We start from the raw sequence: 72,089 nt of genomic DNA, 5'->3' as shown, positions 1-72,089 counted from the left end.
ATGTTAGGGTAATACCTTAGGTACATATACGGTGTGTTAACATGTGTTAGGAAAGAACTATATTTTAGTGATTACAACTCTTCTCTAATTCGAGGATCTGATTCTTAGTTTGAATATGTTGGTCTGGTTATTCGTAAGATAGTTGCTAAATAATTTTTCTCACAGTCCTTAAAAGGTTTAGAGTGTTTCAAGGGTGTTCTGAACTACATAATAAATCATTTGGTAGCAAAATATTCACTAGTACCATTCATCGTCAATCTTCACAACCCATTTATGTATGAGAAAGGAACATAGTTTGAAACACCTGCAATAAACTTATTTTTATATCTATAATGTGGAAGCTATGAGCGATTAGATTTGTGGCTACCGTTTCTATTGTTAATGTTCTATAATTTTGACTAATGATTTCTAACTTACATCATTATTTATGTTAATTAGGATACACTTCTACTATTAGAGTCTCCCATCCCATGTCGCCTAAGCAGCCACCCCCGAAGAAATATGCATTGGATGCAAATTTAACACAACGTTATTCTGTATTTTTGCTTTTGTTTCGCGCCTTCTTACAAATGTAGCATGCAACGTGTCTGCCCGTTAGAATGGCTGAAACACGCATGTAGGTCTTGGCGTCATATCTTAGTAATGACTCACTGATACCACCACCTGAGTACAATGAGTGCGGAAATTGCGAGCTTGTGTGCTGAGTATTATGGTGTGCTATTTTGGTTCGCTGAAAGAAGAACGTCTTCTCGATATTGAAGACCAAAATACATTATTTGTTGCAGGTGTGGCGTAGGCTGATACGTTTTCCATTTGACTTGCATGCGGCTATAAAGGACAGGTTCATGACTGCTCAGTTCTTGGAGAATGTATGCGCTTATAATAGCATGTTCTCTATGACTTCTTTTGGTGCATAAATTGACGACCCTATTAATTATAGTTGTGGGTCGCATGTTTTCAAAATTTCTGGCCTGGTTCACATTGACTGGGATCTTTATGTCCGCCATCTAATGAGAAGTTGCGATTTTTTCATATGTATAGATATGACACAAACAATGAAATCACAAAAAAGTTGTGTTTCTACTTATAAATAATGAATCGCAACACGTTGTTATAGACTTGATGGTGCCAATATTTTACGCATTGTATCACGTTGCAACACGAACGGACATTTTACTAGGTGATTTAAAATTGCATTAGGCGTTACAAAAGTGTTCACTGCAACAAATTAAAACAAGTTGATTATTAGTTTTGTGACATTCGTCAAATTCGGGTCTCGTTTGTATTCGCTTTGAATTCGTTTATTATGTAAACCGACCCGTTTTGTAAACCGAAGCTTATGATATAATCAAAATGGTTTTTATGTTACAATATTGTTTTACACTTGTTGGGTCTTGAAAACATCCATTCCGGTCCTTAAAACGCGTTAAAAACACTTAAAACGAACTTCGGGGGGCCAAAAATGTCATTTTTTTTAATTTTGTAAAATTCCAACCACCCACCCTGCCGCGCTACGCGACGGGGGAGCTTCTTTTGGTCGCGTGGCGCGACCGCCTTCAGACCAGATCTGCATTTTTGGTTCACTTGCTTGTTTTATTGTCCAACGAATCCGAGTTTTGACCAATAAATCACTTGTTTAACCCCTTTAAGCTCATCCTATAAATACAAGGCCCTCTCTAACATTAATCCTTGCTCATAAACTCTTTCCTCACTCAAATTCAAAGATCATACCTTTATAATTTTCATGTTTATGTCGGGTTTGACTTTCATTGTCAAACTGATGAAGTTTTTCATTTTTGTTTGTTTATCTTAGTCTAAATTAATACTTGAAGCATATGCACAACATATATATATATATATATATATATATATATATATATAATATACACCCCTTATTACCTTTGGTAGTTACTTATCCGACCGCGGTTGGTTAAGTTTCAGGCCTCGTAAGACAAGGCTATATGGAGGACTTTCGTGGTCCTTGTTATATATATTTTCCGCATCTAACTTTATTATTGCTTACTAACCATGCTCATTTTAGTTTGTTTATCATATTTATGAAGTTCCATGGTTATGGGTTTAAAGAGTCTAGCGTCCGTTTAACCGTAAATAGCTCCAAACCGTAAACCGAACTTGTTTACTAGTTTTGTTAATTAATTGTTTAAACATGCTTTATGTTAGATTTAAGTTTCTAAAATCATTTTTATAAGTTCTATGGTTATGGGTTTGTAGATTCTAACCTTGGTCTTAACCCGAAACTAGATCCGAACCGAAAACCGAACTTTCGTTTAAAGACTTTATTGTTAACTTTTTTCTTGTAAAACTTAAGTTTCATCATTTATAAGTTATTATACAAGTTGTTTGATATTTGTGCATGTGGAAACCATCTATGAACTTATTGTGAGATGGAAACCGAACAAAACTAATTTTCACTCACTTAAGACACACAAGTGTGTTTTTAGCTATCAAGACTTGTATATTTATTTAAAAATACTTTATAAACTGATTTTAAATATTTTATTAAAGTACTTGGAATGTTGAATCCAACTTGATCTTATAACAAAGTTGGACCGACAAAACCGAACACTCGCTTAACGTGCGTTGTTAGTTCTAAAACAATAGAACTACATACTTGGTTAAGTGTTAATATATTTTTTATGAGTTATCTCATAACATTTAATATTTTGAAAAGTTGACTTTGGGTTTGATCAATTATCAAGAACCGAACCAACAACCCGAACACTCGTTAAAAACCCGTTTTAGTATATATATTCTAAAGGGACTTGCATTCTTGCATTTTTACCCACCTTATTACTTAACAAAGGTTGAGTAAATTTTAAGGTTAGATACTTTAACCCGGTTTCGAGCAAACTAACATTTTTAAAGGGTTACTATTACAATTTCTTAAAATGTCACTTTTTAAACCTTAAACTTTAAATGCTTACATTTCTTAACTTTTTATTTTAAAGTTTTCATGAAACAACCTTTCTAATACAAGGCTTTTATTTTTATTTAGGCCTTGCTCGTTACACTCCATCCTCCCGATTTCCCATCTTTTACCGACAAAGTTTTATACTTGAACGTGAGTACTTTCATACCCCATTTTCTATCTTTCGTTTTGGGGGTGATATTGCATCTTATTCAAACTAAATGCTTTATACTTGAGTCGTAAACCACAAACTTTATTGTATACTTTACTTAAATAAATGCTTGATTTGGTGTTCTATGCTTACATGCCTAATTGTTAATGTGTTTACCGCTTTTGGTTGATTGAACTATAAATCCTAGTCTATTTGGCAACCCCTTATAGCAAGGTGTCGTTAATGTATTCTTATTAACAATAACTATAAATCCTAGTCTATTTGACAACCCCTTATAGCAAGGTGTTGTTAATGTATTCTTATTAACGATAACTATAAATCCTAGTCTATTTGGCAACCCCTTATAGCAAGGTGTCGTTAATGTATTCTTATTAACGATTTCATTATCCAAATTATTGCTATTATTTAATGTTTCGAATACAAGTTGTGGCATTTTTCCTATTATATACATATTTGTTCAAAACTATGAATTGATCACCAACCTTTGTGTTGATAAACTTTATTTTATGCAATGTTACAGGTTTGACTTTTGGTTGACTCAAGACTTGGAGAAAAACGCTATCAAAGACCTTTAGAATATTAGCAAAATGAACAATATATTTATTTTCTATATTTTGTATGATCTCTTATGAGCAAGTCTGTTATCTGACATTTTGATGTTGTGAAATTAAATGAGTTGTTAAATATTGTAGCTTTAATTAGTGTCATGCGCTTATGGGCAATCCATCGCATCCCGGCATGTTCTGCTGCCTTTGGTCGGGGTGTGACAAGTTTCAACCAAAGAGAACTCATTTGAAATACCGTATAATAACTTCGCAGTTTTATAAACAACATCGATTAGCTAATAGTACTAAGATGTTCACTTGCACCGCGAAATATGGATAAAAATGCTTGTATCATTAAGATTTTACATGTAAATAACACGTTTAAGTTAATTATAATATAAAAACAACACTCTTTGTTAACATTTTACATGTAAAACAACAAAAGTTTATTAAGTTTTTTCATGTAAAACAAGTTTCATTAAGATTTTACATTTAAAAGAATAGTTTTCAAAAATATTTTGTATAAAACCACATATTTCATTAAAATTTTACATATAAATTAAATAAATTTTATTAGCATTTACATGTAAAACAACACTTTAAATAATATTTTACATTAAAATAACACACTTCATTAGATTTTTACAGAAAACAACACATTTTATTAAAATTGTGCATTTAAAACAATATTTTCATAAATTTTACATGTAAAACAACATTTATGTATTACCATTTATAATATAACAAATGTGTCTAAATATGGGCAATTCGAGTTGTACATAATGCAATTGGTGTTGTAAGCATATTTCATTGGACCAACCTGTCCATTATCTCTCTCTCTCTGTGTTAAACTTTGTTCCGTGTTTGTAAACACCTCAGATCTCAGATCTAAGGCTTAATAAACTATAAAACGGATCTAGTTCATGATGCTCTATATTGATTATATGTTAATGTTATATGTTATGGTATTAATTGTATATATGTGTATGTTAATATTAAGGTGAAGCTTGAGAGAACAATCGGGTAGAGGTTAGATATCTTAAAACTCAAAACTTAATATTAACAGAGGCTGAACCTCTATAAATAGGAAGATGGGTCTAGTTCGTTACACATTCCGTAACGAACTAGCCACCCACTTCGTTACATTACATTAAATAAACAAGCATAACGAATCACCCCCTGATTCGTTAAACATCCTTAACGAATCAAGAGGGAACTTAACTTATAGTCTAGTTCGTTAAACATCATTAACGAACTAAACGTATCAACTAACGAATTAGCTTAAATATAAATATATATTACATTAATTAAACGATAAATACAACGACTCGAGACGCAAAACCGTGTACTAACAGACACCCCCTCGTTTTGAGTTCTTTGTCTTTAATTTACTTGAAGCGCTTGCTCTGCCAATCTCTGTATCTGTGAATACCATGTTCATGGCACACACACGAACAACACATTGAAACTGCATTGCTCGGTCATAGTCTTCACGCGGCTCAAATAAAATCTTATTCTTGAAAAGCACGTCGTTGTCGGTCTCTGTCAAGTTCACGAGCCACATCGGATAGATGATCTTTATCAGCTCGGTCTTTAATCCTTAACCCAAGACAATAACGGCCTTGCCAGTTCGGTTGTCGTAGTACCAGCGGTTGAAGGATAAAAACATATGTTGATTCAGCGTCTTCACCGGTACACGCTTCATTGTCTTTGGCGGCTTTACCTTAAGAACCAACTTTCTCCAACCCGTCCTTGGATCAATCTCATTGATACGCTTGCTAGTTGGAACCTGTGGCTTGAAAAAATTAAACCCATGATTCACTTCGAATAACAAATGTTGACGAAACCAATATGCGATTCGATCTCCCCCACGGTTTATGAATGGCCGACACGCGAGGGCCCGAACGTCCCAGCCGGTAATGAGAGAACATCAGTGATATTTTCATAATATTGGATATTGTTCTCCCATTTGACAATACAAACTTTTAAATCAGAATCATAAAGCCATGAAATAATGTCACCTCGCACTTTAGATACGGTCTTAAAGGACGTCATCTGATTAGCTTGAGCACGAGTGACAACTTCAATCTTGTGCTCTTTATCCACCTAACGATAAGCATCAATAATCTTTCGGGCTTTCTTGTCTCGATAACCAAACCATCTTTGAATGTCAGCAACAGTTGGATTTTTGATAGAATCAAATCTTGTATCAACCACACTTTTGCCCTTGGATACTTTATCCAGATGATCTTCTGTTGCTTTGATGGTTTCCTCAATAAAGATAGGAGCACCTTGATCAACATTGGTGTGCTAGAATAAATCAGGGTATTCCTGAGCAGTCACATCCTCAATCTCCACCTCCCGTCTTCATAAATAAAAGCCGTATTAATCCCAATAGTTGGATCATTTAAGATCTCTGCATCGTTCTCGACTTCCACATCATCCTCAGCTTCTAACACGGTTAATTCATCATCATTCAAACCAAGCAGTATCGAAATCTGCTCTCGTGTTAGTGACCTCTCAACAAACTGACCCACCTCAATCTCATCCTTATTCACAACACTTCTAACCACCCCTGATCCATCAACAAAGATGACCTTATCAGCCTTGATCATCTCTATGGGTTTAGCATCGGTATAATCACGATAAACAATAATCTGCTTCCCCGAATCATCGACAACACTCGTACCCGCACCAGAGGATAAGCCGTGATCTTGTTTCGGCTCACTTCCTCCAGCACCCGAAGCATCTGGATCTTCATCATTGTTCTTAAGCTTCTTTAGTGCGTCGTCCTTGCATGTCAACTGCAAGATGACTTCCTCTTGTTCTTTAATTTTCACCCCTTGAGACGTAACAATATCACGGAGGGCCTTTGTCTCTTTTTGGCAGGACGAGACATAGCTTAACAGCTTCTTCTGATTCTCCAATAAGCGTTCTTGATTCATACGATCAGCAGACATTTGATTTTCTTATAGATGCAATAAGCTTAAAAGCATATTCATCATCTGATCGTGAGACATAGCATTAAAAGAAGCAGGGATAGGTTGAACTGGACCTTGTGGACGGTTAAGTCTCATAAACGAGATGCCCATCGGTGGCGGAGGCATCATCATCGGTGTAGGAGAGACCACCGAGGTAGTAGTTGAATGCCTTGGCAAAGTAGATAATATTGACTGTGGAATCATGCCAAGCCTAGGATCCGTCTTAAGCGTGGTCGTCAAAGTAAGCTCCAGGGTGCTAGTTGTAAGCGGCACCACCGGTCGTTGAGGAATAGACGTCCTTGGAGGTTGAACTCCAAAGAGATGCCAGCACCAGCCAACACTTGACGCTTAGACAATCCTTGACCGACCAACTCTTTCCCTTTCCTTTTATGATGGGCTGCTATAGCACCAGCTAGAGCAGCTTCAACCTCAGCTGGTTGTAAGACAGGAACAGCACCAGCACCACCATTACCACCATCATTATCATCACCATCACCCTCGTTCCCACCTGCTCCTTCCTCACACTCAGAATCTGAGTCATCATGGATCCAACGATCATTGGGAGGACATACATAATTTAGGTTCACTAGATGACCAATCAATCTTTTGGTACGTGGATGAGGAGTCTGACGATACGACTTCATCCTTTGTACTGTATCTGCTGTCATGTGTTCCAAATTCAATTTATCATCGAGACGTGTTGGATCGAGTACCAACGTATAACATCTTGAACGAACAATTGAATAAAGCTAGGATACATCAAAAACTTTGAACGACGCTTCACAACAGTACAATTTTCTTTGAGATGATCGAAAATCATTTCAGAGAAGTTGAAGGGTTTGTTCAGAACTAAAGTAACGAATGCCGATTGAAGACTAATGCGGCATTCGTCAAAACCCCTTTACGTCCACCAAGGCAATGTATAAGTACATGCAATAAATACTTGTATGTGGGACACAAGTATGCCTTGTTATACATGGAATCATCAAGTTCACCAGAATAAAATAATCGTCCAAACAACCCTCTGATAAGCTCTTTGTGGTACTCACTCGGGTCATCAATTGTATCATCAAACTTCAGCACCCTTCGAACAGACTCAGTTGATACCACAACTGGTTGAGCATTCACTTTAGCTGTAATGTGGTTCTCAGTTTCCACATATCTCGCCGTATTCAAAAATTGACGAACGATACTGAATCGAATATCAGGATTAGCAGTGATAGAATAATGAATACGCGAGCGACGTAAGAACTCCAACATCCCACCAAATACGTTCTCATCAGCAAAGTTTATACCAACGAAGGCACAAAAGTTATGTCTTTTGTCATATGGAAGCATGTGAATATCTTGATCTGATTGTTGTTGTTGTTGTGGTGCATCAACGGGAGGGTCCTGATCCATGTTATCAGCCATTGCACTATACAATCAAAGCCGAGAATCAATGATAGTGAATAATAATAATAATACTTATATAATTAATATATAATTAAAAGTTTTAAAATTATATTAATTGATAACACCTTTTAGTTTTAAAATAATTAAAATGTCATTCGTTAATTATTCTAATTCGTTATAACGAATTGGTAATTCGTTATAGCGAGTAAGCTACTTCGCTATCAAGTAAATAGTTAACAAATTAGGCTTAACAAATCACTAATAAAATTCAATGAATTATGTTCTAATTTGTTATAAATAACGAAGGAGAAACTGATTCGTTATAATGTACGATTCGTTATCCTGATTCGTGTGAAATGTATAACGAGTTAGACACCGATGAGTCCCAATTTGTTAAACAGTAACGCATGGCCAATTAAGCTTAATATTTGACTAATACGGTCAAGGTCAAAATCACCAAGAACAGGAAAAGTCAAATTTGCATTTATTAACGATACAACTATAATCAACAACATAAGACCAAATCAATGATCACAATGGATCTCGGAATCATATGTGATTACAATGACATCAATTTGTTGTCCCAAAACGTGGAGTAAAGTGGTTAAATTAAGGTTTAAGAAAACCTTTAAAACCCGATAACTTAATTAACAAATTGAGCTATCAAAGCATCATCAATTTTGACGATAATCATCACGGTATAATCATCTATACCTTAGGAATGCAAATATATAATCAAAACACTTAAAAACGATGATAAAAAATCTTGAAAATTTGGGCAGAGTAACACTATGTGTGGGAAGATGAAAGGTTAATAGTGAGACGAACCGCCTTCACAGTTCCCTATATAGTCTGACACGACACGTCTTCCAATGTAGCGAATCATCTGATTCATTTGAATTTTGAAATAACGAATCAGGTGATTCGTTATCTTAAATTAACACGTGGCTTAATGAATTAGAGGCAATTCGTTATGATTAATACCTAAATTTAACGAATTAGCCTTAGTTCGTGTTTAGTTCGTGTAAATATGCATAACGAATTAAAAGTCATTCGTTACAGAGTGGCGGAAGCGAATTAGAGTAACGAATTAGAATGCAATTCGTTAAGAATAACCTAATTCGTTATACGTAAATTAACAAATTACTTTTATTTAATTTTAAAATAAATTAATAAATTAAATCAATTAAATTAAATGGATTAACTTAAATAAACCAACGAGAACCCATATCTCGATGATCGAATATCTTAACGTGTTTTACGTTTTGTAACACATAACTTAAAAGAACTAAATAATATGTACAGTGAAAAGGCAAAATCTTTTTGGTATTTTGAACTTTTTACTTAAAATATTTACAAAGGAAATATCCGAAAATAAAAACAGAGAATAGAAAATGTTTTTGTGTTTTTGTATGGTTTTTCAAAAGCAGTACATATTTTTGGATTTTTGTTGAGTTTGAGCAGAAAATCATATTGATCAGATTGCCCTTCCATCTCAGTTTTATATTTCAGCGATATTGTGACTGGTGTTAAGTCGGTCATTGATATTGCTGTCCACTTAAATCTTATAGCAAACTTTCAAGCATTTCTGTGATATGGTTAATGGTTCAATTAGGGCACAGAATATCAGAAACTATCAGCCTCTAATCTCGGTTCAAGCTTAATTTGATTTTTGCCATATCACCCCAACTTGACTTAAACCATTATAGTGTTGATCAAAATTTGAATTTAAAGAATTTTCGAGCAATGCATCAAGTTTCCTTTACTGTGAGTGAGTATGCACGACTCCATCTGTCGGCTTACATACATTGTATCCCCTGGGGTCCATTTCTTATTGGTAATGAGACGCGCACAAGGGAGGAACAGGTGTATGACTAACAGCGGATTTTGATCAAGTCAATAATTTAGATTGTACGAAGTACATCAGTGTTCAAGTTTAATGACTTTGGGTTTGCTCTAAAAGCGAGTGTAAGTATTCATGCTTATGAATACCCAGATGATTAAGCCGCATAAAGACTCACAGTGTCCAGAATCCTAACGCTTGTTATTTGCTTTATTATATTTTTGGGTGATCAAACAACTATAAGGCTTGAGTATGACAGGTTATTACATTTCTGCCACCCTCACTGAGATTTTTGCTAGAGACTAATACCTCTTTAAATTTGGCTTTTCTTTATGTTTATATCACTTACTTTACTCTAACAGCTTGTTTAAGACCTATCAATGCACCAATGATTAAGCACTCGGTCTTTTAAGCTTATTTCTTACTGGATATGGGGTCAAACAATCAATGTACTATCATTTTCTCTTTTTGCTTCAAAAACTTAAAATTTTGAGGAGCATAAAACAAAATGAATTTAATCACCCAGTCACTTTCAGTCTATAGATTAATGGCTATCCTATCAATATACAAGTAGATAACAGGACCAATACATGCAAGCATGCTCCACAAACTTAAATAACCAACATAATTTTTAGCGAGAAATTAAAGTAAACCGCATAATGAACGCCCCAACTACTTTCCATTGTCAGGTAAATGGCTATCCCGAATATATACGAGAAATTATCAGGACCAAACATATACAAGTATATGTCCTTCAAATATGAGTAATTGACATACTTTTCAGCGAACGTAAGCAAAAATATATTATTTTTTTTACATACATAAAACACAATCTTTTTGTCCTTTTCAGATTTTTCTGTACAAACTAGAAATTCACAATCTTTTTGAATTTTCAATTTTTCTTATAAATAAAAATTAAGACTTCACAATCTTTTTGGGTTTTTGGATTTTAAAATGTTTTTGGATATTCTAAAATTTAAAGAAACATAATGAAAACACACTATTTTTGATTTTTCAAAATTTTTAATGTTGGTTTATCTATACAAACTAAAAGCACAATATTTTGTATTTTCTATTTTCACCCCTTAACATTCAAAAACCGAAAATAAAATTTAAAGTAAAAATAAACCGAAAATAAAGATAGTTATCCTAGTTTCAGGATGTCAGCAAGGGTCTATAAGCCATTTAAACCTAGCAAAAATTGAAAACGTGTTTTGTCAAAAGCTTTGGTAAATAAATCGGCTTTTTGAAAATCAGTATGTACTTTCTCAAGATAAATTAATTTCTTTTCAAAGCAATCCCGTATGAAATGATATCGAATTTCGATATGTTTAATTTTAGAGTGTTGCACGAGATTCTTGGTGATGCTAATGGCAGCAGAATTATCAATTAAAATGGGAGTAGTAAGAAACTTCAAACCGTAGTCGCGAAGATGTTGTTGTATCCACAAAACCTGGGAACAGAAACTCTAGGCTGCAACATACTCAGCTTCGGCGGTTGAAGTGGAGACCGTTGTCTGCTTCTTACACTGCCAGGAAACAAGCCGGCTTCCTAAGAATTGACATCCTGCTGTAGTTGATTTAAAGTTAATCTTGCATCCTCCATGGTCTGAGTCAGAATAAGCAGTAAGATCAAAGTTATCGTCCTTGGGGTTCCATAACCCGGTGTCTGGATTGTCCCTCAGATATTGAAGAATACGCTTGACCGCTGCCAGGTGAGTCACTCGGGGACTAGCTTGGTACCTAGCACATAAACAAATAGCAAAAATTATGTCACGCCGAGAAGCAGTAAGATACATCAAAGAACCAATCATAGCTCGATAAAGGGTAGGATCGACCGTATCCTCCAATTCATCCGGTGATAAATTGTGACCCACGGGGAGAGAAGTAGAAGGGGGTTTTCTGGCAGTAATCTTGAATCGGCTCAAGACATCGTTTGCATACTTAATCTGGTGAATGAAGATTCCTTTCGCAGACTGATGAACCTGCAACCCTAGAAAGAAGTTCATCTGTCCCATCGAACTCATCTCGAACTTGGTTTGAATTGACTTTTCGAATTCCTTACATAACGCATCGTTTGTTGACCCAAAGATAATGTCACCGACATAAATATGAACGAGGAGAAGATCATCACCAATGTTTTTGTAAAATAAAGTGCAGCCAACAGTCCCTCGTTTGAATCCATTTTCCGTCAAATGGTCGGCAAGCGTGCCATACCAAGCTCTCGGTGCTTGATGTAGACCCGATAAAGCCTTGTTTAAGCGATTAACTCGGTCAGGATAATCAGGGTCTTCAAAGCCAGGAGGCTGTAACACAAACACTTCCTCGTGTAGTTCACCATTGAGAAAAGCACTTTTAACATCCATTTGATAGACTTTTATATTCTTGTAAGCTGCATAAGCCAGAAAGATTCGTATAGACTGCAATCTTGCACCATGAGCATATACTTCAATGTAGTCAATACCCTCTTGCTGATGGAAACCTTGCACCACTAATCGCGCCTTGTTTCTCACGATCACCCCACGATCGTCTTTCTTGCATTTAAATACCCACTTAGTCGGAATTGCTTTCTTGACTCTAGCGGGTTTGTCGATTAGATCCCAAACACCCAAACGTGCAAATTGCTGTAATTCTTCTTGCATGGCTTCTACCCAAAAAGGATCTTGAAGTGCCATACGAGGCGTCGTTGGCTCAACTTGTGTTAGAAAGCAAGTGAATTTGGCAACATTTACAATTCCAGAAGAATGTAAATCTACATAGGCACACAATATGTTATTTTCACTCGACGAAGCAACTTGATGACGTGTTTGAACGCCACATCAATTTCTCCAATGATGTTTTCCTGTGGATGATAATTATGAATCCGAAGAGTGGGATTCTCAGGAACAACAACATTTTCGAATAAGTTAGTTTAATGTTATCCCAGTTCATGAGATGAATCATCACTATCAAGTTCAATAACTTGATCAACAACTGGATTATCATTGGAAGAAGTAGATACATTATCAAGGAGAACTGGAGAATCATCATGAGGATCTTCAGTTGGAGCATCGGTTGGAGCTTCAACATCATTAGAACTTGAAAATCTTGGGATTACCAGTTGATCTTCAAAGTATGCACGAACCAGGTTTTCATCTGGTTGTTCAGTAGTTGGAGTAAATGAATTAAATAAGCCATCATAGTCAAACATCCAATCGGACCTTTCCCTTGAGGAGGTGTGGTGTACCTTTGTCAATCCACATGGTACCACTCCTCAACACAACCAGAAGTGAAATTAAATACCCATCTCTTTGGAGAAGCATAACCCAAGAAATATCCCTCAATGGCTTTTTCATCAAACTTGCCCACATCCTTTTTCAACATCGTACAAGGACACCCAAAAGGTTCCAAGTACTTTAAGTTAGGCTTTCGATTATTCAAAAGCTCATAAATTGTTTTCTTGAGTCTCTTAACAGTTAGAACCTGACTGAGCGTGTAACACGCAGTATTCACTGCCTCATTCCAAAATTGGACAGGAAGCTTTGAATCGGCAAGCATAGTTCTAGCAGCTTCAATCAAAGTTCTGTTTTTCCTTTCAGGAACACCGTTTTGTTGTGGTACATATAGCCAAGTACTTTAAGTTAGGCTTTCGATTATTCAAAATCTCATTACTTGTCTTCTTGAGTCTCTTAACAGTTAGAACCTGACTGAGCGTGTAACACGCAGTATTCACCGCCTCATTCCAAAATTGGACAGGAAGCTTTGAATCGGCAAGCATAGTTCTAGCAGCTTCAATCAAAGTTATGTTTTTCCTTTCAGGAACACCGTTTTGTTGTGGTACATATGGGGCACTGTATTCTCGATGAATTCCCTTTTATACACAAAAAAAATCCAATACAATATTTTTAAATTCAGTACCATTGTCACTTCGAATTCTCCTCACTTGTTACTTGTATAGTGATTCGATATTAGTGATTAAATTATGAACAAGAACAGGTTTTTGATCTTTCAAACTCATAAATAAGACCCATGAGTATCTTGAATAATCATCGGTAACTACCAGGCAATACCAATCTCCAGAGATACTAGCACGATTCACTGGACCAAAAAGATCCATATGAAGTCGCTCAAGAGGAGTATCAATGGAATTCAATAACTTAGATGGATGCGACTTTTTCTTTTGTTTGCCCTTTTTGCAAGCAATACAATGATCGGGTAACTTAAAGTTCTTCAAAGACACACCTTCAACTAGGTCATTAGCCATTAAATAGTTCATCTTACGAACATGAATGCGACCCATTCTACGATGCCATAGATAGAGTCCTTCTTGGTTGCTTTTGAGACAAAACATGTTTCGATAGATGTTAATACTTTAGAGCTCATATTTAAGACATAAATATCATTTGATCGAGGTGATCGCATGACAACCATGTCCTCGGTAATCACATATCCCGGTTTCAGAATCAAACATTCTTTATCGGGTAAATATTGTAGTGTATTTCTAGTCACAGATTTGCAACACACTTAATAAGTTATGGTCTACCTTGTCACAATAATTGACCTTTTCAAATGTAATGTGACCATTTGAAAGTTCACCTTCTTGTGTGATCATACCCCCAGAATTCCCTGAAAATGCCACATAACCCCATTGAATATTTCTTACGTTTGTTAAGAGGTCGAGATTTCCAGTAATATGACGAGAACATCCGCTATCCATAATCCAGTTTTCACCAGATATGGTATTCGATGTACCCTACACACAAAAGAAAATGATTATTTCAAAAAGGCAGCCCAGGCCTCAGTCTTGGGAACCTTTTGGTTTCCATGAGAAACATTAAATATAGCTGAATTCAACTGTTGTTCAGCAACTTGAGAATAAGTTACAGGCTTCTTAGACTTTCGTCTCAGATAAGCAGCTTGAACAACATTTGAGTTCACGTTCTTGCACATCGGTTCAGTTGGAATAAACTTTGGTTTAACTTGACCATAAGTTTCATTCACATGAACTACCTTTCTTGGATTCACATTTAAGAACACGATGTGAGTATCATCATCACACGACAAAGGTCGCTTCAAAATCTCCTTTATCAAAGGAACCGGTTTCGATTGGTCCTTGACAAATGGATGAAGATTATGAGATTTCTTCTGTCCACAGTTTCTTACAACATGACCTTGTTGACCGCAAAGAAAGCTGCTTCTCATGTCCACACGATCAGGTTGAGATTTAGCAAAAACAGATGCCACAGAAGGTTGATGACTCACATTCTTTGTAAAGCTCTTAGCCAATTCATCAGACGACACTGATTTCTTTTTCAAATAGAAATCATGATTACGCAGTTTGAAAAGCTTTGCAAAGTGTCGGTTCCAGTAGATTTTACAAACTGAACTTTCTTAGCATTTTTTAAGACTTGTTTAGCTTTAACTAGTGGATCTGATGTGTTTGATGTTTTGGCAGAAGCATACTGACATTCAAGATCTTGAATCTTGGAGGTTTCATTGTGAAAAACACATTCAATCAGTTCCGGTTTAATGATACTAATTGGAATGTCTTTCTCAGTGAACATCGTGTCTATTCCTTTTAATTTAAACACACGACCAATTGATGGCTTGGAAACATTAGGATTGATGAAACGCAACAAATTCTCATCAGAAATTTTGGACTTTTCTGGTTTCTTAGCTTTCACTGGTTTAACCTTAACATGATCTTCATGTCTCACCTGAGTTGTGTGTGAACCATACACAACCTTCTCAAATTCATGAGGTTCACAAAGAATGTGATTAGAACTTGGAATGTTCTTTTTCTTGTGTATTATTTCAAGTTCAAACACATCCTCAATGATGACTTTATCAACATTTTCAACAAAGACTTTGTTGCTTTGAACATGAGGTTTTTGAGTTGTAGATTGGGCTTTAGCAGTTTCAGGTTTAACTGGTTTAGCTTTTTTCTGAAATCACAGGTTCTTTTACAATCACATCCTCTTCTTTTCTAGCAAAAGGATTTGGTTTGTAATCATTCTGAAAAGGTGGTGGAATTTCAACAAAACCTATACCTTTCTTTGAATCTTTTTGCTTACCAGATACTTCTATTATTTCGTTTAGCAAAAAGGAAGAGTTTCTAAATTTGCCCAATTTATTCTTTAACTCGAGAACCTCATTCTCAAGTTCGGTTATCTTTGATCTATGTTTCAAAAATTTTTGAAACTTTTGATCGTTGATCGTCATTTTAACAGATAACTCGGCCTTGAGATCATGGTTACTTGTCGATAAAGCTTCAATCTTCTCTCGAGATCTCATTTGAGATTCCAAAGATTGTCGATAAGTATCCTTTAGTGAAGAAATTTCTTTTACTAAACAGTCATTCTGATTTTTCAAGGAATCTAACTTAGGCTTGTTTTTCTCACATTCAATACAAGAAACAGAAGAACTAACCTCATTGATTTTGGCCATACATGCAAAAGTAGTTGGAAGCTTTCCACACGAGTCGTCAGAATCAGTCTCAGTTTCATTGTCGGACGATAGCTCACTCCCACTTGCATCTTCAAAAGTTTCTTTTGACTCGAACATAGCCAGATTAGCTAGATTATCATTACACAGTAGTCTTTGCTACCAATCAGTTCCATCCATGTTGGACAGCATAGCTTGTGATCCAGAAGAAGATGATTTAGGTCCAGAAGACTTTCCCGCATCATTTCCACTTTTACCACATGAATTCTGATCTTGCTTTCTGGGACCAGTGTACTTCTTCTTTGGCTTATCACATTCTTTAGCAAAATGCCCAAACTCTTGACAATTATAGCTTTTAACCTTTAATTTATCAAAACCCAACTTCTTGTTTAATGATGGAAGATCTTTGCCGGTTCTTTGCATAAACTTTTTCACTTTCCTGACAATCATAGCCATATTCCAATTCAATTCCATTAGTTCCAAATCATCGGGATCAATTTGATCATAGTCTTCATCAGTCAAATCGCTCGTTGCAATCTTACTACTAACCTGATTCTCGTATAAAGTCATGAAGGCAGACAAGAAAGCAAAGTTTTGTTCGGCCTCCCCCATGTTCACATTTGGTTGTGGCGAGAATTGATTTGCAGGTGATGAATTTCCAGACCCTCCAGATGAACCGGAAGCACTAGATGACCCAGAATTTCCAGCAGTGTAGAAACAAGCACGTGGATCACTATAAATAGTTGTAACATTATCACTTGCATTTTGTGTAAGAAATGCGGTGATAGGAGAAATGGTTGAACTCAATGGCATACTTCCACCATAAAAGGCAGGATCTTGATTATCCTTAGAAGATTTCTGACATTTAAGATCATATTCTCGTGCTTCGATTTTTTGCATGAATTCAGATGCTGTCAGATCTTCATAGTTGAAATAATTATTCTCTTTCAGAACCATTAAGAAAGTCGAGCAAGAACTCGGTAAAGCACTTTTAATGGTGTCAATCTTATCAATTTCAGAAGTTTCCAATTTCATCTTATCCATTTCAGCTATCAGATGATTAAATCTTGTAGTCATCTCTTCGACAGTCTCACCCTTAAGTAGGTTAAAGTTTCTAAATTGAAACTTGAGCATAACCTTCTTGCTTTCAGCGGTATTACCCATACTCTTCATACGAATGTGTTGGAATAATGAAGCACAAATCTTTATGCTACCAACTTGATGAAATATGTTTTCAGGTAAAGCCATTGTAAAAGTAGAGTAGGATTTTGTTTCAATCTCTAATGCTTTCTTTTCTTCTTGAGCGTATTGAGAGATGGCCTTAGGTGTAAATCCGATAGTCTCATCTCCAATCATTGGAACGGTATATACCTCATCCAAGCAATACGAACAATCAGGGTGAACCGACCCTAGATGAGCACGGAAACAGGGTTCCCACTTAGCAAAGTCGCTAAATTTCATTAAACGTGGATATTTTGAATGTGAACCAATCTCGGTGTCCAGTTGCAACATTTGTTGCATTAACATATTTTGAGAAGCTAAAGCATACATACCAGCCATTTTGAAAAATGACAAGACAAACAAATTTCAAGGGTTAAATTTGAAAATACTTTAACAAAATGTGAACAGTAACGAATCAAGAATAGTCACACGAAATAGGTTAAAACGAACTGGGTTAACGAATTAGGTCAAAGTAACGAATTAGAGTGACGAAATAGGTTAACGGATCAGGTGAATCCTTAACGAATCAAGGAAGTAAAAGCTTAGAGAATTAAGGTAACGAATTGCTGAGTTTCCTTAACGAATCACTAAGACACTGTTAACGAATTAGGTGACGAACCAAGATGACGAATTAGCTACAGTTGATAACGAATCAACTATAGCGAATTAGGTTGTTAAAAACAGTTGTAACAAACTCTGACAACTATTGCCACGTGGCAAAAGTTGTTGCAATTAAAGTTAACGAAATGGAAACGTGTCACACGAATTGAATGATACGAATCAGAACAAATAACGAACAGAGTAACGAACCACACACGAATTAGCGAATAATAATAAAGAATTGGCTTGAGGTTTAACGAATCTTCAAATCTTCAAACCTTCATCATACATTTCCAGATTTATGGAAAAATATGAACACCCAAACGAGTCTCAGATTTGTAATACCAAATCAATACTACACCAAATCGTCCAATCCACCTATGAAGTTACTCGGAAATACATCACGAATCAAGATCAAACATTCTCGTAACCAATTAAACAAAATTCATAATCAAATCAACCAAAGCCTACACTCTATTTCGACCATGAATCAGATCCAAATCAATCCAATCCGAAACCAATCCAATTTCCAATTCTTAACCACGACACTTTCCCAATACCTTAACAAACATAAATCTAATCCAATAAATCCATACTCCAATCAAATTCACACAGAATTCAATCAAAATCAAAACCTCTGTTACGGCTAAAACCGATTCAAATCAAAACAGTACAATACTTATTCAAATTCCAATTTCTACTCACAATACCTTCCAAATACTTTACCAATCACAGATCCAATACAAATCAAACAATATTCAATCAATTCACACTGAATCTGATCCAAACACAACCTTATATCAAAATACCAATTAACAATTCTTAATTACCCAATTAACAGTTAAATCAAGAGCAATCAAGTAACCGAAGCTCTGATACCACTTGTAAACACCTCAGATCTCAGATCTAAGGCTTAATAAACTATAAAATGGATCTAGTTCATGATGCTCTATATTGATTATATGATATGTTATATGTTATGGTATTAATTGTATATATGTGTATGTATAATATTAAGGTGAAGCTTTAGAGAACAATCGGGCAGAGGTTCGATATCTTAAAACTCAAAACTTAATATTAACAGAGGCTGAACCTCTATAAATAGGTTGATGGGTCTAGTTCGTTACACATTCCCTAACGAACTAGCCACCCACTTCGTTACATTACATTAAATAAACAAGCATAACGAATCACCCCTTGATTCGTTAAACAACCTCAACGAATCAAGAGGGAACTTAACTTATAGTCTAGTTCGTTAAACATCCTTAACGAACTAGACGTATCAACTAACGAACTAGCTTAAATATAAATATATATTACATTAATTAAACGATAAATACAAAACGATAAATACAAAGACTCGAAACGCAAAACCGTGTACTAACAATGTTTCAGATGCATCGATCATTTGTCAAACCCTGTCTCTTCCACCGCCTCTCGCCACAGCCTAGCCTGTTGCGCCCACCGCCATTATGCTTTTCCACCGTTTTCACACCAAATTACGTCTTCATTGTCATTGTCAATGTTGCCGGGTTCGTTTTCTGGACTTTTGGTAGCCATGACTGTGGTGCTTGTAACATTTCAGATTTTTTGTATTTGAATTTGTATTCGTTTACCCAACTCGGGAATATTTTTTGAATCTTTCGTATTAATAAAAATTTGTATTTAACTTGGTTTAACTAATTTATATTTTAATTAATTTTAAACTTGCTAAATAGCCCTTAAAAACTCTTAAATTTCGCTTAAAATGGCTAAAATATGCATTTTCGGAACTTCAGGGGCTATTTCTGCCAAAAATAATATCTTGGACAACAGGCACCCTTCGCGTAGCGCGAAGGGTCACAACCTGTTGGTTTGCGTCGCATGAAGCACTGCCAGTTCAGCCAGATTCGTTTAAGATCTTCGTTTGATGCTAAATCTTTCCCTAATCAATCCTAAATCATGAAAATTGAGCTCCAAGAAAAGTAATCTGGTATGGAATAGTGTCTACGTTCATTCCAGTGATTTTCCTTGTTATTATATCGATAAATACCTGATTTCGTCATCAATGCAATAATCATTAACCTTAACAAATCATTTTCTTGTCCAACAAGTTGAACCTCTCGCTAGTTAAACAAACCACACCTCCAAACCCTAGAATGTTACTGAAATATCATTTCGTCCACCGTTTCTATGAGCCTCCATCTTCCGGTGTTAGTGTTTTCGTCTTCAATAACAAGCTTGTAGGTTCCCAGCCGGATCTACACGGAAATATCTCGTATTACGTAGGTGCGGAATCCCTACGTAAGACGATAAGAGTGTTAGACGCGATATACGTTAATACCAAGCACAAAGACACGTTACAATACTCAAAAGACACGTTGTATTGCAACCTTAACACGTGATAGCCAAATCACAATTACACGCCTTAAAAAAACTGTTACAAAATAAGCCGTAGCTATACATATATATCATTCGACAACTTCGCCTAACATGCTAGGTGAAGTTGTCAATAACTTCGCTTGTTCCACAAGTTCGCTTATAACAGGCGAACTTGTGAAACAACTTAACTAAAACATAACACAACCAACTAACACGATTACAGACACTAGATACTGAACTACTGGCATCATGTACCAACAGACTCCCCCTTGGCAGTAGCTTCATATCTTTAACTTCAATCACGTGTCTTGTAATCCCAAAAATCGAGTCACCCATCTTCAAGCATGTACGCCTTCCCTGACACAAACCGTAACTACTCGCTGATATTTCTTGGCTTCTTCTTTCCAAGCCGGAATATAGAATATCTTTTTCTCGTTCAGCACCTGCAAGTCAGCTTGAGACAAATTCACCAAGTGCATTGGATCATACACTCTTAGCAACTCTTGTTCATCTTCATCCTCCATCACCGCTTCAGCTGTTTCACTATCGACATACCACCATTTCAGATTCTTTAGGACATCCTTGGGCATCTGTTTCATCGGCACTTCTTTTAAACAACAGATCGGCTTATACTTCATTATCATCCAAGGCTTGCCATCAGCTCTCATACCTCTGTCTTTATCTTCAACGAGCTTTCCTTTCTGCGGCTTTAATAAGTCGAACTTTTTCTCTTTGATGCTTTCTTTCCACACGATCTTTCCAATAATCCTAGCCATATTATCATCACTTCTGTTTATCAACCCCAACTTGGCTAAGTCCTTCACCTCACACTCCGGCAAGGTATTAAACGATCTCAAAAATCTTTTGAAATACTGTACTTCGTCAAAGCGTTTAATCACAAATAGTTTCAACTGTTCATCATATAACCAGCATATAATCCTCTTCTTCGATTCAGCATATCCTTTGATGTTGTAACTCTTCTTGAACATAGTAGAAACTGCAGGTTTCTTTGTCTTTACGAACCATTGAGCGTAGCCTTCTTTCCATCTCGGCTGCTCTTCCCAATCAGTCTCATCGTTTCCCATATCTTGAACCATATCTGACTTATCAACTTCGGGAATTTCATGCTCAATGTTATCCTCCACAATCTCTCCTTCTTCAACCTCACTGTCAATCACAATACCAGCCCCAATCTTCTCAATCTCCTCAATCGGTAACACATCGTCGTCACCTGCAACATCAACATCCAACACCTCCTCAGCATCCACTACCACCACATCATCACCCCCCGATTCACCAGTTGCACCAGTAGACTCCCCCTGAGATGTGGAAGTCCCAAGAGCTTGTTCAGTTCTTGGCAACTCACCACCTGCACCTTTAGATGCATTGGGATCATCGTCTCGATCGTTACTCTTTTTCGTCCTCAGCTCATCACCCATACAGCTCGTCTCCCCCTGAGATGCCAAGAAATGTTTCAAGGCATCAAAAAGTTTACCGTGCTCGATCAGGAGAGACGACTGAATCTGATTCTCTGCAATAAGGCGCTGAATAGCGTGAGTCTGGATCAGATTTATTCTCGACTGTTCTGCCACGACCCTTTCAAGAGCTGCTATTCTTTCCGAGTCAGATAAGGTTGCATCAAAATCAAACCTCATATGTGAAATGTCTTGAGCGTACGGAGGAGGGATTCCCAAGGTAACCGGCACATCAGAAACAGGTGTAAAAGTAACCCGCAGGTGGTATCGTAACAGACAACCCTGCAGTGGCAACCAGTGTCGACTCAACAAATCTTGCAACGACCTCCGATGGAGTAAGAGTTGGAGGTGGCAAGGACACTATTTCTGGAGCCGAGAGCTGAAATGTAGTGGGTGGTATGCCAAAGGAGGATGAGGTAGTCAACACGGCAACACCCGAGGCGATCGGTCCTGTAACTGTCAACGATGTAGGGACAATAGTCACACCAGACAGTGCGGGTGGAGAAAAACGAACCACCCTCGAGCTCTCACCAGCTCCCGATCCTTCACCTGTTCTTGCCCTTCTCGCTCGACGAACCAACCGATGCAAATCCTCCTCAAAGTCTGATTCACTGTCATCTGTGTCTTTCTTTCTCTTCCCATGAATTCTTTCTTGAGTAATCAGAATCTGACTTGCTTCAGCAACATCATCATCTGAGGAATCAGAATCAGTTCTTTCAGAATCAGCCACAGTCGTAGCTGCCATCGACACATCCACAATAGAAACCTGTGCAGCCGAGACCTGTACCTCTTCCTCTGGATCAACACGTTCCATATCGAAAAATCCTTGACCGCCGAAAGCAGCTTCAAGGTCGACGTGTTCCTCCGGTGCCACAACAGGATCAGCAGGAAGAGATTGCTGTACCACAGGTGGTGGTTGAGGTGCTCCAGCCTGTTGCGGTGCCGGATCCCGAAACTCGTCCCCACGAGCTGCAACATACTCCGGGTTGATCAAGTACCCAAATAACGGAGTATGTCGAGGACGGAGCTCTGGTTTACTTCTAGCACTTGATGATCTACATTGGGCGAAGATTCTCTTGCTGACACTCTCCACATACCGAATCGGACGGCGCTGAGGTAGCGTAGGAGCCACGTGATTCAAGATCATTTGTAAAAATCTAGGATACATCAAGAATCTCTCACGCGCCACCGCTCGTCTCTGACGGTCTATCTCATAGAACACCATCTGACTGAAGCTATAACGCTTGTTGTAAGTCAGTGCTGTCATTGCCGACTGCATCGTCGCACCCATTCCATCCGTACCAGCCTTTCTACCCGACATGCACACGATCATCACGTGCATGAGAAAGCACCATTGATCTAACAAAAACCCCTTGAGTATCCCCCAATGGACCAGAATAGCCCATTCTTAAAAAAGCACCATCTCTGAATGGAGCCACGAAGTCTGTAGGATCATCTCTCGTTTCATCCCCAAACTGCAAAGCAACCCGTATCTGTTCTGATGAGAACTGCACTTCCTGATTGTTAACCGTTGCACGCATAACTGGGGGCTCGACTCTGCAATCATATTCAACCGTCTTCCAGAAATCTTCTATGTTTGGTAAAGAGATGGGCAGAGTTGTAGTAATAGCATGGAAGATACGCGAGCGGATAAGAAAAGTGATAATCTCGCGATAATCATCAACACCGGTCGCATCAGGGTCCAAAGTGATGTACATATTATGTCCCGGGAAAAACTGACGATTGTTATCTCCTCCTTCGTCACCACCAGCACCACCGGCTCCCGCTACAGCTGCCATATCTGCACCACAAACGATCTAAGTTAGAGAATCGTCAAAGCCTAGCATAGCTTCGCCTATTACCATGAGCGAAGTTAAGATAAACTTTAGTGTGCAGGCGAAGTTAGATATTGGGCGAAGTTAAGCACAACTTCGCCTATACAATAACTTCGCCTGACAACAGATTAATCTTTTAAATAAAGTAAAGCTTCAGGCGAAGTTAAGCCCAAGGCGAAGTTAAGGATAACTTCGCCTAATCATAACTTCGCCCCTTGAACAACTTCGCCCCTGATTAATTAAAATATAAAGTAACAGGCGAAGTTAAGCCTTAGGCGAAGTTGAGAACAACTTCGCCTAAATTATAACTTCGCCTGAACTGAAACGGCAAAGGTTTAGACGGCCAAACGATGTGAATTTGGTGAATTCGGTGATTGTGGACTCAAACAAACATGTTTTTATGGAGATTTCGACGATCAAGTTGGTTACGACCACGTAAAAACGAGTTTAAAAGTGGTTGTGTAATGGTTTGCATAAACGAGGTCTCAAATCGGACCGAAACGACATTTGATTAACACCATTAATGCGAAGTATAGGTCACTCGACCTTACACACCTTTTTCACGGATTAAAAACGGAGATAAACAACAAGTTTGAATCGAGATTTAACTTTGCCGAGGGTTTAATATCACAAGTTCGCTTAATATAACTTCGCTGGGTTTTGAAAATATGTACAAGTTTTGACTGAGTTGACCTTTATATAGGGCTGAAAATTATACAGGCGAAGTTAGGGTTAACTTCCCTTACCCTTTAACTTCGCTTAGTAACAAGTTCGCTCTTTCACAACTTCGCTTATTCTTAAACTTGCAAAACAGACCCTTATAAGTTTGAACAGTATTCAATTTTCCTTTAAAACTTCCTTTAAAGAGTTACATGTTACGATCAAAGACCAAGTAACCAGGTATTAAACCATAAAACAAAGTATACAATGAAAAAGTTAGAAATAAAGTATACGGGATCAAATTTCAGTCTTGATAGGGACTAGCATGTTCTAGAAAAGATCCGAACAGGAATCATACTAATTAGATGGTTGTCACATAGATCCATGTTCAGCTGTATTATGACATAAAGAAACAGGTTGTAAGCAGGTAAACAACTTAGTATGGTTTTCATCGCTTCTGTGATACGGGTTAGGTTCAATTAAGCTCAAAATATAAATGGACACCACATGAGAGAGGATGTGATGCCTCCTATCTATTCTCAAAGCTTATTTGGCTTTCCCCAAGTCACCCCGAGTTGACCTCGACCCGTAGTGTCTGATTAAGCTGTAAATACATCTTGATCTTTTAGAGTCTTCGTCTCGTTCTCGTTCTTGCCTCTTGATTGATAAGTATTACATAATAGACTTCAAAAGGCTTAACTAAATTTATTTATTTATTTATTTTTAATTTATTTTTATTTTTTTTAAAGATTTACATAGCCTCAAACAGTAGACTACTGCAAGTCCCGAATCTGGATCACTGCAGTTTCTTGACACACTATCTTCTCGCGAATCAGAACACTCACGGGCTCGTGTATGACTGGGTAATCACTTTTCTGCCTATCGTTCGGAAAGATATATGGAGACATACACAACTCTTAATGAGTTGTCCCTTTAAATCGAGAAGATTTAGTTAGTATCACTTCTACTTTTACGCACCATAAAAAGCTACCATAACATACAATGACTGTTCTAGAGTCTTTTAGGCCTAATAACTTCACTAGTTAAGCACACAGAAATAGTTTGTGTATCACTTTCCAAGGTTGGATCAATTTTCATATAAACATTGTATAGAAACATCTTACGAAGTAGTAGACTTGAAAAATTATTTCATCTCCCAAAAAAATTTAAATTCTATCGCCCCGATCAAGTCAAAGTCATCAGGTAAACGGCTATCCTGAAGATCCAATGGATCAGCCGGACCGACCACATACGAATATGTGTCCTTTTAACTAAGTATGAACGACTATTTTTCAGCGACGGAATAAAAACACATCATAAACCGCCCCAGTCGCTTTCAGTCATCTGGTTAATGGCTATCCTCATAATCTACTGGTAGAAGTGAGGACCAAACACATCCGAAGATATGTCCTTCAAACTGAAGCAACCGACATACTTCTAAGCGTTAGTGACGTTTCTCTTTTTTATTTTTTATTTTATTTTATTTATTTTTTTTAAGTAAAACGAAAAATACGGTTACTCGGGATTGATCATCCCATTAAACTCAACAAGGTTTTGAAAACGAGTTCTGTCAAACGCTTTAGTAAAAAGATCAGCGAAATTATCTAACGAATCAACCTTTTCGAGCACTATTAATTTCTTCTCAGCACAATCCCATATAAAATGATGACGAATGTCAATGTGTTTAGTTTTGCTGTGCTTTACGGGATTGTTAGTTACTGAGATCGCTGCAGTGTTATCAATGCAAATAGGAGTTTGAGTGAAATTCAGACCGTAATCGCGCAATTGCTGTTGTGTCCAAAGAACCTGGGAGCAGCAGTTTGATGCTGCCATGTACTCTGCTTCACAGGTAGAAATGGCTACAGAGGTCTGCTTTTTGCACTGTCAAGACACCAATCTTCCTCCCAGAAACTGGCATCCACCGGTTGTCGACTTCCGATTCTGATTGCAACCTCCATAGTCAGAATCCGTGTAAGCAACCAAGTCCAGGTCTCCCCCTTTCGTGTACCACAATCCCAGCTTAGGCTTGCCTTTGAGATACCGCAGTTTTCTCTTCACTCCCTTCATGTGAGATTCCTTTGGGCTTGCCTGAAATCGAGCACAGAGACAAACTGCAAACATAATGTCAGGTCTAGATGCAGTTAAATACATTAAAGAACCTATGATTGCTCGATATTGGGTGGGGTCCACATCTGCGTCACTGTCTGAATCAGCACCCAGCTTGTGGTTGACGCAAACCTGAGTATCAAATGGAGTGCTGTCCTCCATCTTGAAGCTTTTGAGAACGTCTTGAACATATTTAGTTTGATGGATGAACATCCCATCTTTCTTCTGATCGACCTGCAATCCTAAAAAGAACGTTAATTCACCCATTGCGCTCATTTCAAACCTCCTTTCATGACTTCTTCAAATTCCTGACACATGGCGACTTTTGATGCAGCAAAGATGATGTCGTCCACATAGACTTGAACAAGAAGAAAATCTCCCCCCTTTCTCTTGACAAACAGCGTGCTGTCGATCTTTCCTCTTTCGAACCCATTCTCAAGTAAGTAATCAGACAAGGTTGCGTACCAGGCACGAGGGGCCTGATGTAGTCCATATAGCGCTTTACTTAACTTGTACACGTGATCAGGAAAGTCTGGGTCAGGAAAACCTGGAGGCTGCTCAACGTACACAACCTCATCGACTTTACCGTTAAGAAACGTACTTTTCACATCTAACTGGAACACCTTCAACTCATGTGTGCAGCAAATGCCAAAAACAAACGAATCGCTTCCAATCTTGCCACAAGAGCAAACACTTCATTGTAGTCGATCCCTTCTTGCTGATTAAACCCTTTTACGACCAGCCTCGCCTTGTTCCTGATGATTATTCCTTTCTCATCTCTCTTACATTTGAAAACCCATTTAGTGCCAATCGCATGCACATTCTTCGGTTTTGCAACCAATTTCCATACCTCCATCTTCTCGAACTGGGCTAACTCTTCTTGCATGGCTTCGACCCACGAGCTGTCTTTTAGAGCCATTTGATAGTTCTTTGGTTCAATCTGGCTGATGAAGCAGGTGTACAAGCACTCGTTAATGATACCTGTTTCTTTAATGCTTGCGTAAACACAGGTGTGCTCATTCAAGCTTCGTCTTGTTTGTACACCGTCAGATAGAACACCTATTATATTCTCCAAAGGGTGATTTTTGTGAATTCCAGTAGTCGGAACCGAACTGACTTGCAGATTGTCTTCCAGGTTCGAAGAGAGATCATCAATGGGTGATTGATGTTGAGAGTGAAAAGGGTTGTAAAATTCTTCTTCAGTAGAGGCGGCAGGTGCATTAACGTAACTTGACGTGGAAGGTTGACTTTCGTCGTATCGTGGACGTTGCACAATATTTTCCTCCTCATCATACAAAATCTGTGAAGCAATTTTCTCATCAACTTCTGCAAAATCCAAGTAAGGCATATTAAAGGATTTGAACAGTTTATCATAGTCAAAAACTTCAGCGGGTCCCGTGCTGGGCATTGGTGGTTTGTAACTCGTGATGTCGGTGTTACATACCACTTCAACCTTGTTGTTCGATAAATTAAAGACTGTCCTGTTGGGTGTCCCAACAACATATCCGACTAAAATACCTTCGTCGGCTTTCTCACCAAATTTAGAGTTTGTTTTTAATATCGTACATGGGGACCCGAATGGTTCGAGACCATTCAAGTTTGGCTTTCGACCATGCATAAGTTCATAGCAAGTTTTATTTAGCCTTTTAACAGTTAGAACACGATTAAGGATATAACAGGCTGTGGCAACTGCTTCAGCCCAGAACACCACGGGAAGTTTAGCATCAGCCAGCATGGTTCTGGCTCCTTCAATTAGCGTCCTGTTCTTCCTCTCAGCCAACCCATTTTGTTGCGGAGTATACGGGGCGGTGTACTGGTGTTCTATCCCTTTCTGTAAGCAGAACAGCTCCATCTGGTAGTTTTTGAACTCTGTCCCATTATCACTCCTGATGTACTTAACCTTTCTCCCCATAATATTCTCAACCTTGGTAATCAAGTTAATTACCAACAGAACCGTCTCATCCTTTGTCTTCAGAAAATACACCCAAGAGTATCGCGAGTAATCATCAGTTACTACCAAGCAGTATGAAGTTCCGCCAAGACTCTTTACATTCACGGGACCAAAGAGATCCATGTGAAGTAGGTCTAGTGTACTAACAATTGAGTTAACCATCTTGGAGTGTTGAGGTTTCTTGTGTTGTTTTCCCTTCTTGCACGATAAGCATTGATCTTCAAAGTTGAAATTCTTTAAGGGAACACCGAGCACCAGCCCATTCTTGACAATGTAGTTCATTTTTCGAAGATGTATATGCCCCATTCTTCGATACCATAACTTGGACTCAGATTCAGTTGCCTTTGACAGAAGACATGATTCTTCTGATGTCATCTCAGTTGACCTAATATCCATGATGTATGTGTTCTTTTCTCTTGGAGCCTTCATCACCACCCATGCCTCTGGTATCTTGAAACCAGGATACAGAACAATAGCTTCATTTTTAGTAAAGTGCACTGTGTAATCTTTGTCACAAATCTGAGACACGCTCAACAAATTATGCTTCAACTCCTCAACAAAATTCACCTTCTCTAGTTTCATTTTACCATTTGTCACTGTTCCAATACCCGTAATCCTACCACCACTCTCTACAGTGAAACTTACTCTTCCTCCTTGAACAGGTTTCCATTCATGTAACAAATTCTTGTTACCAGTCATGTGCCGGGAACAGCCACTATCCACAACCCACCGATTGTTGACAGTCCTGTTCAACTGTTCCTGCATGATTAAAGCAAAGGATTAAAATCTGGGGACCCAAGACCCGATTAAATCTGTTAAACGGCATCCCGTACTTTGGCTGTTCAATGTCAGATTGAGAATAATTTCTGTAAGTTCTGTAAGGATACCTTCTTGAGAATTGACTATGAGGCCATCCAAACCTTAGTGAATTAACTGAATTATAATTGTTGGTTCGGTTGTTTATTAGGAAAAACTGAGATCGATTTCTTTGAAATCTTGGATTAGTCCAATGTCTGAATTTTGGAGAGTTAACATTCTTAACATTATAGTAATTACTATTAGTTTTATTCTCAGTTTTCGGAGGCCTCATACCTCTGAATCTCTGATTCAGAGGGCAATTAGCAATTAGGTGTCCGATTTGATTGCATCTGAAACAACTCCTGTGTTCAACTTTCGTCTCAACAGTTGTTTCAGATGTTGAGGTTGCATTACTATTCGTTTGTCTAACATATGGTGGGACAAACGGGTTTAGGGGAGAAATCTTTTCAGTTGGCTTATATTCCTCCCCACGTTTTAGTAATACTACCTCTTCTTTTATCTCACTAGATTCGGATGTCTTGTCCGAATTTGATGAGACGGAACTAGGAACAGAAATCTTAACATTCGAAACAGGCGTACTTGTTTCGCTTTGACTAACTTCAGGTTCTTTAATCGAAACTTTGACAGGAACTGTCTGACTAATCTCATCATCAACAGATTTCTGATTACTAGGATTATACGTATAGTTATGATTATATGGTGGTGGAACTTCAGAATATCCAATTCCCCCCTTTTTAACTGGGGAACGTTGAACACTTACGATGTGATCAAGCATTGCAGAGGAATTTCTAAACTGTTCAATTTTTCTGTTCAATTCCACCACTTTTACCTGGTAATCAGCTATCTGTTTATCCCTCTCAGCAATTAGTTTGGTTTTCTCTTCTACGACTTCATAACTAAGATCAATTACTTGTATTTTCTCAGCTAGACTGGCTTTAAGACTCCTGATATCTTTTTCACTAGCTTTTATTTTTACCTTGTAACTGTTTTCTCTAGTTTTAGTGTAATGATGATCTTCTTTTAATGTTTTAAATTGAGCGTCCAAACTAATAAACTGATCAGTTACGGTTTTCAATTGTTCAGACAGATTTTCACATTGCATACATGGGAGTTCAGGACTTACCTCAGAAAGCTGATCGTTCACTTCTGCCATGTAAGCTTGAATTTCTCCTGTCTCTTTCTCACTTCCTGCAGTTTCGATGTTCACCAAATTTGCCTGTTCGAAGACTTCCTCAACCTGTAGATTCCAGTTATACCCACTATTGTGTCTAGATACCATAGCCTTATTCTCACTATCTCCCCCATTCTTTTGTGCAGGCCTGGTCTGGCTGCGTTCGACTCTCTCATTTGTACATTCCTTGGCAAAGTGACCATTTTGTTAACAATTATAGCATCGAACCTTTGACTTGTCAAACCCTGGTCTTTCACCAACGAACTTTCTACCCGTTTTCTTCATGAACCTTTTAACTCTTCTTACTATCATCGCCATCTGCCACTGCAGATCCACCTCTTCCAGATCATCAGCATCAATCTGATCATAGTCTTCATCTAAAGTTGCAGGGTCGACTATTTTACCTTTGATGTAATTTTCATAAGATGCAATGAAGGATGCATAGAGAGCAAACTGCTGTTCAGCTGATTTAACACTCATGGGCATCTGTGAGTATTTGTTGGTTGGAGCATTTGATGAGAAGTTACCAGTTGTGGCTTGAGGTTTTGAAGAATTACTTCCTCCAGCTACAAAACATACATCACCGTCCAAGTTGAGAGTCACATGACCATCTTGAGTTGAGTTTGAGCTTGAGTCTCCCTTTGAGTAGTAAGCAGTTGATTCTGACCTTAAAGTTGAACTTGAACTAACTTTTGCACCGTACATTCTCAGATCCTGAACCTGATCAGTTGGTGTCTCTTTCCGAATCATGTTTAGTTCAAAAGTTCGTAATTTATTGACTGCTGTTTCCAAATCAATATCGGCAAACTCTTTATCTTCTCTCTTCAAAACCGTGTACATTTCCCATTTCGGTGGAAGAGCATCAAGAAGTTTCTCTACTATCTCCTCTTCTATGTATACAATGGAGTAATTGCTGAGTTCGGTCATTAGGTGATAATATCTTGTGATGATATCATCAAGTGATTCATTTTTCAAATATTTGAACACCGAGAATTGGGTTTTTAGCAGCTTAATTTTGGATGCACGTATCCCCACATTACCTTCATATCGGTTTTCTAGAGCTTCCCATAGCTCTCTAGCAGTTTTGTATTTCTTGAAGGTGTGTAGAATCTCTTGTGGAAGAGCCATGGTAATTGCTGCATGAGCTTTACTCTCTGCCTCATACATCTTCTTTTCTTCCTCTTCCATCTTATTGTACTTCTTAATCTTATCACGACCCTCAAACATGGCCGTTGGTGGAATGTATCCATCTTGAATGCACACCCACATCTTAGCATCTTGATATTTAACATACTGCTCAAACCGATCTTTCCAAGCCACGAAATCGGTACCCTTAAGCATTTTCGGAGCCTTAGTAGCTGAACCTGCTTCCACCTCCATCTTCACCAGTTCCGTAATGTTTATAGAAGTCATCTTTGAAAGAAATACGACTCGAAAACACAAAGGAACTCAAAAATAATATTTTATTATTCTGAACAGTACCCAGTAGGCGAAGTTATTCTTAACTTCGCTTAAGATTAAATTCGCTTGAATACTTAACTTCGCTGAAACTCTTAACTTCGCTGAAACTCTTAACTTCGCTTTCTTCTTAAGTTCGCCTGATGTTAACTTCGCTTGATGACAACTTCGCTTATTTAAGCGAACTTGTGAGGCAGGCGAAGTTAATAATAACTTCGCTTAAACTTATATCTTCGCCTAAACCCTACAAACAGTGGTGGCAACTTCGCCTGATGAACAAACGGTTTTTGCAGGTTTTAATTTGACGTATTGCGAGGTATGCGAAGGTGTAATGGGTTATATTTGAAAGTGGGAGATGAGTAGGACACAAAAACTCGGTATTTCAACGTAAACTCGTTCCGCGAATAGTCGAACGGAACGATTTCTTCACTCGTGTGATAATCCCGAACCACACAATCACGAGCAAAAGCTCTAATACCAATAGTAGGTTCCCAGCCGGATCTACACGGAAATATCTCGTATTACGTAGGTGCGGAATCCCTACGTAAGACGATACGAGTGTTAGACGCGATATACGTTAATACCAAGCACAAAGACACGTTACAATACTCAAAAGACACGTTGTATTGCAACCTTAACACGTGATAGCCAAATCACAATTATACGTCCTAAAAAAACTGTTACAAAATAAGCCGTAGCTATACATATATATCATTCGACAACTTCGCCTAACATGCTAGGCGAAGTTGTCAATAACTTCGCTTGTTCCACAAGTTCGCTTATAACAGGCGAACTTGTGAAACAACTTAACTAAAACATAACACAACCAACTAACACGATTACAGACACTAGATACTGAACTACTGGCATCATGTACCAACAAAGCTGACGGTTGACTTTGGTGTTTCCCGAGCTTTGGCTCAGCATATCTTATCATTCTAAGCGTTTCCTGGGTAAGCTGTCTTCTGTAAATATGTTCATAATTATTCACTAAACAATGATTAAACGTATCAATTGGACTCCGACCCATTTAAGGGTAATTTGGTCAACTTTGACTGATCAATATCTATCACTTCTGGTCGGAACTAGCTTTTGGTCCAGAACACTTTTTGACTCATTTTTAAATTTTGGGTGTAACCCGACTCCAGGCTCGCTGTTCGGATTCTGGTCAATACCAGCTCGCTTAAACCTTTAAAATCTCATAATCGGAGTTTTATACGTTTGTTTGGATTGATTCCAGTGGCTATATTCTCAATTTTAGGTCTATTTTATTATCTGAAAGTTTCAGGTCTATTTGGATTATCTTAGTCAGCATGTTAAAGTTCGGTTCTTCGTTATTCCTATTATTTTTTAATATCGCTTAAGTGATAAGGTGAGTAATCACTCCCCTATTTTACAGTTTTAAAATACTTTTGGGGACGCATGAGTTTTTACAGTATTGATGTATTACATTATACACACTAGCAAAATGTCTTACATTGTGCGTGTATTAAATTAAATGACTAACTGTTACTTGATTACTAGATTCTAGCAATTCGGAGGGGTCCAACATAATCACATTATAGTATTATCATACGACTGCTATAGGATCCATAGTCCATGAAACTTTGTCAACTGACGCTTTTTATGTGCTCATGGTTTGATTGTTTTACATTCATAATAACAATTTTTCCATTTTGTCATATTTATTATTGTATCAAATCTGGTGATTTTCTGTAAGGCCCCGGTCCCGGTGCCCCACATTCGCGTTGGATGTACTCATAAACACAATTTTAAATATCCGAGTGAATTAAAACTTTTCGCGGAATAAAAACATCAAACATTTATTACAAAATATTAAAATCTTGTCTTTAAACTTTCAATTTATCTTAACATAAAACATTATAACTTTTCTTTACTAGATGCCAGTCAGCTCAGTCCATGCCATGTGTCCCCATGAAGCCAGCCACATCATCCCATTTTCCTGTGTGCATACTAAAAGTCAGCTACGCTGAGTGGGTTCTAGTTAATCAGACAACATACATTACATTCATATATATTTATACGTATCCAAAAATACATATTACATACTTAACCTGTTTCTTTCATTCATACACACACACACACACATTCATACTTCTATAAGTTCATACTTTCATATTTTCATACTTACATTCTTTCATACATTCATACTTTCTTGTTTTAGCTTACTTATACATATATAATTATCTTTACGATCTAAAGATCCTTTCGCCCTGTAACCTCACATATACTATTAGGGTCTGGTCCCTACATTCGCAGATATTGTTAGGGTCCGGTCCCTACATTCGCAGATATTATTAGGGTATGTCCCCTACATTCGTAGATATTATTAGGGTTTGCTCCCTACATTCGCAGATATTATTAAGGTATGTTCCCTACGTTCGCAGATATTATTAGGGTCTGACCCTACATTCACAGATATTATTCGGGTCTGTTCCCTACATTCACATATATTATTAGGGTCTGTTCTCTTCTAAACCATACAACCATACAATCAACCATACATACATTTATACACACACACACACTTTCATACATACTCTTAACATTTTCTATATCATTCATATATAATTCGTATATCATTTATACATATTCACATATCATACACTTACCACTTAAGGTAAGTGTATTAACTAATCACATCGAGTATGCACACAACCTAGAAACATAACAAGGAAATGGGGCTAGAAACTCACATGTGTCCTGATTCTTAGAGTTAACTATAATACCCCTCCTTAGCTGTGCACGACTAACTTCGTAATAATTATAAGTATCAATTAACTACCTCTAACTATATCATCTAATCGAATCACCATTCTAATCAAATCACAATTCTGATCGAATGACTGCTCTAATCGAATGACCATTTTAATCGAATGACAGTTCTAATTGAATGAACGTTCTAATCGAATGACTGTTCTAATCGAATGACCGTTCTAATCGAATGACAGTTCTAATCGAATGACCATTCTAATTGAATGACAGTTCTAATCGAATGACAGTTCTAATCGAATGACCATTCGATTCAATGACTTTATCAATTCGATTTGATTACTTTGTCAATTCGATTTTACTTTTCAATTTGATTCAATTACTTTTCAATTCACTTCGATTACTCTTCAATTCGACTCGAACATGGTTTTCGTATATTTTTTTCCTAATTACATCCTTTCATCACGTTATGCCCGTTTTAATGATAAAACAAGTTATGAGCCATAACAAGTTCGTTTCCGTACTTAACTTGGTCCAAACGTCACCCGTATTACTCGTTTCATTCCAAATAACTTGTTTATGTTCAATTTTACATTTTTCTCACATAATAAGGTCCGATTTACAATCCTATCAAGTTTCATGCAAAACCGACTTCGTTTACCCGTCCTTTTCGCAAGCCGAACACTACTGTTTTACCCGAAACATACCAACTAACCCGTTTACTAGCAAGTTTATTACTTTATCAATAACCGTGGCCCATTCTATCATCCTGCCATTTTTCATGCAAATTCGTACACGAAAAGTAAACATTTTTAACAAAAAACGTACCTTTGGGGTTTATGTTCGAAATCACTCGAATAGACCATAACCATATCAAACGAAAGCCACAGAACCGCCTCACCCCGATCTACAAACCCATCAGCTCATCGTCACCAGAAACCGCTGCTACAGTTGCCGGAAAACCAAAACAGTTGCCGGAATCTTCTATTTTAGCTGTTACATTTTTGTTGTTAAAAGTCGGACTTCTTGACCTATGATCGAAGATCAAATCATTAGAAATATTCATTTATATTCCATAAACTCTCAATTAAAATTTGAGACCGATCCGATGGTAAGATCTCCAGGAATCGTTGTGTCTTTGTGGGTGGTTTTCTCAAAAACGGGAATTTTGATAAATGAGAAGTTTGGAGGCTATGATGGTTATAAATGAGATCGTGGCTACATTTATAGGAAGAAGGTAGGGTTTCATGTTTAAATTTTCATCTAATGACATTTATTCCCCTCGTACATTAGATAATTACGTTTATCATCTATAACTTAATTAAATCAATTATTTTAAAAACCGGCGAAACTTGGGATGTTACATTTTCTTACTCAACTATGTGTTGACAAAACTATGTTATTTTCTACGCATATGCAATTTATCAGTTGGTGTGAAGCTAGGTGAAGAGACAACTAGCAAAACTTTAATTTTCTCACACTTGATGTACTTGGATGATGTTTTGTTTATTTAAAAACAATTAAATAGATATTGTCATGTTATATTGCATGATTGTACCTTATGAGTTGTGAACCATCAGTTTGCACCTCGACATTTCCATCGTAGGTGAGGTGTGATAGTGGTGACGACTACTACCAGGGTCCTAAAAAGGAACCGTAGGAGACAGCGCACGACGGTGATTTGTGTTTTGGCGGTGTTGGTTTCCCTACATTGGAGTCGAGTTTTGTTTAGGTTCCCTAGGCAACAACGATGGAAGGACGACAGTGGCAGTGCTTGTTTATAACAACGGCTGATTTTGTATCTTAATATGTACCATTGTCTTTATCTCTGGTAGTCATTCCGATTTCTATTATGGCTGTTATCAGCGATGATGATGGTGGAAACTTGACAGTGATGGTATGCAATGTTCTTAGCTCACTATTTTTTTAATAGTTCAGACGCCGATAATTTTTTTGGGCTGCCTGCTCCGTATTTTGGTTTGTAACAATTACTTCATATCTGGAGAAGCCCTAATTATTGAATATTTGGGTTATTTTTTTTGTACACTAATATGATTGAATCTTTATAATTACTTATAGCATATTATTTCGGTGTAATGTACTTATGGATGAGATCGATCTAATATAAGGAGCAGAGTCTTATCGTGGTGAGGCAATATCTGGATGGCATGGTCATGGACTATGAAATCGTGGTTTTGTAGCTATTCTGATTCACTAGTTAGGAATCTGGATCTGAGCCTCTTTGATTCTCATTCGGTTACACTTTCTACATTACATGTCTTGCTGCTTATCATCCAAAAGGTTATGTTAACATGTGTATTTTGCTAATTGGGATTTCATTTTAATGGTTTGTTGGTTTAAAGTTTGTTGACGGGATTTGATACGGAGCTGCTGGTGGTGCGGATGATGGTAGCTGTTGTCTGTTGTGGTGGGCAATTGTTATCGTTGTCGATTTCCGATTTGGAACCCTAGGTGGCCATGAAGTGGTGCTAATGAATTCAAATACTCTCTATTTTGGGTGTTAAGACTATGATGATGGACCTCGGTTCATCTGAGCCTTGATTTTGGGCGTTCTTAGTCGCTATGTTACTCAACAACCGATTTCATGGTAACTATACATCGTGCTGAAACGTGCAGTGCATGTACTGATTGTTTACAGGTTCATTTCAAGTGTTGTGTTTTTAATATTATATTCAAAAATTGAATATTTATGTTTTTATTAGCTGTTTTCATTTGAAGTGATGCTGTGTTTCACAATGCGAGCATGAGATTTGGTGATGGATTTTGTTTTGGTCTAGCTGTAAAGGTGAATAAAATATTGCAAAGTAATTATTATTTTGTCAATATTTAATTATACATGGTAATGGACTAATTATTGGATTGCAAAACAGGTTGTATAAGCACCTACAGGAGTCATATTGTTCAAGTTTACAATTTGCATTTGACAACAAAGTTAATGAACTGATGTAATATGCTTTTTCATATTAGAATTGTTAAAAGGAAGTGGACATGTGGTGGATAATGGTGAAGAGGTTGTTTATACTTGCCGAGAATTCACGCACCAATCTTAAGCGATGTTTTACAAACCCCCTCTCCCTGCAACGCGGAGGTCAAAATACTAGTTTTACATAAAAAAAACAACAAATATCATTAATTTTAAATGTAAAATTACAAATTTCATTTAGATTATATATATATATATATATATATATATATATATATATAACAACAACTAGTTTGAGGCCCGTGTATTACACGGATAATTGGTAAAAAAATTTAAACTTTAATCATTCAGTGAAATACATTTAACAAATTGATCATATATTGTTAATACAATTATAATTAACATTAAAATTACGAAAATTAGATAACTAAGATTACACAAATATGTTATAAATAAGTAAAAACTTATTTTTACACTACATTTGTGATTATATTAGTAGGTATACATTGTTTATCAAAAATCAAAATCTTTAGTCCATGTCTGCTTGTAACTCTTAATAAGGTAACATATAGGTCTGCTTATAACTCTTGATATAGTCACGTATAGTTGTCCGTGTGACAAAAAAAGTTCTCTAAATACATACCAACCCTTGATAAGTGATAATATATCTATGAAACTATTAAAAAATATTCGTACACATACAATATCGTAGCTTTTAATCAATTAATATGATATCATTTGAGAACATCTGCTCATGTTTATAAAAAAATGATTATCCCAAAAATCATATTACCTACACTTTGAGGTTATAATTATCCTTAGAATATTTAGAATTTGAAATTGATTGGTCATGATAAATTTGTTATCATTAATATTTTGTGTATGACAAATTTTTAATTGATTTATATTTTACAACTAAAAAATGTATAATCAAGTAACATAAAAAGCGAAAATTAAACTACAGCAAAATGATTTGTTTCATTTCATATGAATATAATTGCCAGAAAAATGACAAATACATACTAACCTTATAACCATGTTCAAATAGTGATTATTCTTTGTCAGAAGACTTCTAGAAGATTTAAAGTTGCATAAAAGTGAAGGTAGTGATTCTTATATATAATAATTGGAAGTAGGACTGTCACTTTTACCCGTAACCTGAAACCCAATCCAAGAAAACTTGTACACGAACCCAAACTAACCCGACTCGAGAAACTCGAATCCAAGAAAATAATAACCCGAACCTGAACCGAGGTAATTCGGGTTGGTTCTTGGGTCAGAATTCTAGGTTTCGGGTCAACAAAAATAAACTTTTAGTTTTTAAATCATATATATTTTTAGGTATTAAAGGCTAAGCCTTAGTCGCTGGCGTGATGAGGATTTAGTCCAAGTCGATTGTTCTCATTCCACATATAATGAATCGATTGTTTATTTTTTATTATTTTGAATATAAACCATAATAAACACTTTAATTATGTACTAACCAACATGTAACACTAACATAACCTCAATTCATTGTATTCGTATAAAAATAAAATTAATAAGTTAATATAGTATAGGAATTTTGTAAATAACTAATGAAAACGATGTTCTAGGATTCAATATCCTAAATGAGTTTTGAAAAACGAAAATAATGGAATGAGATTGAAACAAATTTTTTGGTTTAAAATATCAAATGCTTTTAATTAAGTAATTTATCTTATAAGACATATTAAATTAAATATATTTGAATGTATAGAAAAAGTATAAATCAAGTCAAAAAACATATGTTTATAAAGTATTTTGGTTTGAGTTATGAAAGAAAATATTGAAAACTACATATGGATCTTCTTATTGTTAAAACCCTTTATATTACAAAAAATATCATATAAATAGATGGCAGATAGTTAATAGAGTATATATTTATGTATATAAATTATAATTATACTATTCAACTTCAATGATTTAATGCTAAACACCAAGATATATATATATATATTCTCAATGTATGTAATATTTATACAAAATGTTTGTAGAAAATTAAGAAAATACACATTTCATGAGTTCAAATGCATGTGAGAAAATTTAAAACCAATCTTATATAAAAAAAATTATGCACTGCTGTTTGAATCTCCGCTTAAAAACAATTTGTAGTTTACCATACAAATCCAAATTCTTCGACAATAATGCAACTTTATTTTTTTAATTTGCAATTACTTGTGACTTTCAAATTTTATTATATAGGTATGCATTTCAATGTTGATATTTTCTTATTTCACCATTAATGTTAATAAATGAATCATTTAGTATTTACATTTAATAAACATAAACTTGGATTCATATATTGAAATGACTTAAAAATAAGGACTATATATGAAAATTTGTTGAGAAAAGATGAGAATGGCTATGAGCTTGACAAGTGGCAATAATTGTAGTCTTTTATTAGAATAGATAGATATTTCATCAACTTTTACAATACACATTTCATTAAAATTTTTCATCTAAATTAAGTAGCTGTTATTAACATTTTACATGCAAAACAAAACTTTAATTACATTTTATATGTAAACAACTTTTATATTTAAAATTTTACAAATAAAACAAAATTTTATATGAAAATTTTACATGTAAATAATACTTTTCAATTACACTTTACATGTACAAAACACATTTCGTGAGCATTTTAGATGTAAAACAACAAATTTTTAAAAGATATTGCAAGTAAAAAAACAATTGTAACTAAACTTTAAAAAACATATTTCACTAAAATTTTACATTATGTAAATTTTTTTTCATTAACATTATACATGCAAATAAATACTTTTGAGTAACATTTAACATGTATAGAAACAACACTTATTTTATTTAAATTGTACCTCTAAAATGACAATTTTCATTAGAATTTTACATGTAAACTAATATTTTTTCATTAACATTTCACATGTAAAACAACAAATTTTATTAGTTTACATGTGAAACAACAAGTTTTTTTTAATCTTTTAAAAGTTAAACGATGAATTTCATCAAGATTTTGTGTAAAGTAACTTATTTTATTAAACTTTGCATGTAATTTGAATAATTTTAAGTGACATTTTACATGTAAAAAATTTATGAAACAACATTTTACATGTAAAATTTGTATTAAATGACATTTTTCATTAATACTTTACGTGAAAACAACACTCTTCATTAACATTTATATGTAACATATAACTTTCATTAACATTTTAAATGTAAAAAAACATACTTCACTAACATTTTATATGTAAGAAGTTTTATAAGATTACATGTATATAAACATTTTGTTACTATTTTACACGTAAAACAATAGTTTACATTAACATTATATGCAAAACAAAACCTTCCATTGAAATTTTACATGTAAAACACCATTATATGTGCAAATTCCTTTGTAGCTTCAGGTGAATAAATTTTCAATAACTTTATAAATGTAAATATAACTTTAATTATATATTGAACCCTGAAATCCATCTAAATAAACTGATTTATGTCTATAGTGGTTGAATTCTTGAAATGCCTTCGTGTAATCATTTTGACAAAGTATAGTCAAACTTCAGTAAAACTGATTATCCCCAAATTGCCCTTGGTACTATTTATGCAACTTGACCCATCGATTTTGACCCGCAAGTACAAAATTAGTTGTTTTACCTGAAACTTCTACAAATTTCACTATAGCTTGAATTAGAACAAATTTGACTTTAAAAGCTGCATTATTAACCAAAACCATTGTCAAACTAACTTCCTTTAATTAAATAAAAGCTTGACATCGTGTACACGCAAAAGACAATTAATTAAAAAGCAATATTTGATTAATAACTTTAAGTCACTTGCTAAATGTCACTAACCTCAGAGAAAAACATCTTAATTTCTTAGAGCCGGATGGAAAAGGAAAGAACATGAGAAAACAGTAATAAACCATTGGCTTCCATACATGCTATGGATTACCATTTATCGTTTAAAGTGTTCACCTAAGTTTTAGCAGGTACTATTTTATCAGAAGGTTAAAATGAAACAAATATTGTTAAAAAAAAGGCAATCTCTCCTGCACCAAATACCACAAATTAAAAATATCCCAATAAACACAATATTAAAAGAGTTTTGGTCATAGTAAAAGTTACCAAATATAATCATTTCATTGGAGCATGAACGGTTCCTTACAATCGTTCTACCAATAGCCAAAATACATCCACTTCACTCTTGTAAAGCAGCAAGAGACCAACTAAAAATCCCATATCCTACAACTGAAACCGTTTTCGAAACAAGTGCTTTTAATTGAAGGGAAGATATGTAATGTAAATGTATGTATGTAATAATACATGTACATATCCGACCTCTTATGATCGTATAAAGAGTAGGCATTTAAAACATTATAAAGTAATATTTGACCAGGTTCAGGTCGTTGATGATAGAAAACATGTGAAGGAAGCATGCTTGATCTATCACGCATAATATCTAGCTCAGAATCTGATGTCTCATATATCACTAATTGATGCAACAAAAATAATCAGCATAAAATATTTAAACTATGTCAAAGTAATTAAAAGACACTCAACAAAGATAAAGATTAAACACTCGAATAGAGAATACCTCATCAACACCAGGGTTCATCATCAAAAGGTCACAACTTCCAGAATTCTAGACATTATGTTTCTCATTCAAGTGTCTCATCAAACACCTTATAGGCATGATTCCTAGTTGTTAAATTCAACTAAACAATCAATTTACATGTAAAAGTCAATTCAATCAAAGCTAATACACTACCTATTGTTCATGAAATCGGGTTCTTTGCCTAAAGGTTAAAACCCACTTCATAGTAGACTTGAACACTAACATACAAGTGTTTTGTGCTAGGTACTCCATATTTTCAACATCTAAGAAGAATTTTTGCATTCATGTACTATCGATTTCATCATAAGAACATAATCCATTCACCATTTGCAAGTAGTCTACGTGTTATCTTTCACTATTATTGTCAAATATGAATTCTAGACATACCTTATGATCACAAAGTTGAGATGATCATCAATTTACCCAAATGCAAGGGCTTTGTCACTAATTAGCCTTTCAATTTGGGGAATTCGATCAACAAGGGGAGGTTTTCTTCTTTTATTCCGGATGATCGACACACACAAACATGTGTGTGTGTGTTTTTTCCCAATTTTATATTTCACAAGTTCTAGATTGCTCATATACACAATCAGCCCTTGTACTTTAGTTAGTTATTTAAATGACCCATTACACTTTAATCTAGTTAACTAAGTTAAAATATTAGTTGTCACCATTTTTTTTGCCAAATAACACTTAATACACGTATACGTTCACGTTTAAAAACATATAATACTTTTTTTTGAGTGTTACAAGTCCACTCTCCTTATAAAGGTTTCATCCTCGAAACCTTGTTTACGTACCGAATAAAAATGGGTAGCATCTTTTCATCTCTCCTTCAGACTCCCACATGATGTCAAATCCTTTTCAGTGTTCCCAACTAATTTTGACTTGAACAATTTTTCTGTCTCTAACTTTCCTCACCTTCTGGTCAAGAACTTCAATTGGCCTCGCCACATAATTAAGCTTGGTGTCCACCTCTAAATCATCGAGAGGTACATAGGCCGTCTCCTTGGCTAAGCACTTCCGTAAATGAGAGACGTGGAACGTTTAATGAATTCCCCTTAGCTATTCCGGTAACTCCAACTGGTAAGCTACCTCTCCCACCCGGTCGATTATTTTAAGAGACCCAATAAATCGAGGGCTCAACTTTCCCCTTTTTTCTGAAACGGATTACTCCCTTCCAAGGAGACACTTTCAACATCACTTTGCCCCCTATTTGGAATTTAATGGGTCTTCATCTTTTATCCACATAAGATTTTTGTCGATCTTAAGCCGCTTTTATTTAGGCTCGAACCACATCTATCTTTTCGTTTGTAGCTCTTACCACATACTTGTGAGCAAGTTCCCTAGGATCCACTCCTTCCCAACACACAAGGGTTCGACACTTACGACATAAAGCTTTTCATAAGGTGGCATACCAATGCTAGAACGGTAGCTGTTGTTGTATGAAAATTCGACCAACGGTAAATAGGTGTCCCAACTACCGCCAAAGTCTAATATACATGCTCGTAGCATGTCTTCAAAAGTATGAATTGTTCGTTCACTATGCCCATCCGTCTGAGGGTGATAAGCTGTGCTGATTAGAGGCTTTGTACCCATTTGCTCTTGGAATTGTCGCCAAAAATCTACGGTAAAGCGGGTGTCTCGATCAGACACAATAGATACCAGTACGCCATGGCGTGACACAATTTCATTCATGTACACATCATCCATCTTTTCGGAGGTATAGGATTCACGGATATGAATAAAGTGTGCACTCTTGGTCATCTTATCCACTATAACCCAAATAGCTTCGAAATCACGCACCGTTTTCGGTAACTTGGTTATTAGGTCTATAGTGAAATATTCTCATTTCCACACGGGTAAGTCCAATGGCTGGAGTTTACCGTAAGGCTTTTGATATTCCGTCTTGACTTGCAAACAACTTAGGCATTTCTCCACATATTCCGCGACGTCTCTTTTCATTCCGGCCACCAATAGATACATTTCAAGTCCCGGTACATTTTGGTCGCTCCCGGATGAACCGAGTAACGTGACTTGTGTGCTTCATCAAACAAAATATTCTTAACACCACATGTGTTTGGAACCCAAATTCTACCAAACCGGGTCTTCAACTCGTTTTCACCGTCCACTAAATCTTCAACTTGGCCTTTTACATGTTCTTTTCTCCAATTTTCGTCTCTCACTACTTCGACTTGCGCCCTTCAGATTTTGTTAAGCAAGCCAGAAGTCACAACGAGATGCATTGACTACACTCGGATTGGTGTATATTCCTCTTTTCGGCTTAGCGCATCCGCCACTACATTGGCCTTTCAAGGGTGATAATGGATTTCACAGTCATAATCCTTTACCATTTCCAGCCAACGCCTGTTGGGTCGAAGATATAACATGAAATGATATAAGAAAGATTGGAATCTTCTCAACCTCTCTCTGAAAAGGCTAAGTATGGATACCGAGCACACTTGGACCTCCCAGCAAGCTTTTACTTATCCTAGCAAGGTATTTTGCCTTCCGGGAAAGGTTATCTTCTATAATTCCTCTTGAGTGTTAAACCGAGCATGGCTCACTTTATCTAGAAAGTTTGTTCTTAAAGTCAAGCAAGGTTTGTTTCCTAGCAAACCCTTGGCTAAACCAAGCTGATACCAAGTCTTTTGGAAGATCTAGCAAGGTATATTCTTAATAAACAGTGGTCCCAGCAAGCTTGAAGAAAGCTGATAAAGAAAAATCTTAAGGACTTATTCTAGCAAGGTTCAACTCAGAGAAAGCTACAGTGCTACCAGCACAAGCTACTGGGTTACCAGTACACTTTATTTTGCTCAATAAGTTATTATTAACAAAGAGTTGAAGGGATTTCTGAAGAACAAGTTTGCTCGTAGGACTATATCGAGCAAAGTTTGCTATGATCAAGAGGATTGAAGTCTGCTAGGTGAATATTGATGATAATGACTCAACCTAAATGGCAAGTGGGCATACTCCTTATGGTGGTGGTAATATTGGTCAAGGAAATGAATACCAAGCCATGTTTTCAATGTTCTAGATTCATACAATGCCTTTTTTGCAAAGAACATGATCCATACCAGTGTTGTTTAAGATGATCTTAAGCAAATTGATGCAGATGATTTAGAGGATATGGACTTAAGATGGCAAGCTTCTATGTTGGCATTAAGAAGCAAAAGGTTGTTCAACAGGACAGGAAGGTCCCTTGTGTCAGGTCCTAATGAAAGAATAGGTTTTGAAAAGTCAAAAGCTATATGCTACAACTGTCAACAACCAGGATATTTTTCAAGGGAGTGCAATCAACCAAGAAACTTCCAAAACAATCAGTTTGCTTAACAAAGAAACAATTATCAACACTAGAATCAATGTCATGGTCAACAAAGAAACTACAACAATAACTTTAACATCTGAATGCACGATTCCATCAGCAAGTTGTTCCTCAGAACCAGAATTATCAAAGATACAAAAATCAGAACCCTCCACAAGCTCCTACAAAGAACAGAAATAATATCAACACTCAACCCAGAAACCAAGGAAATGTAGCATTGGCTGCTCATCAACAAGATGGAGAATTTGACTTGAGCAATCATGCTGAAGATATAAGCAAAGCCAATGTTGCACTTATGGCTCAAGTGGAGAATGAAGCTGGATCTTCTTCAACTCAGGTACATTCAAACCTTTCAAAGCTTGAATTGAATGAATCTCTAAGAATGACTATTGGAAAATTTGGAAAGTGACTGTTTTAGAAAGCAAAGTATGATTAATGTGTATGAATCAAGTGATTTGACCTATGAAGAGAGGATCAAAAGTCTTGAGCAAGACTGCATGGATAGTTATAGAAAACAGTCTAGGTATGTGACTGAGATTGATGGGTTGAAGAAAATGGTCATTAATCAGAAAATGAAGAATACCACACTCCAGGTTGAGAATGACTTCCTGAAAAATCTTGTCTCAACAGGAAACATATGTGGGATTCTTAACAAATTAAAGAGGAAGAAAGATACAAGGTAGTTCCTCCACCTTTCAATGACAATTACTCTTTGAAAGTTGATAAGGAGAAAAGAGAGACATACCTTAATCAATTCAGATTATAAGATGGTAGAAGTTGATGGAAATGGAGAGTTTGTGGTGAAGAAAGAAGTGAGAGAAGAAAAGAATGTTGGTATTCAAGTCTCTGAAGATTACTTTGATGAAGAATGTTTAAATATGGATGACTTGAGTGATTCCAGTGACAAATGTTCAAGTGATGATGGTTTCAACAACAAAAGAAAGGGAAAATCAAGCTCAATTGACAAACTTCCTTTGTTACCACCTCTTACACCAAAGATAAGAAAACATAATGAACAAATGAGAAGGGAGCATGTGCCATTTGACATATGTGGTGGATTAAAGGTTACTTACAATGTTGTGAAGCCACCAAGTAAAGAAGATCTAAAGAAGAAAAGAGTAATGACAATAAGAAAACTGAAGAAATTATTTCAAGTGAACTGTTTATTCCAGTTTACTCTGTGTTTTCAAGCCAAGAATTGTTTGATGTTGGTGAAGTTGAAACAATGGAAGAGTATGAGAGAAGACAAGCAAGATTAAGAGCCAGCATTGATGATGAGCCAATCAACTTGGAAAGAATAACCTTTATGAAAAGCAAAGTTGAATGGCAAGACATCAAAACTGAATAATTTGTGACATTCTCAATTGAATTTGGTGATCTCAAAACTCAGAAAACAATTGGTATTGATCCTCCAAGGCCAAGTGAAAGATTTAAGAAAGGAAAGTCTAGTGAAAGTTTTGAAGGTAAAGTATGGTGCAAGAAACTTGATGTATATGAACATCACACTGATTCATGCCATGAAAGATTCACTTTCAAGACATTCCATGTACCAGACACTTGGACAAGAATTCAGTTTCTACAAGAAAAAGTATGATGAGTATTTGGGAAAAGGAAAGAAGTGTACAGATGAAGTAGTCAAAGAAACTGTCAAGAAAAATGAAGAAATTGTCAAGAGTGAGAAGAAGACTGAGACTGTGGTTAAGAAAGCAAAGAAGAATGTGGTTCAACAAGTTAAAAAGAACACACAACCCATCATGGTTATTCCTAACAAATACTCCAATTCTGTGAAGTCTGATGAGTCTGAAATGTCACCAAGAGGTGAAAAGAAAGTGAAAAGAGAAGTGTTCACAAATAAGAAGCCAAGAGAGCTTAATGGTGATGAGAAATTCTTATTGAAACATGGGTTTAAACCACAAGGTTTTCTTTGGAAACCTAGAAATGAAATACAAGTGGAAAGTGAATCAAAGAAGTTAAGTGATACTGTTGTTACTTGTGTGAAGATAACTTATGTGATTGAGGAATGCATAAGTATGATTCCTTATGTGGCAAGCACAACTGATCAAGGATATGAATCAGATGATTCTAAATCTTGTGAAGTTGTTTATGAGGACCCTAAACCTATTCCCAATCCTAATGCAACACTTGTTCATGTCACTGATGATTTGCAAGTTGATTAAGCTTGCACTCCATTTCTTAACTGATCATTTTTCTTTGATATGTGCAGAAACAGTCCACACCAATCAATGAAGTATGATATATGGACAGTGGATATTCCAGACACATGAAATGTGACAAGAGGTCACTAGTAAATTATGAAGAGAAGTTTGAAGGACCGGTTGCATTTTGGGGTGACAAAAATAGAGGGAAAATTGTTGGAAAATGCATACTCACAAATGGAAAAGTCACTTTTGATAATGTTTTCTATGTTAAAGGATTGCAATATAACCTTTTGAGCATCTCACAAATGTGTGATAAAGGTTATAAGGTTGGGTTTGATGATTCTCGTTGCTTTATTCTCAAACCTGACTTTGTGATTCCTCCAGACATGATTATGATGATGGCTCCAAGAAATGGTAACTTGTATGAATTGAATATGAAGTATGTGCAGGACATTCTGAACAAGTTCAAATGTCAAGACCTTAAGACTACTTCAACTCCAATGGACACCAATGAAATGATGATTGCAGATGAAAAGGGGAAGTCTGTTGATGAACATGAGTACAGAGCAAATATTGGATCTCTGATGTATCTGACCGCTTCAAGGCCAGACATTATGTTTGTTGTCTGTGTTTGTTCAAGATTCCAATCAAGTCCAAAAATGTCTCACATGACTGCTGTCAAGAGGATTTTTAGATACTTGAAAGGGAAACCTGATTTGGGGATATGGTACCCAAAGAAGCATGTCTTTAATCTAATTGCTTATACTGAAACTAATTATGAGGCTGCAACATGAGTAGAAATTTCAAATTTGGAGGTTGTCAATTTCTGGGAGACAAGCTAGTGTCATGGCAGTGCAAGAAACAAACTACAGTATCCATCTCAACTGCTGAAGCTGAGTATATTGTTGCATCTGCTTGCTGTGCACAAGTTCTTTGGATTCAAAATCAGATGCTGGATTATGGTTTGAATTTCTTGAAGACCCCTATCTTTATTGATAATACTGCTGCATTGTTTATTGTTAAGAATCCAGTTCAACACTCCAATATCAAGTACATTTAAATCAGACATCATTTCATTAGAGACTGTAATGAGAAAGGATTAATTGAAATGAAAAGAGTTGAAACCGATGACAACTTGGCTGACCTATTCACCAAGTCACTGGATGGAACCAGATTCCACTTTCTCTTGATAGCCTTGGGAATGATCAACTCTGATGAATTTTGATTGATGATGTTTGCTCATTGTGATAATTTACTATCTTTAGATTGGTCTTGATGAGTGTTTTGTTTTTGATGTGTAAAACTATGTTTTATCTTAACTGACATGTGCTTTAAATGATTATTTGTGTGACTTAGGTGTATTTGATACTTAGGTTTGTTATCAGCATGTGATATCAAGATAAGTATTTGAGATGATCAATTTTTGTGTGCTTATATGATGTCTTGATTGTGTGGATTTTGATTGTGTGAATAATCTGATATGATAATGTGATTAGGATAGGATAGGCTTTGCAAATTTGTGTGGAGTCTGCTTGTGTTGATTTTGTTAATCATGTTATGATTATTCTTGATTATGTTACTTACTGTTTATGTCAAAGTATGTCTTTGTGTCAAAATTGCATGCTCAAATGAAAAGTTTTCAAGAAAATTTTACTCAAAACATTTTTGACAAAAACAGAGCAAGTTGTTATGGTGTTGAGATATGATAAGACTATTCAGTTCAAAGCTTTATAGAAGCTTAAGAAAGGATTTTAAATGAAAATTGATCCAACCCTATGGGAAATGATAGTACATTGATTACTTTTGCCAATCATACGGATTTAATAGGCTAAAAAGGCAATTAGTGCAGTCATTGATAAGTATGGTTGCTTTCCATGATGTGTAAAAACTGAGGTAGTATAAACATAATGAAAACTCTAAACTTAATGTGGAGTTACATTGTTGTCTATGCATGTTCCAATATACATCTTTCCGCATGATACGCAGAAAAGTGATTATCCAGTCATACACGAGCATGTTGATATGTGGTCACCAAAACTTGAATTATCTTAATGAAAATGACAAAGAACAAATGTAAACAAAATTTTTATCTTTATTCAACCAAAAGTTGATATATGTTCACAAATTTTAAAAGAAAATCCAAACAAGAGGGTTAATTTTAGAACTACAGAGATGGGGCATAAAAGTAAGATCTGTCATGTCTCGAATGAAAGGCATGTGAGTCCGAACTGCGTGGCATGTAAGTCCAACGTTCAGCCTCATATATGTTTGAAGTTTTGAAAAGAAAAATCAAATTCATTTATATGTTCTGTCATTAAAAAGTTTTGACCAAATGTCACGGGGTCGGAGTCAATTCGGGGTAATCTGGAGAAAGCCAAATAAACCTTGAGAAAAGATATGGAGCATCATAACACAATATGTGTCATCCATTTCTAATTTATGCAAATTAATTGAACCTTAATAATATCACCAAGGCAATGAAATTCATGCTAAAACTAGACCTGCTATTAATCTGCCTAAGTTGTCACAATAATGCTGAGAATGAAGTATTGAGAAGCGGCTTAATCAATATGATCCCATGTTGAAATCTTTTTAGAAAAGAAGAGAAAATGTTTTGAAAGGAAATAAGACTGAAATTTGATCTCATTATGCACCATTTGCTCTTAAACTTTGAATCTCAATTATTAAAACTGTTTCAAATATGGTTTAAGACAAAAAGAGTTGCATTTTACATTGAATATGTTTGAATATGTACTTTCGAGTAAGGTTTGATGACTTTTAACCTTTTTGGGTAAACTTATATGTTTTTGTTTAAAGTTCATCCATTTCGGGCATGCTTTGATGTTTTCCAAACTTTCGAGTAGACTTGGTTGTTTTATTTGAAGTTTAACTCATTTGAGCAAGCTTAATATTTGAATATGGCAAGCTTTGATGATTTTATACTTTCTAGCAAACTTAGGTATTTTGATTGAATGCGTAGCTCATTATAGCAAGCTAAATGCTTTGACTATGTTTGAATATGTTATTTCTAGCACGCTTTAATGTTTCTGAACTTTCTAGCAAACTTAGGTGTTTTGGTTGACTGTTTAAACTCATTCTAGCAAGCTTTGTGATTTCTAGTACTTGAATGAATTATTCATGTATTATCAAGTACACTTTGATACATATTAGCTTTCGAGTAAACTTGGATGTTCTGAAGGTTAGTTTTATCTAGCATACTTGATGATTATGTTATACTTGTATGAATATGCTTTATATGTCTATTTTGAGTAAACTTTAGTGTTTTAGTGAAATATGTCTTTGTCTAGCATAGTTCATGATTTTAAATGTGATTCTCTGAAATTACAAGTGTTTTCTGGCAAACTTCGTTTACCAGGCACACTTTATGTTTCGGGAACACTTGGAAATTGCTCAATCATTCCAAGTGTTCTCCTAGCATACTTGGTAATTTTAGAAAATAACTAGAAAAATTTACTTTTCGGGTACACTTTGTGTTTAGAGTACACTTGTATATCAAAGGATTACAAGTCTTCTCTAGCCACTTTGCATTCTTAAAGTTTTCCGGGCATACTTTTCTTCAAAGTATACTTGAATGAATATTTGTTAACAGTTTTAAGCATTTTTTGGGCACGATTTGTGTTGTTCAAATATTTGAGCAAGGTTGACAATTTGAAATGTCTTAAGTTGTTTTTTTGGAATTCTTTATTGATTCCTAGCAAGGTTGCTTATTTGATGATTTATACTTGATTATTTGTCTTGTGATTTATTTCTCGAGAAATCTTGTATTTCGAGTAAGCTTCCTTCATTTTATTTACTTAGGGTTATCTCTAATTACTTTACAATTTCTGAGCAAATTATGGAACGAGCAATCTTGTATTTCGAGTAAGTTTTCTTCATTTTATTTGCGTATGCTCATACTAATGAGGATGAGGATGGCGTCTCCAATACAATAAATAAACACATGGCTAATCAAGCATAATACAATTGAACGTGTAAATACACGTAAACAAGTTTATATTAATTGTGGTTGAGGACTCAACGATGTAAATAATGAGGTTGTGGTGCGCATGCTACCCAAAAAATAAAAGAGTAAAAAGAGGTGTGAATTACTCTCTTAAAAGTAGGCAAGCACAAAGAATAAATTACAAGATGAAGATAAGCGAGATGACAAACCCGAATTTAAAACAAAAAACCTAGATAAATGGCATGGAAATAAAATGATGAAGATAATATAAAGGATTTAAATAGGGTTAATTAAGATTTGGGGTTTTTGTTGGAAAACGAAAGAATGACATTTAATGTAACACCCCGGCTTAAGCGGAAACGCTCGAGTGTGACGTACAGATTGCTATGTGACACTATTAAGTGACAATATAATCATTAATTCCTTCAAAGGCATCAAGTACATAAGTTGTTGCAAATAAATAAATTACAATGAAAATGAAACATTTCAAACACTTATATAAAATATCCTAACTCTAGTGTCTTCATCTGTTTCATCCTCTAATAATTGAACCTGTAACATATATATAAAATAATGTCAACTAACTTAATAGTTGGCGAGTTCGCACAGTTTAAATACTACATATAAACCATACAATTCTATGAAAAACTGGAGAAAAGCAATTAAGGGTTCTTTACACTCGAATCAAGGTTCTGAGTGTAAAGAATAACCGAAGGTCCTTTCCAGTTGGGATTGTGCACCAACATACTGGGATCGGGGTTCCCTTTTCCACTTGAAACACGGTCCTGAGTGCAAAGGGGGGCGCATGATCATACTTATCGAAGAAATCCATGCACGTAATCTTTGAGCAAATAACAAGGAAAAACACAAGTCCATGATGCGAATTGTAGTTTGTAATAAGAATTAATAAGCAAATGGGTTTGAATACGATATATATATGTTACCCCCAAAATATGTAAAAGGGTTAAAAAGGGGTGTGAGAAACTGATAAGTTAAATGAGTTGCCCAATACCATTAACGGGTCGGGATTAAATTGACCACCGAGACTCCATCAATCAGTAAAATTGATTGAGGTATTTTTTTAGATTAAAAAAACCTATGAATTTGAAGAAGACAACTTACTTTGAAAGTGATTAGAACTAGGGAGAAATCGTGGTCAAACGTTTCTTGAACTTGAAAGTCAAACTGAACGATAAAATTGATGAATAAAACACTAAACACCGGAGGGTGGAGGCTAAGGGGAAGATGGAAGATGATGATGATTCAGGGAAGTTTTAGGGTTTGAAGGTGTGGTTTGATTATATAGGCAGAGGTACAACTTGTTGGACAAGAAATCGATTCGTTTAGGAAAACGAATATTGCATTGATGATGAAATCGGGTCTTTTGATTAACATAATCTCAACGAAAATGGTGGGAATGAACCTAGACACTATTTAACATCATATTACTTTTCTTGGAGCTCAATTTTCGTGATACATGATCGATTAAGGAAAGATTTAGCATTAAACGATGATCAAACACAAAACATGATGCTCAGATGTTGGTTCGTGTGGCGCTAAGGAGCATAGAGTGTTCCTTCGCGCGACGCTAAAAAGCACATTTACCAAATTTTGATTTTTGATAGTTTTAGTGCATGTAGTTCTGAAAATGCATTTCTTAGCCATTTTAAGTGATTTTAAGAGTTTTTTAGGACTATTTGGCATAATTGACAGTTATGAAAATATAAAATAAGTTAAACCAAGTTAATCACTAATAATTACAATTTTTATAAATTCAAAATACCCGAATTACGTTCCCGAATCAGGTAAAAAAATACGGATACAAATACAAAAAAATCCAAAATGTTACACCGCGTGGCACCACGTGGTCTAACACGTGATGCCACGTGTCCACACGTGATGCCACATGTCCACACGTGTCCTGCATGCGTGATTGCCAATTCTCATAGGGCGGACGTAGCGCGAAACCGCCGAACTTTGGGTTATGTGATTTGTCTTTCGCGTAGCGTGAAGTATCAAAAATCTGGATTTTCCACTTTTGGTCCTTCTACCTTCCAAAAATACTAAGGCGGCTCTCAAGGCGATTCAAGCGTCACAATGCGCTCCTCGCCCGTGCCCAAGCTTGTGCGTGTACGCGTCTGGTGCTTCGCACCCTCCACTAGAACTACTGGGTGTGTCTTGGCATATAAGAATAAAAAAAATAGAAACTATTTTCCTCACAAAGAGCTCACAAGATTTATAATTTATCAATGTGGGTGGAATTTCTCTTTCCTATCTATACCCATGTGGAATGTTTCCACTTTCTTCTTTCTTCCAATGTGGGATGAACTTTCTTATTTCCTTAACATGAAATGCTTTTATTTTCTTATCTCATTTTCCATTTACTTAACTTGAATATATGTTTTATCCCACATCTTTTACTATTTGTCAAATTTGGATAGAAATTTTGGGGATGTTACAATTTGAGTTTGAATAATCGATAAATAGTAGAGGAATAAGGTCTAAGGGTGTTGGTTTATATAGGGGTTACGTTTATAATTCGTTAATTCACTAGATTTCGTAAATAACTCGTTTAGGGAATAAAGTAACAAAGTTTAAGATAAAAGATATCAAATTAGGGGACAAGTTAACCAATTGAGGATGGGAAGTCGTCAACATACATTTCTTGGAGGTTAATCTTGAAAATCAAGTCGTTCTGATTTGGTGAATCAAATTGGTTCTCAATATTTTACAGCAGACAGATGCACTCGTCGCTTATCGTGAAAGAACCAACCATGTCCTTCATGTAGCGGACATACCATGAAGATTCCAGAAACATATTATTGTAAACCCCGACTAATGGAGGAACGCTAAATCATTATTTGTACCAGCAACACCAAAGTAGGCAAGCCAAATCCATAAATCTTGTGAAGCGACTGCTTGTAAAGATATAGTCGGCCGTGCATAATCACCTCGAATGTACTGACCACGCCAAGCATTAGGACAGTTTGCCACCCCAATGCATACAATCAATGCTACCAAGCATTCCAGGAAATTCATGTTTGTTTAATGTCGTTCATATAATTTTTGAATATCGTTCCAAGTAGGGTTACGTAAATATTTCTTGCTATATAACTTAATAATATTTTTGGTAAACTGATAAACACTATTGCGTACCGTTATTTCAAACATCTGAAGATACTCATGCAAATCATCATGAACCGTGTTATACGTTGTATGTCGTATCGCTACAATGCACTCTTCCCCCTCTCGCATTCGAACGTAACTCAAACCACGAATATGTTCTCAGTATATCATTGACTATTCTTAAAAATAGTCGTTTACTCGTTCGGAAACACCTTCTAAAGTGTTCGCTTGTGAAAGTTACGTCTTTGGCAAAGTAGTTGGCTACCAAACGCTCGTGTGCATCTTTAAGATCCCGATTTAACCGAGCTTTTCTTGTGAGTGGACGTGATGTTTGGTCGTCACCGAATAAAATATCGACTGTAAACTCCATTGCATGAAGACTTGGTCCAACCGGCCTAATTGGTTCCACCAATGAACCAGTAAAACCATTAATTTGACTGTGAAAACATTTATGACCAGTGAAATGTACTTGTAGACAACTCAAAATCAAATTAATCTATATCATATTCCTCACTTAAAAAAGTTAAAAAGGTTATTGTAGTCATTAGTCAACATGTAAACCCACCAATTTTAAAAATAGCTAGTTATGTATGGTACATCCTCATCGTATCACTTGAGATTTGACATAAATATCACCAAAGAGAGATTCGAAATCAACCTTTGTAACCTTTTCTTTGATTTAGTTCATTTTATTCCGTTTAGCTGGCAAATCTTCTCAAATTTATATTTTTTGATTCACACATTTGGATATAAACATTCTTTTAAAATCTTGAAGAATCACTGAATAATAGGAATCTTATCCTCATACATTGTGTTTACACTTCTTTAATATCAATTAATGGTTGTCTGTTTTAATATACTGCTCAACACATTCAGTTCATTTCAACGTCACGTTGTATTACCACATCTAGGTATTATGCAAATAACTTAACCATGATGCAATGATATCTAATCTAACTTCTCTAATAAAAGACTACCACTAAGTGTCACTTGTTAAATTCTCATCAATTCTTAGACTTTTTAACCCATCTTTCAAATATGAATCCTATGGGTCATTACCCACCCTGTGTGTAATTCGGATCTGGATCTTTTATTCCTTCTTAAACCTTAAATCACACAACTATCCAAACTCCCATCCATCCCCCTCTCCTGGTCATTACCCACCCTCCACGGCAGCCACTACCACCATTGCCCGCACCGCCACTCCACGACCTCTTTCCGGTTTCCACACATCCATCCATCCATCCATCCATCGAAAACTCTCCTTCAACGCCAAATATGAATACCGGACCGGAAATCTTCTCCGATATCGGCAAGAAAGCCAAAGGTTATTTCAATTCATTTCGATTCACTACTATATTCATATTCAATTCGCCCTAATTTGTTTGTTTGTTTGTTTGACCTAATTAAAAACAAACAAATTAATTTCAAGTATCGTTAATAAGTTTTTGTTTGAATACTAGCAAAGGTACTGGCTGATCTCGCCTACAAACATTCATATGACTTCTACTTTGACTCCCCATATTCAATTGAAGCAAGAAAAAGAGTAAATATTTCATTACATCATTATATTCATATTTATTTATAAAAAGTATTTTGAAATAATTTAATTTTGTTGACACAGGGGTTTGATGTTCCGTGGTGGAAAAAGGCTTTAGGACAGAAGTTAAAAGGCATGATTAACGAAATCGCTTTATACATTTAAGTTTATAATTTGTGGTCAACGGGCTGTGTTGACCGAGTGTTTTGTTCAGGTGGAAAGATGGATATTTATCGTAGTATATATAAGAAGCTCATCGACCGGTGTATCTCGGTTACTGTGTCCAAGTGGATGATGAAAAATAGCGCGGACTCTGAAAATATTAATTGGTAAATGCTACGTACTGTCATGAAGAACCAAATGTGCATTCACTAAACTTTTATCGAGTAAGTTGTTTTTTTTATTTGTTGGGTTTCCGATTTGTAATGTTAAGTTTTAAATAATAATTAAAACAAAAATAAAGATCATTTCAAATTTTGTTTAAAAAAGTCAATGTATTTTAGGTTACGTTCAAAATGTTGTTTTTTTATAATATTTCATTATGCATAGTCAATCAAATTATAAACTCATTTTAACAAAAATTATGAGTGGTCAAACTCAACAAAAAAACAGATTATTTCAAATTAGTTTAAAAAAGTCAATGTATTTTAGGTTATGTTTAAAATGTTGTTTTTATTATAATTTTTCGTTATGCATAGTCAATCAAATAAAAACTCATTTTAACAAACATTATGACTGGTCAAACTCATTGCACCTTAGGAAATACATTCAAACTAGAAACTCATCTTAACCAAAATAAAGATATTTTTAGGAAACATTTCGTTTTTTTATAAAATACTATAACCAATTTTAAGTTTAAACAGAATTAAATAAAATATAAAATTTACCAACTCACACTAATTTGGGTTTCAATGTCTCTAAATTTCAATATAATTCGTTATATTATAATTTATATAGACATTATGTAGTCTCAAACAAATACAACAGATTATATTCTGTTAACTTATTAGGTTATGTTTAAAATGTTGTTTTTATTATAATTTTTCTTATTTTTAGTCAAACAAATTAGAAACTCATTTTAGGTAGGTATATGAGTGGTCAAACTCATATGACTTCAGAAAATAAATTCAAATTAAAAACTCATTTTAACCAAAATTAAACATATTTTTAGGAGATAATTTCGTTTTTTAAATTACAAACTCATTTTTAACCAAAAATGAAGATTTTTAGGAAACGGTTTCAGATTACTTTTATATCACATAATATCAAATTTAACAAATAACACTATTTTCGGTTTCAATATCTTTAAATTTAATAAATTGGTTATATTGACATTATGTATATCATTTTTTTATAAGTTATATTTTTTAGAAAATGATGTAGTCAAAAAGAAATACAACATCAAAATTTAAGGTTACGTTTAAAATGTTGTTTTTATTATAATTTTTCATTATGCATAGTCAATCAAATTATAAACTCATTTTAACAAAAATTATGAGTGGTCAAACTCATAGGACTTTAGGAAATAAATTCAAATTAGTAACTCATTTTAACCAAAAATAAAGATATTTTTACGAAATATTTCTTTTTTTATTTAAAATAGTATAACCAATTTTGACTTTAAACAGAATTAAATAAAATCCTCTAATTGAATATTGCCAAATTTAAAACTTAACAACTTCCACTTATTTGGATTTCAATATAATTAAAAATATCCCGTATTTTTAGTATTCTTCAATTTTCCAGCTGATGAAGTCGAGTACTTAAGTTCAGATACCATATGCAGTTCAGAATATATCAATGACACTGTTGATACAGCTTTATACTCTCCTGACTTGCTTAATGGTCTAAGAATATCCGGACTACCAAACCACAAACTGGTGCTAAAAGTTGGTGTTCCTGTTATGCTCCTTAGAAATCTTAACCAGAAAGAAGGCTTATGTAACGGTACTCGACTACAGATTATATCTTTAGGCACTCGTGTAGTTGAAGCCAAAATTATTTCTGGAACTAACATTGGTCATAGAGTTTTGATTCATAGATCGTCACTGACTCCATCAGATAACAAAATAGCCTTCAAGTTTCAAAGAAGGCAATTTCCCCTTGCAGTATGTTTTGCGATGACGATAAACAAAAGCCAAGGTCAATCGTTATCAAGGGTGGGTTTGTACTTAAAGGAACCCGTGTTCTCATATGGACAACTATACGTCGCCTTGTCAAGAGTTACAAGCAGGTGTGGATTAAAGATTCTGATTCTTGATAAACAAGGTAATCTGACAAATACAACAACAAATGTTGTGTACAAGGAAATTTTCTCTTATTTATAAAATACTTGTGTAAATTTTGATTTTTTTTTATAATCCTTGTAATTTTAGTGTACTTTGTAATTGTATTAACAATATATGACAACCGTGTTATTAATTGTATTTTACTTAATGTTTAAATATTAAAATTTTTGTTAATTGCCCGTGTATTACACGGGTCTCAAACTAGTATATGTATATGTATATCATACACACATATGCACTATACCACGTCCGTTAATCCTAAGAAGGATGTCTGTTTTGTATGCTTGTATTATTGTATGCAATTAATTAATTTTTATATTTTATGTAAACTTATACTATGTTATCATTTGATACAATTATCCAGAATAAAGAATAAGAAGATAAGCTTTTGTTACGTAAAGTTTTTTTAGGGGAAAAAAACTAAAAAAATGTTATAGTCTAGTGTAATAAATCAAGTAACACTTCCTCTCAATACATGTCGTAGCCAAATATGGTCTTGAGAAATGTTCTATAAAAATTGGCATATATGTTGGAAAGATTGCCATTGGGGTTGTGGTCCAATGATAGAGACAAAGCTTCTAATACACTAAGGTTTGGGAAGGTTGTTGGTTTAAAACCCACTTCCAACAAGGGATTAAGAAATTCACCTAGGGATGGCAACGGGTCAGGTCTGGGACGTGTCTAGGTATTCCCAGACCCGGACCCGATTATAAAACTCTGTCCCAAACCCGTCCCAGACCCGTCGGGTATTTATCGGGTAATTACCCTTCGGGTTTCGGGGATACCCATCGGGTTTCGGGTTTCCCATTTATTTATTAAAAATACCCGTCGGGTATACCCGACGCAAAACTCGTCGGGTTTCTATTGGGTTTTTAATAAAGTATCACTAATAGATTACAAAGAATGATAACCTTAAACGTTACCAAAAATTATTATCTTAGTCAAAACTTGACATGTGAGTTGTTGGAATATTGAACTTATTTCACACCGTAAAACCATCAATAGTAACGAATGTTAAGGAGTTGGGCGGCCAAGGAGATTTTGTATTTGGTAATTATCATTTAGAACTTACAGTGAAAGATGGTAGATGAAAGGTCAAACATTCATTAATGGTTGATATTATTATCGTATGTTTAGAATATAATGTACCATTCTTTTAATGTATTGTTAATATATGTATATATATGTGTGTGTGTGTGTGTGTCGGGTTAGTCGGGTATATAATCGGGTAAATGGGACAACGTTATCGGGTAATCGATCGGGTCGGGTAATCGGGTATATTAGAAATCTCAAATCCGTCCCAGACCGGCGAAAATTTTTAAACTAATCCCAAACCCGTCCCATACCCTAATAGGACGGGTAATACCCGTCCCAATTATGTCGGGTTTCGGGTATTCCCATCGGGTTCGGGTTTCATTTCCATCCCTAAATTCACCTTTCAAAAAAAAAGACTCCTAAAGATTGAGATTTGCAACTTGATTATAAAGTGTAAAGGTACTTATCTTCAAAACCCCACCACCTTATCCTTACACTTGTTCATTGTTGCCACCAAGCGTCACCAACAACACTAGAAGCTCATAAATTATATGTGGAAACTAGTACGTATGATATATACACTGATGAGTAGCTGATCTGATAGTTGGCAGGCTCTTACATATCTTGACTGGTATAAAATAACACAAAAAGTCCAAACTTAAAAACGACATAACATGTGCTATGCTTGGAATTACGAAGACCACTACTAGTTAAGGAAAGGTTCTCGAAGACCCAGGCCATCCGACAAACCATCATGGCCCGACTATTAGACCATCCTCTATGGTGAGGGGCTTCGAAGCCCCTCCCCAGTGCCACGTCAGCGCCACGTAACCACCGGGGGCTTCGAAGCCCCCAACCAATAATGTTCCGCTATGGTTTAATGCCCATTGACGCCCATATATATATATATATACATATATATATGTGTGTGTGTGTGTGTGAGGTTGAGAGAGGAAAGTGAGGGGGCCCACACATATTCACTCACCGCGCCAGCCGTTGCATCGCCTAAAACATCTGCGCCCTTGGTTGGACCGCGCCCCACGACGCCCCAAAAAACCACCTAACGGCGCCCCATAGCGTTACGTCTTTAACCAAATTCCAAAATTTAGCCCCCAAGTTTCACTAAATAAGATTTTCCTCAATTTTCACAACATTTAAATCTTTCCATAATTAGTTTGGCTTTCCTTTTTTTAGAACGGCGAATTTCTTGTATTTAGGTTATCGCACTCTTTAAATTTGGAGAGCTCCGATGCCCCCACTATGACTAGACCATGTTATCTTAACCAGATTCACGTTGGCTTGAGATTTTGGTTTGGTGTTCCCCCGAGAAACCATACTACCGGCTGCCACTTGAAAATCATTATGGCGCCACAAGAGTAAAACTCTCTGGCGTAACACACAGTGGAATGAAAATACGAGTGAGCTCGGAATCTGAGCTAACAACCTTAAACAAGACCTAGCTCAGATCATTCATTATCAATATCCACCAAAAATAACACAAGTAAAGATCAAACTTAGTTCTCTACTGAAGAACCTAAAATATCCTACTACTAAACAGCAGGGGATAATAGTTTGGCTTTTCTAGCTATCAATAGTAATTTAGTCCTTTATTTAATATTTTAATTTCATTTTACATTTTTGTTTTGTTCTCTCAAAATTTCATTTTGCAAACCGGTCAAAATTAAAAAATCTTTATATAATATGGGGTTTTCATGTGATCGCCTCATCATTTAAATTCTAATAAATATTCTACTTTTTTTAGAACAACTCTCTCTTAATTTTATCGTTTCTGCTTTACATTACATTAACTAAACGTGGGTTTTCAAACCATTAACTAAACGAGTCTCTAACGGAGTGAAACGATCAATTAACATCAATTTATTAAACCGTCAATTTTAAAAGTTTATGGACACTTCTGGACAAAAATTATTTGAAACCTCTTTGATATTTGTTCATTATTATCAAGAAGTTATTTTACCCGCATGTAGTGACCATAGACGATTTTAGATGTTTTAATGTACAATATACATATGTTATGACCCACATGACCGATAACAAAGGATGGCTTCGTAGAGGTGTGTCCTGAATGGTCAGAAAATGTGTAGTGTATGGTGCCATGTGGTTTGAGAAAATAGAGAATATATGTGCTCTAATGAGGCACATAAACATTAAAGCAATATTGACTTGTATCATTAGCATAATATATAAGAAATTTGATTAATAGTAAGTTTTGTAAGATGGGTAGATTTTGGTTTTTAGTATATATATATATATATAGATATATGGTAAAGTAAAAAATACAAAGGGAGACAAAAATGAGAAGTGTGAGAAGGATTTATGACCACACAACAAATCCCTTAAAAAAAATTAAAAAAATAATAAAAAAATCTAACTTAAAATATAAATAAAAATAAAAAAAAAATTAAAAAACTAAAAAGTAATCTAATTTGAACATTGTAATCGAGTCACATCATTGTAATCGACTGGTTCCATGTAATCGAATTAAGCTGGTGTAATCGAACTAGCTTATTGTATGTGAACCAAACCATTGTAATCGAATGTGGCCAGTGTAATCGATTAGGCCATTTGTAACCGAACGAGTTGAAGCTTTTTAGTCCGTTTATAACTATTATTATATTTCATGACCTTAACACTTTATTATGGTTCAGTATTAACACATAAACATTTTCTTAACCGTTTTCAGCCAAAACTTGACCCGTGTAACCATAATGCTTGAACATTTATGGTAAAATGTTCAAACTAGATCTAGGGTTTCTTTATGAGCCGTTTGTAACCATAAGTTCGTTAAGTCCATTTTAATCATCAAGTTTGCAACTTTATGACTTATCTAGACCCGATCTACTCTAGGTTTGAGTTTCATGGCAAACCGTTTATAAAAACATAACCTTTTAGGATAAAGAACGTACCTTTATTCGTTTTTAGGTTACGGTTTAGCTTGATTATGATCTTTAATCTTGTATTTTGCTTGTATATTAAAGATCTAACAAGATCTAGGCTTGGCTTCGATCTTGGATCTCTCTCTAGCTTGTGGTCGTGAGGGGTGGTGTATGTGTGTGTTTTAGAGTGTGTAGGGAGGCTATGGTGTATAGATTGATAGAAATAGAAAGGATTAGGGTTTAAGAGGTATTTATACTCTCTTAATCCCATGAACCTAAGGCTCATATTTCCTTTTTGGTCCATACTTATTCCATTTAATTAGCCTACTAAACCTTCCATCTTTATTATTTTAATATTTTTTTATTATTTCTCTATTAATCGGAGTAAACTATTACACCATAATTAAATAATGTATTAAATACTATTATTCTAGGAAATTTCAAGATGTTACATGTCAGCTGATTTTGACAACTAGGACAGACACATCAGTTTTTACCTAACGGAGACTGGTGGATTCAATGTATGTAAAAGTTGGGACCGTTGCCAGCCAAAATGATAGTTGGGACCAGCGCCGGCAAAAATGAAATAGGTGGGACCGTATAGAAAACTTTTGGGTCTTATACAGGTTTGGTGGTTTACTTCTTAAACAAAGGACAAATGATTTGAAAGTTTAAGTAAGAATCATCCATTTTTATGCATAATGTTAATTTCAAAACAAACCGAGAATCCATACATGTGTATCCTTTTTTGGTTCAATGGGGTAACTTGCAGGCTAATTTTGTTCCTTCAGCCCATGGTTTGTAGATTTGGCTTGAAACTATTTAATATTTTTTTCTTATGTTATATTACTTAATTATTTATATCATGGTTCAATAAATAAAAAACAAAAGAACAAAGCAGATTCAGTGGCAGTAATATTTGAAGTGTTAAGTAGTGTTGGATCCTGGGTGTGCAACTGGTCATCCCGACCGGAGAACCGATTTGCATGATTTATAAAACTCAGAACCGGACCTATTACAAATGGTTCGGTCTAGGTAGTCAAACCGGTTTCGTGCGACGGGCTTGTCACACTTATATTCTGTAAAACCAAATAAGAATTGCTTGAATGCCAACATATAATTAAGTTACTATATTTTCTAAACAATTTTTTAATTATAAGCGGCTATATTTTCTAATATTTTACAATTATATACAGATTATGTCACCTTGAAGACAACGAGCGTCAACTCCAGACCCGGAGGAGTTGATTGCCAACTAGATACACATGCTTTTTTCAATTATATCATTTTAATAGACAATTCATCCTATTTTAAAATATCATATAATTTAACTTTTCAGTATAAAAAAATAATATTATATATTAGTGAAACAAAATATAAAATGGTCGTAAAGGAGTGCGCTAAAATTGCTAAAAAAATTTGTTGCAGGCCAGATAATATATGTGGATGATGGCTACATAGAATGTTAAAGTCACAAATCACATAAATATAGCCCGTATAGGGCTATACAGCACTACCAACAATAGCCGACAAACATCCGACACAAATTGACACAATTCAAGTGCTATACGAACGTATAGCCCTATATGAGCCGTATAGAAAAGGTTATGTGTGAAATCTCTAATTATGTGAGAGGATCCTAAGCCGAATAAAATTGATTGCAAAATTTTATTTAAATTAAAACATTAGATTGCATATATTGTCATATAGTTAATGTTTCTATTATTAATGTCATCCTTTAAAACGATATAGATATTTTCATCTTTAGTGACACGACTACAAGAATAAAGACTTAGTAACGAGAAACTTCAGTTATGTATCGAGAACGTGTTCTCACTATAGGTCATTTCTCATCTATAGCAAGGATATTTTGTCACTATCAAAGTTGTCACTATAGGCTCATCGCAATAGGACCATAGAGTCCTCACTACAAGGGTCCTCGTTATTGATGGACATACAGTGAGAGCATGTCGTCACAAAACATTTGTGCAAAAAAATAATAAAAAAATCATTTTTATAATATATTCAAATTAATCCAAAAATTAATATTATTAATGTTTTACCTATAGCAAGGACATGTGGTCGCTGTAAGTGGACGTAATTATGAGGAAAAAAATATAAATAATAACAATTAAATAAATGAGGAAATAATATAGCGACGACTTGTAAGAGACCTATAGCGACGACTTGTCCCTTCTATAGGGTTTAAATTTTTTAAATTTAATTTCTTTAATTTTTAATAATCTTGGTGTACAAAACCAAAAAAAACCCAGCACTAAAACAATATAGAACATGTAGAACATTATAAAAAAACCACAAACCAAATCATTCAAAATTAAACCATGCATATAGACCAAAATATCCAAGTTAAACAAATTCAAACCAAAGTATCAAGAAGTACAAACTACAAACCACTAGAAACTAAGTAACATGGCTAATCATCTTCATCCTCAGTGCTACCATCAAGACCACCACGTCGATGTCGGTATTTTTTCTCAAGATCCTTGCGCATTTATTCCATTTGCTTGTCAAAATCTTGTTGCATCCATTGTCGTATTTGTTGTTCCAATATTTCCCATTGGTCATTCATTTACGATTGAACTTGTGGTTCGAGTTGTTTTACAACGTCATCTCTCACCTCATCCGTAACACTTTGTTTCCAATATTGTTGAGGGGTGGGAGTGGATTTACTTGAGGACATATCGGGGGTTGGCTTTCTCACAACATGACCCACGCCTTGTATATGCTCATACACTCAATATCATCGAAGGATGAATCACCAGACTCGTTTTCCATTAGCTCAGCCTCTTGTTAAATTTTTTCCTACATTAAACATTATAATAAATGTATGTTAATTTTTAACTAAATTGTTGCTAATACAATAATTTATGCTTTTCGCCACGACATAATAATTCCTAAACATTGTGATAAACGGGTCATGGCGTGCTTAGGACCTTAGGTTCACGTGTTGGCCCGTTTAGCCTATTTGTTTTTTTGTTTATTTTTAAAATATATGTATTTTTTTATAAATTATTTTTTTTAAAAAAGTTAAAACAAAAATTAGTTTACCTATATCAACAACATGTCCTCCTCACTATAACTGAATAGTCTTTTTTAAGTTTTTTAATTTATAAATCAATATTTTAATGTAAATTAAAATAAAATTAGTTTAAATATGGCAACAATTTGTCTCATGTTAAGTTATTCGTCCCTTTAATTTTTTTTTAATTTATAACACACTATTGTTATGAAAATTAAAATAAATATTAATTTATCTACAACGACAATGTGTCCTCACGTACAATACGTTAAACGTCATATTTATGGTTTTTATTTAAAAATTAGTATTTTATGAAAATTGAAATAAAAAATAATTTACTTATAGCGACAACGTATCCTCACTATAAGTAAATATACTTTTTTAAGTATCTTATTTAAATAATACTGTTTAAACAAATTGAAAATATATACAAATTAATTTACCTATCGACAACATATCCTCGCTATAGAGCTTGACAAACTAACAATGACCAAACCTATATGGTGAGGACATGTCGTCGCTACTACAAGTTAACTAATAGTGACGACTTATGTTCTCACTATATGTGTCCATACTATAAGGTAAAATTCTTATAATGACACCTTGGTCATGACCCACCCCCATGAAAGCCTCCTTCATTCTAGAACCCTCAAAACGGTAGATCATGCAACCATAATATTTTATTAATTTATATATGTTTTCTGTACAACATTAATATTTTAAAATCAGTTAAAATCATTAATGAAACTAATGAACAAATTATAACCATTCCACCTAGACGTGTTCTATAATTTACTATCTAAACTTTTTTGAATTTAAATAGACAATTTTAAAAGTCATACGTAGTTGAATATACGACTTTAAATATGTTTTAGTTTGTTCTAACCTTCAAATTTTACTTATATGATCGACATGTTTTAGGATACATTCGCTAATATAGCACTTCTATATATTACAATAAAGTTTGTTAGGAATTGAATTAACAGTGCAAATAAACTGTATCAACACAAGGTGAAATCCGTTCATATAGCCTAAAACCGGCTAGGTTTGTTGATTATCATCATATGAAAGCCAAGTTTGCAAACATCAGTTACAACCAATATTAAAAGTTCTTACTTTTTAGAACTATTTGCACATAATAAAAAACAGTGAAGTTACATGTTTTATAATTACAAGAAGCACAATTCAAATGTGAGAAAGAAATAAGCAAGGACACAAGGAGGAATGATCAAGTATGTATATGTATACCGATAGTTACAACCAAAATAGTATAAATACAAAAATACAAAACAGCATGAATCAGAATGGCCATGGCACTTGTGTACATGTTCCCAAACTCGATCACCCTGGTTCGTGCTGGCATCTGGAATAGCAACCCTGGCGACAACAATATGAACATAGCCACTGCTACAACAGCCGGTCCCAAATCTATATGCAACGTGTTCATCATATCTAACTAATAACCGGTTGATTGAACCTTTTATATATATAATAGAGTTAAGTTGGTTTTCTTAATGATGAAGGGAGATGAAGTCATGCTTACAAGATAGGGTGGTGGGGGACCCGACTAGGTAACCTTTATCTTAAGTTGCAACCTTACCTTTTTCTCATCATCTGTCTTTTTTGGCATTGCTTTTGGTTTTCATCATAAGAATGTGGTAGACAATTCTTATTAAATTTTAAGTAATAAGGAAATCAAAAGTGCTCTATCATCTACTGTAGTTCGCAATCTACGGGTTTGATAATTAGGTGGAACAAATTAAGAATCGAACACTGTTTTTTTAATGTGTAGATATGATTCCTATTTTGAAACGTGTATCGTCGAACCAAACTCATTTTATTATTTCGTTCGAGTTCTTTAGTTCACTCTCATTCGAAACACTCAACCCAAAAATGTTTTTCAATCAACTGGCCGGTTTCCTAATATGTAACATCATGTACATATATATCATATGATAGTTGTCAGGACGAGTATATACGATTGTTTTCTACCAAATTTTTTTATTAAATATATAATCATTTGGGCTGCTTTTCAAGATACCTTTTCAGTTGTATATATCTAATGTTATCATAAACAATGTTTTAAAAACCGGTATTTTACTTGTACCGGATTAAGTTAAAAAATGATACAATCGGTTGAACTGGGTTATGCCGGAAGGTTCGACCGGTTGAATAGTTTACCTTATAGTTTACTATAAGTGTAACTACAATTCAAAAATAACCCAAAAGTAAATGATTTCATAACAAAAAATAATCCAAAAGTTAATCCATATTAAAAAAAATAATGCAAAAACACTCAGTTTTTAAAAAAAATAGTCCTAAAGTTTACACATTTGAATGTTAATTGTTGGGTTAAACGTAATTTTGAAAAAAATATGGGCCGCAAATATCAAAAATTTCTTGGACATAAAACCGGTTTGCAGGTAAAAACCGGTATTTTAGACAAAAATCGCCGGTACGATGTTCTAGCAAACCGGCAAAAAATACCGAACTCAAAATACCGGCCTGTTGTGCGAAATCCCGTTTAACCGGTTCAACCTGCCGGTTTAAAGCGGTTTTTAAAACACTGGTCATAAATATGGCAAATACAATGATTGAAATATTTTCTCTTTTGCAATGCATATATGCCCAAATAATTTGGCAACTTTGTATCGAGTTTTTTACCAAAATGGGGGAGAGGGGAAAATTATTTACCAATATAGGTGATTTGAAAACTATTTACCAAAATAAGTTTTTTCTTAATAAATTTACCTTTTCTCACACTCAATCTTATTAAATAAATTAATTTCTATTAAAAACTTATATATAAAAATCATAGATAAAAAATAATTTAAATAAATAAAATACATCTTTTTTTTCCATTAAACTATTCAAAAAAAAAGTTTCTGGAATCCGTTTCCAACATTTACGTTTTGTTTTATGAAAATTGATTTATAAGAAAAACTATTTTTTATTCTCTTTGCTTTTAATTTCTTTATTATTGTTATTTTTATGGTTTTCTTTAAGTTATTTTACATAGGAGTCTTTAATAACTAATTTGGACATAATAACGATATTGGTAACGATGTTTACTCGGAATCTGTTTGGTTCAATTTGTCATCGTACAAATAAATTACTGACACTTGTGTATAGCTTATGATATAAAAAAGTGCTCTAGTTTGAATACATTTTTCCATTCAACAAAATTTAAATGGAGATGTAAGTTATTTTTTAACGTATGTTACTTATAGAAAAAGATGAAAATGAAATTTCAAAAGCAAAAAATAAAACATAAAAAATTGAAACATCGGTCTAGACCATAAAACAACTCCAAACTCATTTTTTTAAAAACTCATTTGATAATAAATAAATAAAAATATAAATATAAGAAACAGTTTATAAGAACATAAGTCAACAAAATGAAATATAAACTCATTTGATAATAAATAAATAAATAAATAAAAATAGGAATATAAGAAATATTTTACAGGAATATATCTTAATCGAAATGATAAACAAAAAAATAAAAGTTTAATTTTATTTTAACCCACGTTTTTTAACACTTTTCAAACTCATTTATATATGTTTTTTTATATATAAGTTTTTAATAGAATTAATTTATTTAATAAGAATGAGGGTGAGAAAAGATAAATTTATTATATTAAGGAAAACCTATTTTGATAAATAGGTTTCAAATCACCCACATTGATAAATATTTTTCTCCTCTCCCCCATTTTGGTAAAAAACTCACTTTGTATTTCTATATATAATATATAATATAATATATGGGAAACTTTATATGGAGTTTTTCAAGTGTGGTGAACAAACTTTTTCTAACACTTTTATAAAACTTATGTAATAACAAATAAAAAAAAAAGAGAGAACGTAATAATAATACATGCTACATTGGCATTAACAGGTAACCATAGTCACTACTTTTTGAAGGGTCATGTAAAGTCCTAGATCGATAATCAAACATGAATTAAACGAATAACTCTCCTTAATATTAATCAGAAAATCTAACTAAAAAAAATGATTACAATTCTCAAACCCTAACTCGGTTTGGCTCTTATTGAACCCTAACTTGGTTGCACCAACTGCTCACTCTCTAACATCTAACCATAACTCGGTTTATATAGACTAACCTAACTTTATAGTCAAGATATTACCAAATATAATAAAACCTTAATTATTGGGTTAGGCCTTACACTTGGGCCAAACAACAATTGAGCCAACAATCACCCCCGCAATTGTTGTATCCAACTCACCCGACTCACCCCCTAATTTCCTACTCGAAATTTGCGGGTCTTCAACTTCACGCTTGTCATTATTCTCTTGATTCTCCCGAAACATTTCATGATCTCTTGGGCTCCACTTGACTTGAAGTAACACTTGCTTATTTTGATCATTACTCGTCTTCCCTTGGGTTTGAATCCTTCTCTTGACCATGCGTTTAGTTTCTTGAACACTCTTCTTTGGACTTTAAATTTTGGAACTTGGATCTTTGATTAAAATCTGGCTCATAACTGACTTGTCTTCTTTGGGTCCAATTCTTTGAAGATCCCGACCTGCAAAATTCTTCATTCAAATGCTAGTTCATTTATCGGGACTTGCTATCTTGAGCTAATCTTGTACTATTGGTTCTTGGTCCTTGTCACCTTCATCAAAAGCTTACTTGTATCATCTTTCATGGTTAGCAAACCATGTTTCATGTGAATCTCGCATCCACCTTTCGTTGCTTGACCAAGACTTATGATATTGCACTGTAGGCTCGGGATGTAGTAGACATCGATTAACAAGCTCTGCTCCCTCGTTTTTCCTTCAACTAAGACTGACCCTTTTTCCCCGAATATCAATACAAGGTTCATCTCCAAACTTCACATTTCCCGTAACTTGTTCATTCAATTCATAAAAATACGATTTATTACCCATCATGTGATTCGATGCTCCGTTGTCGAGATATCAAACATCTTTCTCCATTGGTTCGGTTTTGAAACGCTTTGGAATCACTCTGTCTTCATTCGGTAAAACCGTCTTTTGATTACCTTTTATCATAAACAAAGATGGATCAAAATCATCGATTTTGTTCAAATTAGATTATTTCTTTTTCTTCAAACGTTCCGGGGCACATATACGCCAAGTGACCGAACTCAGCACAACGGTAACACTGAACATGTGATCTATTCTTTCTTCGCCTTTGACGATCATTGGTTCTTCATTGACCCATTTGGCTTGACCCACGATCTTGAACTCGTCAGCCCAAACATACCATGTCTTTAAAGTTGTCCATATTTCTCGGGAATTCTTGTATTGAGCAATCTGAAGAAGAATATCACCTTCTATTACTTGAAACAAAAACGCTCTTGCTGTTTTATTCTTCTTTGCATCAATAACCGCACCCTAATTCGGTTGAACAACTTTTTATAACTCTTGATCGTCTAAGATATTCACCACAATGGCCCATATGATGTAATTAGTTTCATTAAGCTTTGGAACCTGCAATGATACCCCCCCCCCCCACTCTTTTTGGGTTGTATTATCGGATCTTCTTTGATACTTGCCATTGATGGTGTCAAACCCCCTTGGTCCACTTCGTTGACAAACGCAAACCAAAAAATCTGAACAACTTTTTAGAACCAAACCCGTGTATTCACGAAACTCGGTTACGACTACCTCTCGAAAAACCGAAACACGTATAAAATAAACTCAACTTGTTGATTTTTTTTCCTTTTTTCTTATTGTTACATTCGAAAAGAAAAAAAAAATAATTCAAGAAGCAAACCCCTGTGTTTTGTGCTTGTACTTAAAATAATATTTGTTATTGACTTTTGTGACACTTGAATCAGAAAACAAATAAATCAGAAACAAAAACTTTTGACTTTATGAGCTTTCTTGTTTCTTTAGAACATATACGAATCAGAAACAAAATACTCACATCGTAAAATCGGAAGTCTCACGCGGTAACTAAAATCCCGTTTGTCTTGCTAAAAGCTTATCTAAGAGGAAACCTCTTGTTCTTCATATCACCACTGCCGGATAAGATGAACCGCCAGCACAAGTTCCGTGACCTGTCGCCGCTCATAGATACCAGTTTCAGAACTCCGATTTGAAAACCCAACTTGGTTCCGATATGCGCCTATGATAGCTTCTCCTCAATCCACTGCTCACGCTAATCTTCGTAACTCAATAATCGATTTCTTGAACTTGGCTCTGATACCAATGCATCCCTAACTCGGTTTGACTATTGATGAATCCTAACTCGGTTGCACCAACTCCACACTCTCTAATGTCTAACCGTAGCTCGGTTTATATAGACTAACCTAACTTTCTAGTGAAGACATTACCAAATATAATAAAACTCTAATTCTTAGGTTAGGCCTTACACTTGGGCCAAACAACAATTGAGCCAACATCATGAACCCGGATATAATGTTACCTATATCTATAGGGTTCATGTTCAGTATTTGAATCGGACTCAAAAATTTGAAGATCGATTCTAATTTAATA

General features: G+C 35.1%; 1 protein-coding gene and 1 pseudogene across 1 annotated transcript; both read right to left on the bottom strand.

Moving 5' to 3' along the window:
- Nucleotides 1–41,482: 41,482 nt before the first annotated feature.
- On the bottom strand, nucleotides 41,483–43,942 carry LOC143625760 (uncharacterized; annotated as a pseudogene).
- A 22,735-nt stretch (nucleotides 43,943–66,677) lies between these two features.
- On the bottom strand, nucleotides 66,678–67,051 carry LOC143625738 (uncharacterized). The gene has a single exon (XM_077095997.1). It carries the CDS (start codon nucleotides 67,048–67,050, stop codon nucleotides 66,832–66,834), a length of 219 nt encoding a protein of 72 aa, XP_076952112.1. The 5' UTR covers nucleotide 67,051; the 3' UTR covers nucleotides 66,678–66,831.
- Nucleotides 67,052–72,089: the final 5,038 nt, after the last annotated feature.

This window comes from Bidens hawaiensis, unplaced genomic scaffold (genome assembly GCF_021521415.1).
Source record: "Bidens hawaiensis isolate Kalapana, Puna unplaced genomic scaffold, B.hawaiensis_p1.1 tig00004234_1, whole genome shotgun sequence".
NCBI classification, from domain to species: domain Eukaryota; kingdom Viridiplantae; phylum Streptophyta; class Magnoliopsida; order Asterales; family Asteraceae; genus Bidens; species Bidens hawaiensis.
This window is presented reverse-complemented; position numbering and strand designations above follow the sequence as displayed.

What these genes read in the sequence shown, in the direction of transcription:
- LOC143625738 (XM_077095997.1), bottom strand. Translation starts at nt 67,050, where the DNA reads ATGAACACGTTGCATATAGATTTGGGACCGGCTGTTGTAGCAGTGGCT.